Source organism: Betta splendens, chromosome 7 (genome assembly GCF_900634795.4).
Source record: "Betta splendens chromosome 7, fBetSpl5.4, whole genome shotgun sequence".
In the NCBI taxonomy this organism is placed as follows: Eukaryota; Metazoa; Chordata; class Actinopteri; order Anabantiformes; family Osphronemidae; genus Betta; species Betta splendens.
Genome location: NC_040887.2, coordinates 2,793,151 through 2,851,305, shown reverse-complemented (window position 1 = coordinate 2,851,305; position 58,155 = coordinate 2,793,151). Strand labels below are relative to the sequence as shown.

At 47.4% G+C, this 58,155-nt stretch overlaps 1 protein-coding gene and 1 pseudogene across 2 annotated transcripts in view; both read right to left on the bottom strand.

The window, feature by feature from the left end:
* Window positions 1-9,758, bottom strand: part of opn7b (opsin 7, group member b) — a 22,332-nt gene extending 12,574 nt beyond the window's left edge. For both annotated transcript variants that reach the window (XM_029157365.3, XM_029157366.3), the window contains exon 1: window positions 9,582-9,758. The gene's annotated coding sequence lies outside the window, so the exon portion shown is untranslated. The remainder of the gene's footprint in view (window positions 1-9,581) is intronic.
* Window positions 9,759-43,270: 33,512 nt separating this feature from the next.
* LOC129604379 (opsin-5-like) lies at window positions 43,271-57,796 on the bottom strand (annotated as a pseudogene).
* Between the last annotated feature and the right edge of the window lie 359 nt (window positions 57,797-58,155).

Genomic DNA, 58,155 nt, shown 5'->3' with positions numbered 1-58,155 from the left:
CCTTGCTATTCAGAGTGACTCCCTGCAGAGCAGGAGGCGGAGGGTTCGTTTCCAGCCCCACTAGCATAGAGGCTACGGAAGCGTCACGTCCTCAGGCTGCAGGACGTCTGCAGCGACGTTAGGCTCCCGTCAGCAGCCAGAGAGGAATAATCACATTACAGGACAGTGAACGGCCAAAGACTCCAGCCTGGAGTAAAAACAGAGTTCAGCGCTGTGGACTGATGTGCTGAAAGGCAGACGAGGATTGTGGGAAGGATTTCTTCTCGGTCCACTGTCTGTAGGTGAAAGCAACACCTACAGGAGAAAACGCGTCTCACACACTCCAGTAGTTACAAATTGAGAATGCAGTGACTGGAAAGCCTTCAGAAATGGTTATGGAGAATGGTTTTAAATGAAGTATAAGAGCCTTGGATATAAAATGGATTCGATTTGTAAATAAATGTAAGGAACGAAGGCCGAGCAAGCGCCAACTCTCTGGGCACGAAGGTCGTTGGACCAGAATCTGTGACTGTGAAGAAAAACCCAAATGTCTCTGTTGAAGCCAACGTCCTCCCTGTGATGTAGCTGCAGGATATTTATCTACAGGCTCTGAGTTCTGCCCACGGCTTTAAGACACCTGCTCAGACTCAATGTCTCACATTCCCTCTGTAGCTGAAGGGCCCTGAGGATGCTTTACTCTGATCATGCTACTGCCTTTAAAGACACCAGGAGGTCTCTCTCTCTCTCTCTCTCTCTCTCTCTCGATCTCTCTCTTACTGTAGCTTTTTATATTTCTGCTTCCTTTAATGTTCATTATCAGTTTATTTCAGTGTGAATGTGAAGGAAACAGACTCGGGCTCCTCTATATTTTGTGATCTCATAAACAAATTGCTTTTCTAAGTAGCTTCTCAAACTCTCAATTCGGAGCAAAGACACACAAACCATCTCTCTGCTCCAAACGACCCTGCCTTTATTTACCCTTCGACAACACTTGCATTTGCTTTCCACATACACCGGACCTGTTAAGAATTCATCCAACTTAACTGTAAATGTAAATGTATGACTTGCGTATGTGCTTCAAGCTTCATATTACATTATCTTATTAGACAGCTCTCTACTACAAAAACTCGCCTTTCATAAACCTCACTTCACCACAGATTTCTCTGTAAACGTTGAACTTTTTTAACGTTTCTCTTTAGTGTCTCTCATCAGAACGTCTGATCCTCAGACAATGACACAGTGCCATAACTATACTGTACGTGTTGAGACTTCAGAGACATCAGAGGAAGAACACTAGATGCATAGTAACACATTATTCTGAATCTATCCATCACTGCGTTTCCTGGAGGGCTGGAGGCGTGCAGGAGTCCATCCCAGTTGTCACTGGGAGAGAGGACACACCCTGAACTGGTTTCCAGTCTGTCGCCGAGACAGGAAGACGGTCGTGCTGTAGTTACAGTTGAATGCATGATGCATGCAGCGTCTGGGGGTCTTGTCATTTAAGGTCCATCCACCCTGGAGCAGTGACCTTGCTCACAGATAAGCATCGTATTTATCCTCACACACACGGCGCCAAAGCCAAACACATTAGTTTCAGTGTAAATGGCAGATGTGCCTGTCAGATACGAAGACAAACACGTCTTTTGTGTGTAACATTGTTAAACTGCTGCTCAGCTCCTCGTCCTATAACCTCTTGCACGACTCGCTGCTCTTTATTAAATAAAGGTTGAATTCCCAATCAAATACCTTTAGGTTTAACCTGGTTCTGCTTCCAACGATGGAAACTGGAGCATGGACGCTTTAAATAGTGTATTGACTGAATGGTCCAGAGTGTTGGGGTTTATGACAACACTACATTAATATTCTGCACACAACCGAGTGTGTTACACAAACTCATTTACAGACACACACACACACACACACACACGCACACACACACACGCACACACACACACGCACACACACACACACACACACACACACACACACACACACACACACACACACACACACACACACACACACAGAGTCAGCTGCTCAGTCAGGATTTACTTATTTTTAGACTGGCTGACATTTCCAAGGCTGGTGGAATGTATTTAATAACAAGTTACTAGAAAAACAGAATGAGACATACTATGCTGTTAATTAATGTGTTGTTAATAATTTATTGTTAGTTCTTGAGCTACTTTCTTAGAATTTGGTATCATACAGCAAGTGGTTAAGTATTATTAAAAGTATCTGTTATTGTATCTTCTCGGTTTTATCAGAGCATGTGCTCGTTATCACTTCTAAGGATATCACTTCTTCTATCACTGGCTTCGACATGTCAGGAACTCGGGCAGACGGCGAACCCACATGCACAGCACGGAGGCGATATTATAATCAACAAAAGGTTTATTCTTAAAGGCACGGTCAGACGGTCCAGGTCATACACGAAAAGACTCGGCGAAAGTACAGACAGGGAACAGGCAAAAACTCACGGTAAGTAGATAATCCAGGGTCGGGCAGGATATACGATACAGACAGGAACACGACACGAGAAACACGAACACTCAGGGAACTCAACTCATGAAACACGAACACTCAGGGAACTCGAATACGACAATCTGGCAGGGAACTAAGGACACAGGTGGTGGTTAAATACACAGTGACTTGATGACTAACAGAGTGCAGGTGTGGGTAATGAGCAGGGACAGCTGTGACAAGACAAGAAACCGGAAGTAAAGCTAAAACAGGAACAGAAACCAGGAGACTACCAAAATAAAACAGGAAACAACTAGAAACACAAAGCCAGATCATGACAGTACCCCCCCCCCTATGGCGCCTTCCACGGCGCCTACGGAAGCCCCCCCCCCAAACCAGGGCGGGCGGAGGGTGGTCCCAGGCGGAGGGACCGAATCCCTACCCCTCAAGGTACATGAGCAGGGTGGGTGGAGGGAGGACCGGGGGAGGGCCAAAACAATAGTCCACAACAAAGTCCACGAACAGGGAAGACACGAAGTTCAGGGATTCCCTCACGGAGGGTGATGGCGTGGCGAGACCCTGCCCAGCAGCCGCTGAGCCAGGGTGGCACTCTTAGTGCCCTTGGGCTGGACCGATGTCCCCGGGGACCACCCCGAATGGCAACGTCCTCCGGGCGGACGCTGATCCGAAGGGCTGAGGAGTCGAGGCGGGCGTCGCCGCAGGAGGCAGCGCCATCCGGGCAGCAGGAGGCGCCGAGGGCAAGGCCACCAGTCCGGCGGCCGAGACAAGGACGAGGCAGGGACCAGCGGCGTCCTCCTTGGACCACCGCGACGAGAGGCGGGAACCAGCGGCGTCCTCCTTGGACCACCGCGACGAGATACGGGAACCAGCGGCGTCCTCCTTGGACCACCGCGACGAGAAACAGGAACCGATGCAGGTGCGGCCGGAGCCGGGCCGCCAGGAACCGATGCAGGTGCGGCCGGAGCCGGGCCGCCAGGAACCGATGCAGGTGCGGCCGGAGCCGGGCCGCCAGGAACCGATGCAGGTGCGGCCGGAGCCGGGCCGCCAGGAACCGATGCAGGTGCGGCCGGAGCCGGGCCGCCAGGAACCGATGCAGGTGCGGCCGGAGCCGGGCCGCCAGGAACCGATGCAGGTGCGGCCGGAGCCGGGCCGCCAGGAACCGATGCTGGTGCGGCCGGAGCCGGGACGGGCGCGACCCCCTCCTGGAGGTCCGCCGGGACTACGACGGGAGCGACCCCCTCCTGGAGGTCGGCAGGGACTACGGCGGGAGCGACCCCCTCCTGGAGGTCGGCAGGAACTACGGCGGGAGCGACCCCCTCCTGGAGGTCGGCAGGAACTACGGCGGGAGCGACCCCCTCCTGGAGGTCGGCAGGAACTACGGCGGGAGCGACCCCCTCCTGGAGGTCGGCAGGAACTACGGCGAGAGCGACCCCCTCCTGGAGGTCGGCAGGAACTACGACGGGCGCGACCCCCTCCCGGAGGTCCGCCGGAGCTGCGACGGGAGCGACCCCCTCCTGGAGGTCGGCAGGAACTACGGCGGGAGCGACCCCCTCCTGGAGGTCGGCAGGAACTACGGCGAGAGCGACCCCCTCCTGGAGGTCGGCAGGAACTATGACGGGCGCGACCCCCTCCTGGGGGTCCGCCGGGACTGCGACGGGCGCGACCCCCTCCTGGGGGTCCGCCGGGACTGCGACGGGCGCGACCCCCTCCTGGGGATCCGCCGGAACTGCGGCTGGCGCGACCTCCTCCTGGAGGCGTGCAGGAACTGCGGCTGGCGCGACCTCCTCCTGGAGGCGCGCAGGAACTGCGGCTGGCGCGACCTCCTCCTGGAGGCGCGAGGAACGCGGATGGCGCGACTCCTCTGGAGGCGCGCAGGAACTGCGGCTGGCGCGACCTCCTCCTGGAGGCGCGCAGGAACTGCGGCTGGCGCGACCTCCTCCTGGAGGCGCGCAGGAACTGCGGCTGGCGCGACCTCCTCCTGGAGGCGCGCAGGAACTGCGGCTGGCGCGACCTCCTCCTGGAGGCGCGCAGGAACTGCGGCTGGCGCGACCTCCTCCTGGAGGCGCGCAGGAACTGCGGCTGGCGCGACCTCCTCCTGGAGGCGCGCAGGAACTGCGGCTGGCGCGACCTCCTCCTGGAGGCGCGCAGGAACTGCGGCTGGCGCGACCTCCTCCTGGAGGCGCGCAGGAACTGCGGCTGGCGCGACCTCCTCCTGGAGGCGCGCAGGAACTGCGGCTGGCGCGACCTCCTCCTGGAGGCGCGCAGGAACTGCGGCTGGCGCGACCTCCTCCTGGAGGCGCGCAGGAACTGCGGCTGGCGCGACCCTCCTCCTGGAGGCGCGCAGGAACTGCGGCTGGCGCGACCTCCTCCTGGAGGCGCGCAGGAACTGCGGCTGGCGCGACCTCCTCCTGGAGGCGCGCAGGAACTGCGGCTGGCGCGACCTCCTCCTGGAGGCGCGCAGGAACTGCGGCTGACGCGACCTCCTCCTGGAGGCGCGCAGGAACTGCGGCTGACGCGACCTCCTCCTGGAGGTGCGCAGGAACTGCGGCTGACGCGACCTCCTCCTGGAGGTGCGCAGGAGACTACGGCTAGCGCGACCTCCTCCTGGAGGTGCGCAGGAACTGCCCACTGGCGCGACCTCCTCCTGGAGATTGCGCAGGAACTGCAGGTGCTACCTCCTCCTGGAGGCCGGCGGGCGCTGCAGCTCCAAGGGTGACGGGACTGGAACGACCGCTACAGGGCCGACGGGAACGGGAATGGAACGACCGCTACAGGGCCGACAGGAACGGGGTCAGAGACAGGGGTGACCTCTACTTGGCCTACGGAACGCCCTCAACTTGGCCTACGGGAACGCCCTCTACTTGGCCTACGGGAACGCCCTCTACTTGGCCTACGGGAACGCCCTCTACTTGGCCTACGGGAACGCCCTCTACTTGGCCTACGGGAACGCCCTCTACTTGGCCTACGGGAACGCCCTCAACTTGGTCGACAGGGACAGGAGCTGGAACGACCTCAACTTGGTCGACAGGGACAGGAACTGGAACGACCTCAACTTGGTCGACAGGGACAGGAACTGGAACGACCTCAACATGGCCGACAGGAACAGGAACTGGAACGACCTCAACTTGGTCGACAGGGACAGGAACTGGAACGACCTCAACATGGCCGACAGGAACAGGAACTGGAACGACCTCAACTTGGTCGACAAGAACTGGAACGACCTCAACATGGCCGACAGGAACTGGAACGACCTCAACATGGCCGACAGGAACTGGAACGACCTCAACATGGCCGACAGGAACTGGAACGACCTCAACATGGCCGACAGGAACTGGAACGGCGTCCTCCTCTGAGGAGCCGACAAGAACTGGAACTAGAACGGCCTCAATATGGCCGACGGGAACAGGAACGGCGTCCTCCTCTGAGGAGCCGACAGGAACTAGAACGGCGTCCTCCTCTGAGGAGCCGACAGGAACTAGAACGGCCGCAACATGGCCGACAGGAGCTGGAACGGCCGCAACATGGCCGACAGGGACTGGAACGGCGTCAACTCCGGAGCTGGCATGACAGCTTACAGCTGCCGAGCTCGACGGGGAAGACGTCGGGCCTGATTGGGTGGGGTTAACAATCGTCAGACGGGCGGTGCCCTCTGACGGGGACAAGGACGGAACTGGGGTCTGGGCAACACACGACTGATCTGGGGTCTGGGCGACACACGGCTGATCTGGGGTCTGGGCGACACACGGCTGATCTGGGGTCTGGGCGACACACGGCTGATCTGGGGTCTGGGCGACACACGGCTGATCTGGGGTCTGGGCGACACACGGCTGATCTGGGGTCTGGGCGACACACGGCTGATCTGGGGTCTGGACTAGGTTCGACTGGGCTGGGGCCTGGAGGCGACAGGGCTGCACCAGGGCATGAGCATGGCGAGGCTGACCTGACTGAGAGGTGGGACATGAAGCGGCCGCTGGCTGCAGGCCCGGGAGTTGCAGGGCCTCACGCAGGACAGGCTCCCTCAGGACGAGAGCGGCTGCTTCCTGGAACAGTTGTTCTCTCGCGCCCTGGTCTGTAGCCGAATTGGCGGTGTTCATGAGGTGGACGAAGAGAAAGGCAACTGGAGGAGAGCAGAGGAGGTGGACCCGTCGGGCGACGCTGTCTGGGATGCCTGTTATCAGAGGGACACAGTCAGTCAGAGAATCAAGGGGCTCCTCTGTCGGGGAAGAAGGCTGCTCGGTCCCCATGACCGAGACCGCGGGGCCCGGGATCCTGGACCCGCGCCGCCGCCGTCGCCGTCCGGAGCAGCTGCGACTGTCCGTCGTTTGAGGCGCTGGGCGCGGTGTGGACCGGACCTCTGTACCGGGATCCGCATGGTGAAACGGGGCCGCGGCGTCTGGAGCTTGGGCTGGAGACTGGGGAAAACACGATTGAGCAGGAGACTGGGCAAAACACGATTGAGCTGGAGATTGAGCAGCGCGCGGCTGAACTGGAGACTGAGCAGCGCGCGGCTGAACGGGAGACTGAGCAGCGCGCGGCTGAACTGGAGACTGAGCAGCGCGCGTCTGAACTGGGGACTGAGCAGCGCGCGGCTGAACTGGAGACTGAGCAGCGCGCGGCTGAACTGGAGACTGAGAACCGCGTGAGAGCAGGAAATCCTCCCAGGGAAATAACCATGGAGCTGGGCAGGTTGGTGCAGGCACGACGATCCGACGAGGCGGAGAGGAGGAAACCGAAACCATGCTTCCGCGGGAGAGTTATATTTACCGTAAAAAACAAAGAAAAACAGTCACTGACCTGACCGGAGGCTAAGTGCTGGCTGGGTCCAAGTTTGGCCAGATTGTTCTGTCAGGAACTCGGGCAGACGGCGAACCCACATGCACAGCACGGAGGCGATATTATAATCAACAAAAGGTTTATTCTTAAAGGCACGGTCAGACGGTCCAGGTCATACACGAAAAGACTCGGCGAAAGTACAGACAGGGAACAGGCAAAAACTCACGGTAAGTAGATAATCCAGGGTCGGGCAGGATATACGATACAGACAGGAACACGACACGAGAAACACGAACACTCAGGGAACTCAACTCATGAAACACGAACACTCAGGGAACTCGAATACGACAATCTGGCAGGGAACTAAGGACACAGGTGGTGGTTAAATACACAGTGACTTGATGACTAACAGAGTGCAGGTGTGGGTAATGAGCAGGGACAGCTGTGACAAGACAAGAAACCGGAAGTAAAGCTAAAACAGGAACAGAAACCAGGAGACTACCAAAATAAAACAGGAAACAACTAGAAACACAAAGCCAGATCATGACACGACAGACCTGAGGAACAAAGGAGGAGAAACTAGTGCAGTCATGAGTTGTAGGCTTAGAGTCCAAAGAGTGTGTGATTATGGTAATTTACAACTGTCAGAGAGTCTGGGTTCCTCTCGTCTCCTGTGAGGCCTGTGCCTGCAGCAGCTTCATAATCCCTGTTTGATATGTGGGAAATTGCAAAACTAAAGAAAACAGAGGAGCAGGATGTGCTTTAAACTGACGACCCAACGCTGGAGACCAAACAAGACGAGACGCAAGACAAACAGGAGACGTTACTGCGAACGCACAAGCTTGTTTGTTTTAGCCGTGTAACAGTCAGAATTTCCTTAAACAAGTTGCTAATTATCTGCTACTAGTAGCAACCTAATGTAAAAAAAAGTCTACAACTAGCAAGAAAACATCACTTACAGATGTTGTATTAGTAATTACCTACACGTCTTCTCACCTTCACTTCTCAGTGGTTACGTAACTATGATGCATGCTTTAACAACCACACCTGTCAGTGTTAACAAGGGAAACACATTAACACTATAGCTGCTCAAAATAAACAGGCACATGTAAATGCATTTAACATGATGCGTGTGTGCAGAGAGCAGAGACACAATGACACTGTCATTAGAAGAAAACACCAAACGTCTTATTTGGGCAGAGTCGCATTCACATTCTATCAAATGCACACACACACACACGCACGCACGCACGCACGCACGCACGCACGCACGCACGCACGCACACACACACACACACACACACACACACACACACACACACACACACACACTGATTATCTGTCGCCCGCTGATGGGATCAAGCTGCGATAAGAACTGAGCCTGATCCTGAGCTCTGAGGGACGACTTTCACCTCCAGCCACATTTGACCTGAGCATCGTTACCACTGTGAGCTAATGGGACATTACCTGCAACATCAACCACAGTCCACAACCCACAAACACGAGCGTGTTCTTCAGTTTGCTCCGTGAGACTCAGCACGGAGCTTTGTTTTTATTCTTGGCATAATTTTACTGCAAATAATCCAATAAAGAGATCATCTGCATAAACATAAATAAAACACTGACAGTACAGAACCTGTTACGTTGTCATTGGCTCTGATTTATCAGTTGCTACAGTTCATGCTGCCACTGGCGTTTTATTACAGGGAACTTTTTATTACACAGAGCATTATGTGAATTAGGAAGAAGAGTGTCTGTCACAGACTCCCTTAAAGCTGCAGCGACAATCACAAAGCTTGGATTCTGGGTCGTGGATGTCGGCTCTTTGTCATTAGTAAAGTCCGTAGATGAGGACCTTTAAGTGTTGGCTCTGGAGCCAGAGAGATGTAGTGCAACGCGTCCAGTTAAGGCTCAACACGTTTTAGGCTTTAAGGAACAAACTGCTGGATTTCATTTAAACTATTGCGGGCGGATTCAAAGTGTCCACGTTTAAGTGCTGGAAGATCCGAGATGCTCCCATCATATGTCTGCGCTCTTTCTATTGTGTTCCCCTTTTCCAGTCATACTAAATTCACAATAAAAAGTCAGGTATGTTCCTGTTCATTGAATTATACTTAGTGTTTACATGTTGTGTAGGTGCGGCACTAAACACACTCCTGTGTGAACTGTAATTTGCTGGATCAGTCTGAGGTTGAGCTAATGACCCGCACTGGCCTGGACTTCATCTGCAGCACACGTGCTGCTCTCCTAATGAAATAACATCACTCTCGTTTTGTCTCAAGTTTAAATTCAGTTTACAACGAACCACACACCATTGAGTCACCGTACACACTTGCGTTTCCTACCTTGTGCGCGCGCCACAGCTGGCTGAGGACGACCGGTGCCGAGTAGAGTCCAGAGCGAAGCAAGTCGGACCGTCACCCATGTGTGTCGGCACCATAACCGAGCAGCTGAAACGAGCTGCGGTCCCTGACAGCCGTGGGTCCAGGAGGCTCTGCTGTGTTGTGCTGCTGGTCTTTCTCCTCCTCCTCCTCCTCCTCCTCCTCCTCCTCCTCCTCCTCTATCAGTGTGCAGCTCCCACTCTCTCTCTCTCTCTCTCTCTCCCCCGTCTCCAGTAAACTGCTCCCTCTCTACTTAAATCTCCTTTACGTGCACGCATGCATTCTCCACGCTGCCTCGCTCTCTCCCTCCGCCTCTCACACGCGCTCACTCTACTGTGCTGCCCAATCATCATTTCTTTTGCTAAGTTAATTTGGACCATAGAGGATAACGATGCAGCATGAAAGTGGTTTGAAGCACAGGTGAAATGTCACCGTTAATTGTAGCTGGTCAGCAGATACAGTAGTACTGTAGATGCTCTGTTCTTCTAATCTGCTGGCAGCGTAATTCATGAAGAAACAACAGACTGTGTGTGAGGCTTCATTCATTCGCTGCAGTAAGAAATGAATGAAAGTGTGACCTTAAGAGTGATGCTAAGTCATCATGTTTGTACTATGAAATTCATTCATGTGAATCTAAATATCGTACCTTCACTCATCACAGAGCAGTGTCAGTGGAGTGGGAATAAAGAAATGGTTCATTTATTGAACCATAGTATTAATGACTATATTGTGGTCGAGCTGTGGATTGATCATGTATAGATTTATGGAGACAAGACACTTGGTGAGTTCTGATGGATGTATGTGTAAAACATTAGGCCCTGTGTACACGTTCCTCCATCCTGTAGATACAGTTGAATTTAATACTGTTACCTTTCAAACTTCCAAAGCATCTGTCACAGCTCAGCAGGAGTCTGGAGTCAAAACACGGACAGGTCGCAGCAGGACGGAGTAACATACTCACCAAAATAGCAGGAGTTGGCGAAGGGCAGAAAAGCAAATCAAAATAGCTGAGCCAGGAAATAATGACCTGGTGAGGAACGATTGGCAGGATATGGCTTCAGTATGCAGCACTGTGAACGTATCATGGCTACAGACCTGCAAAGAGCAGCAGCAGCGACTGCTGGTTGATTAACCAGGTGTACGAGCATCAAAGCAGCAGCTTTTACTGTAGTATGAGGGTAGAGTTGACTGACCGGCACCATCGTGCACTGAGGGAGCAGTAATTGGAAAACATCTGGCAGATGCTGAAGAGCTTTTCTGGCCACTAGAGAGATGAGCTTTTCACATCATCTCCAAATGCAGCCTTCAGTCCTTTCATGTGCAACACACTCTAATCATAGCAGCGATAAGTTCAAGTGTCAGTCTGAGTCTAATCCCGCAGAAGCAGCTTATCTGTTCAGCCGCATGATGCTGATTAATGACCAATTTGTTTGTTGCAACTTGACACAGTGATAATAGTGACCTTGAGATGCGGTAAACAAGCAGCACAGCGAGGGAAACGGCTCGTGGCTCTGAGTGAGCCTGCGCATCAGCCTGCGCATCCGCCTGCGCATCCGCCTGCGCATCCGCCTGCGCATCTCCGCCTGCGCATCAGCCTGAGCATCAGCCTGCGCATCCGTCTGCGCATCAGCCTGCGCATCCACCTGCACATTAGCCTGTGCATTAGTGCTGGCGTTTTCATTTTCCTCTCATTTTCCGTGTTCATTTATGTTCCTTTGCATGTAAATGTGTCTTTATCAACCAGATTCACTGACACCTGGAGCATCTTTTGCGTGGCGTACGCTATGCTGTAAACTATGCATTAAGTGGTCGCTGTTTCTCTATACACATAAATTTTTCTTACGAGCCCGTCGGCCATTTTGAGTTCGTACACACCAGGCGTACAGCAGCATGAGTGGTTAGGATGCATCTTGTAACTACTAATGCATCTACAGTACAAGCCATTGTTAGCTGATGGACTGGTGTCGTGAAACTAGTTTGAATTGATTTGAATTAAACTAGATAAAAAGTTATTAAACACAAACTCAACCCAAATGACTATAAGATTGTATGTTTAAAAACCGTGTATGTTGTTGTGTTCTCATATCCAGTTGTTGTTCAGACTCTGCCTGGCTGACCTCGCCACAGTGTTACTGTATTGAAAGATGTATGAGTGTGTTAGACGGGGAAGTCTAAAGGTGGAGAAATGAGCCGGATGACTTTGGGTTATGGCTGGAGTTGCCAAGGTCAAGGAGCCGACGCTTGGACCAGTCACTGTGGTCCGTCTGGGGACCAAACACTGGTGTCACAGGACACTGGGACCTTTATTATAAGCAGTGCGGCAGCAGGACACTCCCACTCAGGAAATCAATAATGTGATCGTTTCAGTCTTTCCCTACAGGAAAGCTTCAGGTTCAGATGCTTCAGGCCTGAATCTGTGTGACATTTAATAAAATCACTCCAAAGGTTTGTTATTGTCGATGACAAACGCCAAACTCTGCAGCTTTGCACAGATTCAGTGTTTGGTCTGTACGACAGACGAGATCAGAGCTGGTTTACTCAACGAGTGACACATGTAAATACAAGATTTAAAAATTAAGCACAGGACTTTTAAGTTCAGATATTCGTTAATCCAGTGACAGATAATAACAAAATCTTCAAAGTCAACATTGTCTGTGTTTTTATGCAGCTTCTCAGTTTTTTCAGTCGATTTCTGCATCTGTATCTTTTCAACTCTGTATTTAAATATCACAGAATACAGATTAAACAGAAGTTATTCTCCCTCAACTGTCTCGCTCACTAACGTTGTGTGACACCGACTGCTGCGGTGTTAAATAGGTATGTGTGTGTGTGTGTGTGTGTGTGTGTGTGTGTGTGTGTGTGTGTGTGTGTGTGTGTGTGTGTGTGTGTGTGTGTGTGTGTGTGTGTGTGTGTGTGTGTGTCTTCTTCACTTGGATGGATTTACATGGCATTAAACAGTACATTGTGTCAGTGGGGGTTTGTGTCTGTTACTGGGGTGATTATGATATAAATAGGCTTGATTGTTGCGGTGGATCAGTGATATTCAAACAACCTCGGCCATGTTGAAGCTTAGCTCTGACACTGCTGAAACTGTTATTGTCTGGGTCTGGTTTGACCTGGTTACCACTGGGCAGGTAATGCTCATGTGGAAGCTCATACACAGCTAATGCCACAAGGTGAGGCAGGTTTAGTTTAAACTACTGGATGTGCAGTGGAGCCTTCCTCCATCGCTCCCATCTCTGGGTGGGAAACAGATTATGTGCAGACATATTTGGCTGGATGGACAGCGCGTCACTGCCTCATATCTATCCTGGCATCAACATACTGTAGATGACTCACCTCCTGACTGATGGCAAACTCCCTAGTGACAATCTGTCGCCTCGAACGCACACGCTGAACCATCTGTCTGTCCAGAACAGCTACGTCTGACTGCAGACCACACTATGCAGTCGCAGTGAGAGGGTCCAACGCTAGGACGGCAGGAGCTGCCCCACGTGCACAGAAACGAGGCTGACGCTGCAGCATTGACCTCAGACAGAGGCTGTTGGCCAAAGCAGTGAGTAAAATATGTTCAGTACCAAAGGCTGAATGTCTAATAGATCTGTGTTTTAGGAATCACACACATTAGCTTTCTTTTCTCTGAAGCTCAATTTGAGCCCCATTAGTTGAGCTGAAAACAGTGCGGTCGCGCGCTAACACGTGACAAAATCTTTTTCTATTTAGCACAAAACGAGGCCAGCAGAGGAGCAGAACCGAGCCGTCCTGGTTGACGGCTCCTCCCTCGCGACCGCGACACGTCTGGGCAGCGCGTGCTCTGTGCGGTGGGCAGGCAGAAGCTACGCTGACCCAGTGGCTTCGGGTCAGAACCAGACAGGATGCTGCTAATTAACCCCAATACACAGAGCAAATCTGCAGCTCCAGCTGAAATAGTTGAACCCCAGGTCCCGTCCTGCTCCCGTTGTGTTTGTTCTCCAGAGCCATTGTTTTCCTCTGGTCTTGTTTCCATAGCTTAGATCTTCTTGTGTCTGTGTCCGTCCAGTTCAAGGACGTGTACCTTGACTTGGTTGATCTTGATGACCTGACTAAATTAATTGTACCTGAAAGCCATCGTGTACAGATCTGCCAGTGGAAAAAGCTGAGGCTTATAAATTGAACTTGTGCATAACAAACACTGACCTCATTGAACAGTATTTACTGTATTCCATGATGCCATGAAATCCAGTACAAAGCATAATCACTCAAACTTCAAACTATTATTTATTTTTTTCCAAATAATAAAATATTGTGGAAACTTTGTTGGAATTCCTTTTTATGAAATTCACAGATTCTCGATTGTTAAAAAATATGTCGAGCATTTCTTTAATTAAAATTTTACTGAACTTTCTTGAAGCCAAGTGAATGAAGGCTTCAGCAAATAGAAATATCCAACTTGTGAACAGTGTGATGGTTTATTCATTTGGCTCCTTTACTGCAGCATTACTGCTCCGGTGAAGTGTGGCGTGAACGTGATCCGTCGGTGGCACCGCTGAGGAGTCAGCGACGCCGAGCAGCCGACAGCTGATGTGGATTTTTGGCTCCGGTGAATCTCACCTTCCTCCTGACAATAGAGTCCTGTAGAGATCAGCGCAGACCGGCTGGCCGACCAGTCACGCTCAGCGGCTGCTGGCCGTGGCTTTGACCCTGTGGCAGGTGTTTAGGCTTTTTTCTACCTTTTTTCTACTGGCACATCTTTACCTTCCACTCAACTTTCAATAGGAGTTAAATCAGCATAGTGTGTGGGTTTCAGTATCATCATCCCATCGTCAGGGTGTATCATTCTTTCATTTAAAGCCCATCTGTCCACACTGCTGGGGGGCTCTCCACCAGGAGCCCAGTGGAGGGCCTGCCTGCATTCATTTTCAACACCATTAATTTCTCTTATCCACACATCACGCTTCTGCACCAGGAGCATAGGAGAAAACGCACCCAGGCCCCCTCTGAACGCTCTCTATGTAATCCATCACACGCAGACGTCGCGCTCGTGGAGGGGGCGTGGTAAACAAGTGTCTTTGCAGCTCGTTGTAAGTCCCGTCATGCCTCCGCCTGCTCTGGCCAGCGTGCAGCCTGCATTCATGTTCCATTATGACTCCTCCTCTTCTTTACGGGGTCCTGTTTGGTGCAACAGCATCGTGAAGCGTGTTTAAGCTCAAGGGCAGGTCCCTGCAGACAAACTGTAGGGCCTGGAGGGCATGCGGCTTCACTGACAGCTCCCAATTATTATAAATCCTGTGGAGGATCATCTGACTTCAGTGCACATACGGGACTAGAGTGCAGAGTGAATGTCTGAATAGTTCAGTTTAAATGGAAGTTCAATCAAAATCCAAATTCACCTCAAGATTTGTTTATAAATTAACTTGCAGTATTGCAACACATGTATATTTTCACTTTAGGCTGAAATACTGTGTTGAACATGAACATTTTACTGATTGGGTAGAATGGAGAATCTGACGAGTTATAAAGCCATGAAGTCGATGTCTTACACGTTTCCATTGGTTTTGCAGTGTAAAAGAACGACAGAAATATTTGTTAATTTAAGACAATGTTTAAGTGCCTCGTTACCTTGAACCACAGGAAAAGATCTATAGACATGAGAGAAGTGCAATACAAGCTTGCTGAATGGCAGTACTGAAAGCTGCAATTAGTGGAAAACATACACATCAAACAAGAGAAAGGTAAATAATTAAAATTAACACTAAAGCTCAGGTTAATTAACTAAATGTATGAAGGAAACCAAAAAGCTGTCAGCCTTGAAAACCCCTCACTAAGTAGAGGCCTGGGTTCCTGTATTAAATGATAACAAGAAGAAGTAAGCACTAACAAACAGAAGACAGACGCAGCAGCTGAAGTTAATTACCAAAGTTTTGTTAAAGAACAATGTGAAAACAAGAGACTTGGGATAATAGGCTGTCAGTCACATTGAACTCACATCAGATCAGCACCATGGACAGCAACCAGGGAACCTCAACATAAACCTAGTTAAACTACATTATACTCCATAAACAAAGCATTGTGTGTCTACTTTCACAGGTGACAGTGTTTTCATTTCCACCCAGTCTCTATTTTATGCTTTTTTTTTTCTATTAAATGTCAAGAGGAAAAGCAGACCTGTCCAATGTGTCAAGCCTTTTGTGAAGGGAGACACGTCTACAGCCATGCAGTAGCTGAATATAATTTTGTTTTGTTGCACATGGTGCAGTGTTCGCACTGTGGCCTTGTGTTACAGTAGGAAGCCGTAACTTGTTGGTGGTGCATATTCCAAGGTTGCTGCTGATGTTTTAAATATTCAGCTGGGACGTTGTTAGCTTGTTACATAGAGCATCTCTTTATTGACACTGTAGTTCATTCCCCTTGTAAATCTGCAGTGAGCCGTGTCCCAGAGGTAATAAAAGTTCATTGTTCGCTGCATGTGCGCACACACATGCGTGTGAGGAGCCTGACGCATCGCTGTTGAATGGATGCAGCTTTACGTTCATGTGGGCGCTGCCGTTTACTGAGTGGCTGTATTTCTGTCATTGTCTGAGCTCAGTCAAGGACGCGCTGGGTTTGTAAAACCCACATGTGGGTGTTGGATGTCAAAACAAATAAAATGATGAGGTTTTCATTTTTACAACACTTAACACCTAGAGACGCGAGGCATGAATCAGTTACACATAGCAGGTCTCTACTCGCCTTAATTTGAGTCACTGTGTCAAATGAAATTAACCCAATTCTCACTAAACCATCTTTAAATTTCATAATAATATTTGTTTTCTTTCTCTTTGATCAGTTTTAACTGAAGTGAATCCTGACCTTCGAGCTTTGCCACAGACGTGTACATTGACATGACGCTCAACATAAGGAAACTACTACTGTTACTGTAGATCTTTGTTGCTACAAGCGCTGGCATAGCAACCACCAAGAAACAGCTTCACACATGAGACTGTTTGGATTAAAGTACAGTTATAACTGAATTGTGCATAAGAAGCTCTCTGCAACTTGAACAAAACCTTGGGATAATGACGCTAGTTTAAAGGTCTGATACAGTAGCTGAGGGACAGGAGGAGCCTCAGCGTGGACGTCCTTTAACCTGAGGCCAGGAGTGGGAGCCTGTAGCATGTAGCATGTAGTATGTAGCCTGTACCATGTAGCCTGTACCATGTAGCATGTAGCCTGTAGCATGTAGCCTGCAGCATGTAGCCTGTAGCATGTAGCCTGTAGCATGTAGCCTGTAGCCTGTAGCATGTAGCCTGGACCATGTAGCATGTAGCATGTAGCCTGTAGCATGTAGCCTGCAGCATGTAGCCTGTAGCATGTAGCCTGTAGCCTGTAGCCTGTAACATGTAGCCTGTAGCCTGTAGCATGTAGCCTGGACCATGTAGCATGTAGCATGTAGCCTGTAGCATGTAGCCTGCAGCCTGCAGCATGTAGCCTGTAGCATGTAGCCTGTAGCCTGTAGCCTGTAGCCTGTAGCATGTAGCCTGGACCATGTAGCATGTAGCATGTAGCCTGTAGCATGTAGCCTGCAGCATGTAGCCTGTAGCATGTAGCCTGTAGCATGTAGCCTGTAGCCTGTAGCCTGTAACATGTAGCCTGTAGCATGTAGCCTGTAGCATGTAGCCTGTAGCCTGTAGGGTACAGGAGGCAGCTCTCCTCTGGGCTCTGCAGGGGGCGGTGGAGTCCACGGTGTTCACAGCATCTCCAGCTGCATGACCTTCAAAATGATGTTTCACCCAAGAACAACAAACTGTACGTAGGTTACTGATGATGGCAGTGATTCAGTGTGACTGAGAGACATGATACGCAGAAAGCAGCTATTGATGGTCGTCAGGGTGGTTAACCTCCATACTGTATATATGGTAGAAAACTGAGTGTGTGTGCTGTGTCAGAATACATTAGTATCATGGATCATTCCTTTAGGAGGACAAAGCATTTGCTTTTCTAACCTGAAGAAAACTGTTCGCATTCATCAATTTACATGACGTAGCACCCGACTTACAGAGAGCTGAATAAACACCACCCAGTGTAGAAGTTGAGTTAACCAGGTGTGCATTAAAGATGTGCTGCTAATTCACAGACTCTTGTCTCAAACAGATCACAAAAATGCTTTGGACCAGGTGTGATTCAGAGAGTGACGATGATTAACGGGTGATGATGGGGGGTTTCCGATGCGTGAGCAGGTGATGGCTGAGCCAGCAGCTGCTTCAGGAGCACTGTCAGTCTCAGTAATTAAGCTTGCTTGTAGTGAACAGCTCATCCAAGTCCCTGTAATTGCATCAAACACCAGCTCCGATTTCCAATTTAAAATTCAGCCACAGGAGCCACAAATACACCATGCTTAATTGGGAGATACTGTGGGACGGAGCTGCCTTCAAAGAAAATGCAAATGCAACAACCTAAGAAATACAGTTTTCAAATTTCTTCGTGTTAAACTAACAACATCATGGTGGGAATAGTCAGCTGAATGGTCATTTTATGGAGACTTTTATATGTTAAAGATTTTGCATTTGAGTAAAAGAAGGGAAAACTAAATAATTTTGAGTTACATTAACGTGATAATAGAACGATATGGTAAATATAGACAGACAGAATTTTAAATAGCTTTTCTTTTTTCAGGTTCATTTCACATATTTTTTTATTTTGTTCACTTTTAGAATCATTTCTTACCTCAGGCATCGGACATGCATTACACGATCAAACCAAACTTAACCCCGATAAAACACCTGAGCATTCAGTATGTTTCCTCCTGGTTTCATACAACATCATATTCATATACTAATGTTAATCACTGCAGTCTGTGCTTTTTAGGACGATGAACCTCTGAGCAGCAGTTCAGACGTAGTCAGCTGCCAATAACAATCTGCCCATTGGATCATTAAACTTCTATCAAGTCACGACTGACACATACAAATGCATTAAAGCAAAACTAAGACTGTGGGGAAGGGTACGTGTCTACATACACACAACACACACCACACGCATACGAGCTTCAACACAGTAGTCTACCCAGTTCTTTCATTGCTAACCAGCATATCAGTGGGCAGATGTGTCCAAAACCAGATGTGAGCAGAACCTTTGGTTGCAGCATGAAGAGCAAATCATCATTTTTAATCAAACCCAAATATTATGGCTCAGTAACAAACTAGTGGCCTCAACACATCAGAGCCGCAAATACTGTACAATCATAACAAGTAATGAAGCGAGACCCTGCATCGTAAAGTTGTTGTAGACAGTAGTTTTGTTATATTCATAAATATATATGATAAAACACAATATTTATGGCATTTGAATCATATTCATACATTTAATTTAATAAAAATAAACAGCGGTTGCTTTGATCGTCTGCAGGCCAGCGGTTGCAGGAGACTGTTGGTGGAGCGAGTTACAGTTAGACAAAGGTTTCAGCTGGAGTCGTCAGCATTAGTGCAGAGCTTTCACTACAATGAATGAGAGGCCGCAGGTACAAACGCAGGTCTGAGCCGTGAGCTAAAAATGGGTTGAGTAGAACGATGGCAATGGTGGCTTCCAATCAGAGGCCAATATAAATTACCAATTCATTGTCTTCAGTGTGATGGCAAACAAAATGCTTCCAGTGGGAACTGCTTATTAGACGCTGATAACGCCACCACCCGCGCTGGCAGGTTTTAGTGGTGAGTTTTGGCAGGTGCTGAGGCCAATTCAAAGGCAAGTGGCCTCGTCTGTAGTCCTTTATACCCACACAGAGCCAGTCTCTCCCTGTTGTTGTAATGGCTTAAAAGTTGCTTCATAAACTATTCAGTGTTTCCTCTGTTGTTGTGTTGTGCGTCAGAGAGAAACTGCTGCACACATTGTTGCATTCTCTCAGGAGCAGCACATTTGCACTTCTGCCATGAAAGAACAATTCACTTCACAGAGGCACATTAGAAAAATACAAACATACATACACATACCCCTTTGATGCACACAAAGCTGAAATCGGTCATAACGCATGCAGCGGTGACCTCTGTGGGTTTAACCAGGACCCCAAGGGCAGCAAAAAACAAGCAGAATTCATTTACCTCGTAAACATCCATTACAGCTCACAGAACGGACTCCATGGGAACCCGTCACGAGCGGGGGGAAACATCTTCCATCATCTTCCCTTCTTTTCCTGATCATGACTAAAACTATACAAACTTACAAACAACTTGATCTGCATCTGAAATGTGACCTCATGGTCTTAAATCGACGCACCCAATCAGATCAATGTATTAAGTGACAATATGGAGAATGAAACAAGAGGGTCCCAAAAGGTTTTGATGTCTTCGTCCTCATAGATGTAGGTGCATGTTGGCGTGTTTCTCCGGTTTGTGGTCGTGTCTTTTGGCAGCATCACACATTCGAGGCCTCAGAGGAAGTCGTCTGCAGCTCGTTGGACAGCGTGCGACGACCTCGCCTCGCGGCGCCGGCAGCACGCTGGCCGCCGCCGGGGCCGGCCTCGGCCGGCTCTGTATGCCGGCGGCCGCGCCGGGGCAGTGCCGGCCACGTCCCGTGGTCGCCCGGCAGCCCGTTGGACAGACGCGTGGAGTTTGCACTCGTTCCATGTGATGCGCCCGCGTGCAGGGCCTTCTGCGCCGCGCCACCGCCGCCGCCGCACGGGCGCCCGCCCAGAGCGCGTCCGGCCCGGTGCCACGTCCCGGCACAGGGACTTGCGGAAGTTGGGCTTGAACACCAGGTAGATGACGGGATTGTAGAGGGTGAGGACTTGGAAAGATGGCTGCCATAGCGAAAGCCATGGGCGGCACGCATGCCGAGTTACCAAAGGCCGCCCACATGGACACGATGGCGTAGGGGCTCCACGCTGTGAGGAAACCCGATGCAGACGGCCACAGAGAGCGCAGGACGTCACGACAGTCTCGACCAAACACGGCAACAAAGAACGGGCCCGAGATGGTGCTCACCTTTATGATGAGGCGTGGCGTTGGGGTCCTGTTCTGCGGGGACATGTGCTGCTGCACAGCCTGGCGGGAGCAGCGCACCGTCAGCAGGAGTGAAGGTGTAGGACAGAGGAAGATGACGGCGCACGGCGCCACGTGCAGAAGAAGAAGAGGCAAACGACGTAGCTCATGGCGGCGGAGTCGCGGGCGGGCGCGTGCCAGTCGATTGCAGCACGCCGTGCCGTAAGGTTCCTCGCCGTAGCCCCAGCCCACAGGGGGCCCACGGCGAAGACCCCGGCGTAGCACCACACACCCGGCACAGCAGGGCGGCGTGGCAGGGCGAGAACTTGCTCCTGAGGAAACGGAAGGAGCGGCGGTGAGGGGCATCCGGCTACGGCGGCCTCCGCAGAGCTACAGTACGAGATGCTGACACATGCGAGGCTGAAGGAGTCTAACAGTCCTTCAGAGGAGCAGAGAGGCTTTTCTCCCGGCCCCAGATGAAGTCCAGCCCTGTTAGTTAAAGCCCCCCGGTACTCATTCATCTGCTCTGTGTGGCGTAACGGACGGGCGGCTCTTACAGATGCCTCTTATCTGATCGCCGCACAGAAAGTTCCACCTAAGCTCTTTTCAGTAGAGCACAGAACTCAGCTCAGTCTCAAACCTGAACAAGATTCGTCCCAGCTTTTAAAGTTTGCAGCTTATCTCCTAATACTGACTCGATTAACATCCTTGTGCTGCTGTATTCAGATGTAGAACAGAAACCATATGAAAGCCCTGCAGTGTTATCCAAATGTACGACACAAACAGACTATTTCAACAACCAAAAGTTCAACTTTAACAAAGAAACCTCCAACACACAGAAAGTCTTGCAGAGTTGGTAGTTGGGAAAGCAAACAAACCTATCTGGGTAAATAACAAGAATTTTACTTCAATAAGTAAAAGGACCAAGTCTGGTGAAAGATATGAAATACAAAAGCTTTATTATAAAAATGAATAAATGGTTCAAATTTGCATAACGACAACTGTTTAAAGTAATAAGGAAATGTTGATACACAAAATAGAACTTGTGTGAATCAGGTTTCTGCAACAAATTAATTCCTGGCTGCACAAAACAAGACTATAATAAAACACTCATTAAGTTTTATGAGTCAAGATGATTATTCAGGCCAGAAACAACAACACGGAAATAACAACGCAAACAAAACCTCAAGCACACAACAGAACCAAGTCTGAGACCAGGACACCAGAGACGCCTTAACATGGGAGTAGAACAGGTTTGTGGCAGCACAGATGCAACATGAACATAATATTCAGGCTGTGACACATGTTTACGGCCTCCACATTCTAGAAGCTAGTTTTTCTGTAAATCGACTCTAATTATAAGTGCAATTCAAAGCATCCTCACTTCAGAAATGAGTCTAATTTGGAAATGATGCTCTGACCAAGTGATGTATGGTTAATTTAGGTGCTTTGCTCTGATGGATGGGTCCAGCCGGCACCAGGACAGAAGCTGCTGTCAGTAGACTGATGCAGCAGCTGCAGCGTGTGCTGGTTCTGTCCATATGCTCTGTGCACGGCCTGGATCCCAGAACCTGAAACTAGAGTTACGCTAAAATCTCTGCAGCAGAGATGAATGAATGTAACGCAACAAGGAGGTTGATCTGAGTGCTGTAAACCGCGTGCTGTTGGATGTTAGTTGAAGGTCAGACTCCTTTAACTGCACTTCTTCAGCATCAGTTTGTAGTAATGCTGCTTATTACCGCCTCCTCTGTGAAAGAAACTGTAAGTGAAACACATGGAGTAACTCTGACAGCTGGATGTGGTCCCAAAACGTGCAGCCAGGGAATGCGAGAGACTCCAATTATGGTACGTTGGTACGTTTTTTCCAGCTACGAGCCTGGGGCGATCAGTTAAAGCAGGAAAGGTAACCACTGTTTCTATTTACCCAAACCACGTCCCGGCTGAGATAAGCAGCCAAAGTACTCGGGGGTGAATTAACGCCTCCGTTTAATCAATATTTCAACAGCTCAGTTCAGTTGTACTAGCATTATTGGGCTTTCAGAATAAAAGCCGAAGCTCGTTTGTCCTATTCGGTTGTTCAGAATAAAAGCTCGAAGCCCGTGTTGTCCTACGTAGTTTGGCGGGGCAGCAGACCTGACACAGTACCGGACAGAACCATGAGGTTGGTCAGGACCTTCAGACGAACAAGACGCCAACAGAAGGCTATAGACCGTGCAGGCGGTGGTATTAAAGAGCCACCTGGACAGGGAACACCAGCTGTTACTGACACGCCTGGAGACTGAAGTACTGATACGGGGGGGGGGGGGTCACTACTCACAGTGTGGCGAAGGCCGAGGGATCGCCAGCCGGGAACACGTCACCGACATGCTATGGAGCGCTGACGGCCATGTTGTACCACGAAGACTCTGCCGGCTTCAGGGAACGACTTCTTCCTGAGACCCACCAGGAGCAGGGCTCCCGTTCCCCAGCACCGACAGCACAACCCTGAGACAGGAGAGAGTCAGCAGCTGCCGAAGTCATGGTTAACACGCTACCTGCTCGGAGCGGGGAGCTCACTCCACCACACACCGTGTAGAGGATTCCAATCAGGATGTCGTGCCTTTGGAAATTTGGACAAAACACGAATGGTTGAGGCTTTCCCCATCTGTAAGAGAATAAAAAGCAGACAGGACCGTGATTTGGATTAAACCACAGCTGCTGTGTACATTTTATCTCCAAACCAAAACTGCCGGGGATGACTCTTAGCATGAAAATATTTCAATAAATAATTGGAACCTCTGCAGACTCAAGATCAGGCGAGATGTTTAATACTGTTGTGTCATAATTATCTTTCGCCATGGGGCAACCAGGCGGGTCATTTGCATACGCAGCATCACCTGTTGCTGTCGTATATCAGTGTGCTGAGAAAGAGATAACCAGCGAAAATACTACAGTTTGTTCAGCCATTGGTTCTTTCTGTGCACATCTATTCCGTTATTCTGTGTGAACTCGCTTATTAAAATGTTACTGTAGACGAAAACTATAATGTAAGGAGTTGTAAAATGATAAATCAGTCAGGCGCTAAAACATAGAACAACTACACATTTTGGATTTTTTTTAAAAACCACATTTCCTTTCTTTCCTTCATTCTTTTACTTCTGTACAATGACTAACACTTGGGGGTTTGCTCTACACTGTCCCGGCCGACCAGAGTTAGCAGTTCCTCATCTATGTGTGTCAGCGCGGAGCGATGAAAGCTGCCTGTTTGATTAATTCACGTTAGTTGCACACTTCTCTCTTACTGTCGGCCGCCCCTCTCAGCGACTCAGGAGGAACGAGGGCAGGACGGATTAACAGCCTGTCTGAGAGGAGAAGGCAAGAGAGACACTGAGAAGGGAGAGCGAAGGTCAGAGAAGGACACGGCCAGAGAGGGAATAAAGTAGAAGCAAGTCACCGGCTCTATCATCAGTAGCGAACCTCTCACCTCAGCTCAAACGCTGCACAGGATCCGGCTCTAACGGCCACTGTGCTACGATGAAGCAAACTCAGTGGTCACTGCACAACAAAACATTAGTCTTCACTTGTGCCTGGTCCTGTTCTTGAGCTGATGGAGGGATGTTTTAAAGCTCCATCACCCAGACAGGAGACCTAGGCCTATCCAGCTAATGCTGCACAGTCCAGCCAGAACCTCCACATGGCAAAACTGGACCACCAACATACAGAACTCCAGCGGGATGTTAGTATGTGATGGCTGAGACACACTAATACACACGTTTTTTCATCACAGTCCTAGGTTTAGTCATGGAAACGGTTCTGTGAACGTGAACGTCACTGCGGTTTAAAGGTGCAGCTTTTCAGTCTGGTGAACATCGTGAATACGAATGAGATGGAGCGTAAAGTAGGATCCAGTGAGCCCCAACAAGCGAAATAACCCTCACAAATGACGCTTGTAGATGCAGAGCCGGGCCTGAGTGGTCACCTTCATCCTCTTCCTTTTGACCTTCTCTGTGTTTTCTCTCCTTCATCCCTGCTCCCTCCTCCTCTTCTGTGCTTCATTAGGGCTCAGCGAGGAGGCGCAGGTTTCAACCTGAACTTTGTCTGGGCAAGCGTTCAGTGGAGGAAAACAGAGTCTTTCTGGGGCTGAGTTTGATCGCGTCTGGCTTTGGTTTCGCCGCGGCCGTCGTCAGCAATGGTTTTGCTCTGCGTGAGTCACTGACACGGTACTGCTCGAAGATCATTTTGATGAGTGTAGTGGTAAATAGGTTTCCTCTGGTGAGAAGGCTTCTGTGTCTGAACCAGCTGCTTGGTCCTTTGTTTATTTTGTCCCAACCCTCCCACTTGCTTTTTTTCTCTCTCGCTTTATGTATGAGATTTGATTGACACTGACGTTTGTGGACATACATGGTTTCTGGCTAGAATTGTGTACATCCCAGTTTTTCTTCTCGCTCCGTGTGAAGCCAGCCGAAGGTTTGGTCCCGTGGAGCATCTGAGTGAAAGCATGTTTATTTATGCTGAAGTCAGTGTGTTAACACGTCCACCTACATCTTAAACTGTCGGCTCCATGTCTAAGCATCTAAAAATCTGTCTCAAAAGATTTTGTTATTTATGAATTTAATTATTATATATATATAATAAATTCATATAATACTATACATACATATATAACATATTGAGTCCATATATTATATATTATAATAAATAACTCATTAATAAATATAAATTAATTTATGATAGAAAGGCTAGAAAAAGGTTTGAACACAATTTGGATACAGACTCAAATACAGATTCAAGACTCTAACACTAGGTGCATTGACATTCACGCATTTCATTTCCTGTGGTTTGTGTCTCTTTTCCGTGTGGTCACCATGAGGAGCAACAGCTGCCTTTCTCACAGAAAGCGTCCCAAAGCCTGGAAGTACAAGTCTCCATCTGCCAGTAGGTTCCTCCTGCTGCAGCCTGCACAGACCTCTCAGGAAACCCCTGGGTGACGTCCTCGTCGTGACTGAATAAAACTCATCTCAGCAGCCAAACGGCCCACGCAGGACGTGTCAGGGTCGTGGTTGTGTTGTGTCTGTCGACGCCTAAACAAGTTTGAGGCCAAGACGACAAATGCTGGTCCTTCCACCTCCATCACCTCCTCAGCCTTTTAACTCGCCTCCGCAATGGACGCTGCACTGCGTTTAGCAGACCCGTGTTTACATTTAAATAGGGCCAATTTGAATTGGAAGATGCGCGTGTACGTGGGAGGTAAAACATGTTTATTTTCCATTGGCAGATCCAACCAATCAAGTCACCAGCGAGGCGAATGCCACACAACGAGCAGGTGATACATAGAAAACCTCCAACTGCAATTCAATTACACGCGATGACGGACGAGGCAGCGGAGCTGCGATTGAGAATTGCGCCGTCTCAGCGCCGTGCTGTCACGCTAGGTGCTAATTACCCTTATTCAACATACTCTCATAGCTTATTAGAACAATAGTTCTCGTTGCGCCTGAGTTTTGAAAGTCAGTGCTCGACTGTGAGATCAACAGTTCACACAGGCGTCGGCTTCAACTTCTCCTGAAACCGATCATAAAAAGAGAAGACAGTTAGTTGTGGCTGCCTGTAGTGGATACGAGCCTTTAAAAATCGATTCCTGACAGTTTTATTCCGTGCTGACCCAGCCATGATCCATTATGCATTAATGAACATGGATTTGCTTGTCACATGTACAGAATTATAGTAGTAGAATAAACAACTAGTTCAGCAGCTTTATGTATTTGGATGCATGGCATAAGAATAATTCAACCAATCTCTAATGGAGGTGTGATTTCTTGTCAGACTGAGTGTCCGTCCCAATGAAAGTGAGAATCCACAGTGGAACTGAAGGGTCCAGATGAGCTGGCTGAGGCAGAGAGTACTAGTTAAACGTCTGGAGCGGTTCTGCATGCTGAGGCCTCCTAGGTATCCCTGACTCAGCATCATGCCCAGGTCCGGATCAGCTCGGACTGGTTCAGTTAGCGGACGGAAGCGGGGGGGGGGGCTGTGGGTGCAGGGCTCGTATACACCACACACATGCACACACACACACACACACACACAACACACACACACACACACACACACACACACACACACACACACACACACCCACTGCAGCACACACACACACACACAACGCACACCTACACACACACATTCACACACGCACCACATGCACACACCACATGCGAACACACACATGCACACACCACACAACGCACACACACGCACACATGCACACCACACACACCATCATTCACACACAACACCACACACCCACACACACAACACACACACACACACGTCTGCGTTCCATGCTCTCCGGCCGAGGGGAACCCGTGGTCCCGTGTCTGTTGGGCTTTTCACAGAATAGCTGGTGACTATGTGAATGTCTCTGACTGATTGGATGAGAGGTGTGACGTTACTGCCTGCTGCTCATGTCCAGTCATCATGCAGACGATGGAGAAATCATTAAGTTCGAAGGATTTAGATTATTATAGATACAGAAATTAGATTTTTTGTGTTCTAACATCTTTAAAGTCTTTTTTTTAATTAATGAAAGAAAGAAACATGAAACTCCACATTGCCTTTGTACGAGAGACTCTTTAATTTCATGTTCAGCTGTTGTAGCTGCATGTTCATGTGATATGTGTTCCTATTATTATTTTGCTGACTTAATATGAACCTATCATGCCACAGTAAAGAGCCCGACGCCTGTAGCATGTGGCTTTTAACAGCGTGTGTTCCAGTCATTATGCTCCACCCTGAGCTTGCTTTTGCATCACATTTTCAGGGTTTTTCCACTTCCTGTGGTTTCACAGCGGACGGATGGAGCTTGCTGGGTTTTCTCAGAAATCGAAGTGGCTTTATTCTCATCCTCTCACCTGCACAACTTCGCTCCTGGTAAAAATACATTGTTCATCAATAAACAGGTTTTAAAGTGAAACATAGTTAATTACTGGAGTAAGTGCCTTTGTTTTTCTATAGGGTTTTGGTTTAAGAGCTTCTACCTTTACCAACATCACTAAGCCTTTGTCTCTACGTGAGTCCCAGAGGTTTATAGCTTTGGTACAGTATTTAGGGAAAAAACAAGAATACGTGTGTTAATATTCTCCAGCCCTGTGTTTTACGCCATGTGTCTCGTCTCTGGTGTTTTGTGTGTTTTTGGGTTTTAGGAATCTGAGCTTCACTGCGAAATCAAAAGCAGGCGCGGGCAATTTGGAGCAGAGAGAAAAGTGAGTCTCGCGTGACGCTCTTGTGCAGAAGCCGGAGCTTGACAGACGAGGTGTGATTCAATACCATAGATGATGGGTCGGTTTCTGGGCCGTGGTCTATCACCTTGGTGCCAACAAACAGGACGACAGAGATGGCAGCAGATTCATCAGTCGGTTTCCTTTCCTTACCTACAATTACTGTCACAAGTCGGCTGTTAGATGATTTTTATATTTTTCTGTATTTGGTAAATTGCCAAATATAAAGTTAAAAGAGCGTTAGAAATAAAAAGCAGATTAAAGTCAAATGTAAGGGAGAAACCGGATGCTTTTTGGCGTTCACCGTTTCTGATTTTTTATGTGATGGGCTGCACAGTGAGAAGTTTTTAAACTCAGCACAGTGTCTCTTTAGGCCAATAACGCTCCAGCGCTTGGAGCGCTCCTCACTGTCAGATCAGACGTCACGTTCCCTACACTCCACTCCTCTGTTTGATGTGAAACTACAGAGATTGAAAAGGATCATCGACACATTGTCCATCAGAGGCCAGAAGCTATGAGCTCCTCTAGTGAATCAAACTGACTTCAACAGTAGTGAAGGAGCTGGGGGACCGTTGTAGATGCGTAGCTGCTCGCCCTCCTGGCTCTCTGATCGTTTGTAAAGGGAGCGGACGAGCTGACGTCAAGCAAAGAGTGCACAATGAAGTGCCGAGGGGCAAAACAGTGTTGGGAAGAACACAAACATTCACGGTGGGCCTCGGAGAGCGCAGGGGTCCCGTCATCTGGTCCGATCATAGAGATTTGAGCGGCTCAACAATGACTCTTCTAAACTCTGGCCTGCAGCCAGCTTCGCACGAGGACGTCGCCCACAGAGAAGCCGTTGTTCCATTTTTACTGTGAACTCCTGAACTAACCGTCAAGTGCTCCATACAAACGACAGAAGTGCTGGTGGTGATACGAACCAGGCGTTTCCTTTACAAATCCACACATTAAACAAAGCCTCAGCGCTGAGCAGTTAAAGGATATGGAGAGCATAACGATGAGTGATGAGCTGCACAGATCGGATCTTAACTTAGGAGCGAGAGCAAGCGGCATCATATTGAGAGCGTTTCCCTTTTTTCACACAACCAGCTGAAGTAAGCATGTTGGCGGCTGTACATGAATAGTCGACCTCGTCAACGTTCCATAAAACCAACTACTGTGTCTGTAGACGCGTTAAGTTCCCTTAGAGAGAGAACACCTGTCACATGCAGGATACAGTTCTTTGTGGGCTCCCAGTGTTCAGCAGTTCGGATGAAGGTCGCTGAGCGCCGTCACCACAGGGTGCAAGCTGATGAGGTGTGACGTTCAAACCGAGCCACAAGTGATGAGCCACAGGACAGCAAACGTGTCTGCAGAAAACCAACAGACAAACGGCTCCATGCTGCTGTGGAGCCGCAGCGACAGGACCCCCGCATCTCCTGCCGAGAGTCCATAAATGCTGCTGAAAGCTTTTCTCGCGTCCTGTTAATTTGACATCACAGGCAGAGCGAAGGTCGACGCTTTCTCTCCTGCATTGAAGCCACGGCGTGCTCCCACGTGGGGAAGTCAGAGCTGGCTCTTTACTCAAGGTTTGTTGGCGTGAACGCCACGGCGGTCCATTTGGGTGAAGTCCCCGTAAATGCAAAGCTACAGAATACAGTACATTTAAAACCAGTTGAACCAAGGGCTCAGGCCTGTTTATTCAGAGTGACTCCCTGCAAGAGCAGGGAGGCGGAGGGTTCTGTTTCCCAGCCCCACTAGCATAGCGGCTACGGAACGTCACGTGCCTCAGCTGCAGGACGTCTGGCGAGCGACGTTAGGCCCCGTCAGCAGCCAAGCAGGATAATCAACATTACAGGACAATGAACGGCCAAGACTCCGCCTGGAGTAAAACAGAGTTCACGCTGTGGACTGATGGGCTGAAAGGCAGAAGAGGATGTGTGAAGGATTTCTTCTCGGTCCACTAAGTCTGTAGGTGAAACAACAACCTACAGGAGGAGAAACGCGTCTCACACACTCCAGAGTTACAAATTGAGAATGCATTACTGGAAAGCCTTCAAAATGGTTATGGATGAATGGTTTAATGAAGTATAAGAGCCTTGGATAAAAATGGATTCGATTTGTAAATAAATGTAAGGAACGAGGCCGAGCAACGCGCCAACCTCTGGGCACGAAGGTCGTTGGACAGAATCTGATGACTGTGAAAGAAAAACCCAAATGGGGGTTCTCTGTTGAAGCCAACGTCCTACCCTGTGATGTGCTGACAGGATATTTATCTACAGGCTCTGAGCTTCTGCCCACGCTTTAAGACAGAACCTGCTCAGACGTCAATGTCTCACATTCCCTCTGTAGTGAGGGCCCTGAGGAGTGCTTACTCTATCATGCAACTGGCCTTATAAAAGACACCAAGGAGGTCTCTCTCTCTCTCTTCGCTCCTCTCTCTTACTGTAGCTTTTTATATATTTTGCTTCCTTAATGTTCATTATCAGTTTATTTCAGTGGTGAATGTGAAGTGAAACAGACTCTGGCTCCTCTATATTTGTGATCCATAAACCATTGCTTTTCTAAGATAGCTTCTCAAACTCTCAATTCGAGCAAAGACACACAACCATCTCTCTGCCTCTCCAAAACGCACCCTGCCTTTATTTACTCATTCGACAACACTTGCATTTGCTTTCCAATACAACGCGACTGTTAAGAATTCATCCAACTTACTGCTAAATTAAATGTATGACTTGCGTATGGCTTCAAGCTTCATATTAAACCTATGTATTAGACAGCTCTCTCACTACAAACAACTCGCCTTTCATAACCTCACTTCACCACAATTTCTCTGTAAAACGTTGAACTTTCTTTAACGTTTCTCCTTTAGTGTCTCTCATCAGAACGTCGTGACCTAGACAATGACACAGGGCCATAACTATGTTACTGCTACGTGTGAGACTTCAAAGAGAATCAGAGAGAACACTAGATGCCATAGTAACACATTATTCTGGAATCTATCCATCACTGCGTTTCCTGGAGGGTCTGGAGCTGCAGTGAGCTCATCCCAGTGTGTCACCTGGAGAGAGACACACCCTGAGACTGGTTTCAGTCTGTCGCCGAACAGGAAGACGGTTTCGTTGCCTTAGTTACAGTTGCAATGCATGATGCCATGCAGGATCTGGGGGTCTTTGCATTAAGGTCCATCCACACCTGGAAGCAGTGACCTGCTCACAGAATAAGCATCGGATTTATCCTCACACACACGGCCACAAGCCAAACACATTAGTTCAGTTAAATGGCAGATGTGCCTGTCAGATACGAAGACAAACACGTCTTTTGGGTGTTGTGTAAAACATGTTTAACTGCTGCCCCAGTCCCTCGTCCTATAACTCTTGCAAACGACCTCGCTGCTCTTTATTAAAACTACAAAGGTTGAATTCCCCAATCAAATACCTTTATTTAACTGGGTTCGCTTCCAACGAGGAAACTGAGACTGGACGCTTTAAAATTAGTGTATGACTGAATTGTCCAGAGTGTTGGGGTTATGACAACCACTACATAATAATATTCTGCACACAAACCGAGTGTGTTACAAAAACTCATTAGCGACACACAACCACACACACACACACACACACACACACACACACGCACACACGCACCACACACACACACACACACACACACACACACACACACAACACCAGCACACACACACCACCACACACAGAGTCAGCTGTCAGTCAGGAGTTTTCCTATTTTTAGACTGGCTGACATTTCCAAGGCTTGGTGGCAATTATTAATACAAGTTACTAGAAAACCGAAGATGACCATACTTGCTGTTAATTAATGGTTGTAATAATTTATTGTTCGTTCTTGAGCTACTTTCTTAGAATGTGGTATCATACAGCAAGTGGTTAAGTTATTATTAAAAGTATCTGTTATTGTATCTTATCGGTTTTACAGAGCCATGTGCTCATTAATCACTTAGTAAGGATATCCAATTATCTTCTATCCCATGGGCCTTCGACAGACCTGAGGAAACAAAGGAGGAGAAACTAGTGCAGTCATGAGTTGTAGGCTTAGAGTCCAAAAGGGTGTGATTATGGTAATTTACAACTGTCAGAGAGTCTGGGGTCCTCTCGTCTCCTGTATGAGCTGTGCCTGCAGCAGCTTCATAATCCCTGTTTGATATGTGGGAAAATTGCAAAATAAAGAAAACAGAGGAGCAGGATGTGCTTTAAACTGACGACCCAACGCTGGAGACCAAACAAGACGAGACGCAAGACAAACAGGAGACGTTACTGCGAACGCACAAGCTTGTTTGTTTTAGCCGTGTAACAGTCAGAATTTCCTTAAAAAAGTTGCTAATTATCTGCTACTAGTAGCAACCTAATGTAAAAAAAAGTCTACAACTAGCAAGAAAACATCACTTCAGATGTTGTATTAGTAATTACCTACACGTCTTCTCACCTTCACTTCTCAGTGGTTACGTAACTATGATGCATGCTTTAACAACCACACCTGTCAGTGTTAACAAGGGAAACATAACACTATGTGCTCAAAATAACAGGCACATGTAAAATGCATTTAACATGATGCGTGTGTGCAGAGAGCAGAGACCAATGACACTGTCATTAGAGAAGAAAACACCCAAACGTCTTATTTGGGCAGAGTGCACTTCACATTCTATCAAACACACACACACGCACGCACGCACGCACGCACGCACGCACGCACACGCACACACAACACACCAAACACACACCACACCACAACACCACACACACTGATTATCTGTCGCCCGCTGATGGGATCAAGCTGCGATAAGAACTGAGCCTGATCCTGAGCTCTGAGGGGACGACTTTCACCTCCAGCCACATTTGACCTGAGCATCGTTACCACTGTGAGCTAATGGGACATTACCTGCAACATCAACCACAGTCCACAACCCACAAAACACGAGCGTGTTCTTCAGTTTGCTCCGTGAGACTCACACGGAGCTTTGTTTTATTCTTGGCATAAATTTTACTGCAAATAATCCAATAAAGAGATCATCTGCATAAACATAAATAAAACACTGACAGTACAGAACCTGTTACGTTGTATTGGCTGATTTATCAGTTGCTACAGTTCATGCTGCCACTGGCGTTTTATTACAGGGAACTTTTTATTACACAGAGATTATGTGAATTAGGAAGAAGAGTGTCTGTCACAGACTCCCTTAAAGCTGCAGCGACAATCACAAAGCTTGGATTTGTGGTCGTGGATGTCGGCTCTTTGTCATTAGTAAAGTCCGTAGATGAGGACCTTTAAGTGTTGGCTCTGGAGCCAGAGAGATGTAGTGCAACGCGTCCAGTTAAGGCTCAACACGTTTAGGCTTTAAGGAAAAAACTGCTGGATTTCATTTAAACTATTGCGGGCGGATTCAAAGTGTCCACGTTTAAGTGCTGGAAGATCGAGATGTCCCCATCATATGTCTGCGCTCTTTCTATTTGTTCCCCTTTCCAGTCATACTAAATTCACAAATAAAAAGTCAGGTATGTTCTGTTCATTGAATATACTTGTGTTTACATGTTGTGTGGTGCGGCACTAAACACACTCCTGTGTGAACTGTAATTTGCTGGATCAGTCTGAGGTTGAGCTAATGACCCGCACTGGCTGGAATTCATCTGCAGCACACGTGCTGCTCTCCTAATGAAATAACATCACTCTCGTTTGTCTCAAGTTTAAATTCAGTTTACAACGAAACCACACCATTGAGTCACCGTACACACTTGCGTTTCCTACCTGTGCGCGCGCACAGCGGCTGAGGACGACCGGTGCCGAGTAGAGTCCAGAGCGAAGCAAGTCGGACCGTCACCCATGTGTGTCGGCACCATAACCGAGCAGCTGGACGAGCTGCGGTCCCTGACAGCCGTGGTCCAGGAGGCTCTGCTGTGTTGTGTGCTGGTCTTTCTCTCCTCCTCATCCTCCTCTCCTTCTCCTCCTCCTCCTCTATCAGTGTGCAGCTCCATCTCTCTCTCTCTCTCTGCTCTCCCTCTCTACTAAATCTCCTTTACGTGCACGCATGCATTCTCCACGCTGCCTCGCTCTCTCCCTCCGCCTTCACACGCGCTCACTCTATGTGCTGCCCAATCATTATTTCTTTTGCTAAGTTAATTTGGACCATAGAGGATAACGATGCAGCATGAAAGTGGTTGAAGCACAGGTGAAATGTCACCGTTAATTGTAGCTGGTCAGGAGATACAGTAATAGTTGTAGATGCTTGTTCTTCTAATCTGCTGGCAGCGTAATTCATGAGAAACAACAAGACTGTGTGTGAGGCTTCATTCATTCGCTGCAGTAAGAAATGAATGAAAGTGACCTAAGAGTGATGCTAAGTATCATGTTTGTACTATGAAATTCATTCATGTGAATCTAAATATAGTACCTTCACTCATCACAGAGCAGTGTCAGTGGAGTGGGAATAAAGAAATGGTCATTTATTGAACACATAGTATTAATGACATATTGTGGTCGAGCTGTGGATTGACATGTATAGATTTTGGAGACAGACACTTGGTGAGTTCTGAGGATGTATGTGTAAAAAATTAGGCCCTGTGACACGTTCCTCCATCTGTAGATACAGTTGAATTTAATAATGTTACCTTTCAAACTTCCAAAGCATCTGTCACAGCTCAGCAGGAGTCTGGAGTCAAAAACACGGACAGGTCGCAGCAGGACGGAGTAACATACTCACCAAAATAGCAGGAGTTGGCGAAGGGCAGAAAAGCAAATCAAAATAGCTGAGCCAGGAAATAATGACTGGTGAGGAACGATTGGCAGGATATGGCCTTCAGTATGCAGCACTGTGAACGTATCATGGCTACAGACCTGCAAAGAGCAGCAGCAGCGACTGCTGGTTGATTAACAGGTGTACGAGCATCAAAGCAGCAGCTTTTACTGTAGTATGAGGGTAGAGTTGACTGACCGGCACCATCGTTGCACTGAGGGAGCAGTAATTGGGAAAACATCTGGCAGATGTGAAGAGCTTTTCTGGCCACTAGAGAGATGAGCTTTTCACATCATCTCCAAATGCAGCCTTCAGTCCTTTCATGTGCAACACACTCTAATCATAGCAGCGATAAGTTCAAGTGTCAGTCTGAGTCTAATCCCGCAGAGCAGCTTAATCTGTTCAGCCGCCATGATGATGATTAATGACCAATTTGTTTGTTGCAACTTGACACAGTGATAATAGTGACTTGAGATGCGGTAAACAAGCAGACAGCGAGGGAAACGGCCGTGGCTCTGAGTGAGCCTGCGCATAGTGCGCATCCGCCTGCGCATCCGCCTGCGCATCGCCTGCGCATCCGTGCGCATCAGCCTGAGCATCAGCCTGCGCATCCGTCTGCGCATCAGCCTGCGCATCCACCTGCACATTGCCTGTGCATTAGTGCTGGCGTTTTCATTTTCCTCTCATTTCCGTGGTTCATTTATGTTCCTTTGCATGTAAATGTGTCTTTATCAACCAGATTCACTGACACCTGGAGCATCTTTTGCGTGGCGTACGCTATGCTGTAAACTATGCATTAAGTGGTCTGGTTTCTCTATACACATAAATTTTTCTTACGAGCCCGTCGGCCATTTGAGTTCGTACACACCAGGCGTACAGCAGCATGAGTGGTTAGGATTCATCTTGTAACTACTAATGCATCTACAGTACAAGCCATTGTTAGCTGATGGAGGGCTGGTGTGAAACTAGTTTGAATTGATTTGAATTAAACTAGATAAAAAGTTATTAAACACAAAACTCAACCCAAATGACTATAAGATTGTATGTTTAAAAACCGTGTATGTTGGGTGTGTTCTCATATCAGTGTTGTTCAGACTCTGCCTGGCTGACCTCGCCACAGTGTTACTGTATTGAAAGATGTATGAGTGTGTTAGACGGGGAAGTCTAAAGGTGGAGAAATGAGCCGGATGACTTGGGTTATGGCTGGAGTTGCCAAGGTCAAGGCCGACGCTTGGACCAGTCATGTGGTCCGTCTGGGGACCAAAACTGGTGTCACAGGAACACTGGGACCTTATTATAAGGAGTGGCGGCAGCAGGACACTCCCACTCAGGAAATCAATAATGTGATCGTTTCAGTCTTTCCCTACAGGAAAGCTTCAGGTTCAGATGCTTCAGGCCTGAATCTGTGTGACATTTAATAAAATCACTCCAAAGGTTTGTTATTGTCGATGACAAAAGCCAAACTCTGCAGCTTTGCACAGATTCAGTGTTTGGTCTGTACGACAGACGAGATCAGAGCTGGTTTACTCAACGAGTGACACATGTAAATACAGATTTAAAAATTAAGCACAGGACTTTTAAGTTCAGATTCGTTAATCCAGTGACAGATAATAACAAAATCTTCAAAGTCAACATTGTCTGTGTTTTTATGCAGCTTCTCAGTTTTTTCAGTCGATTTCTGCATCTGTATCTTTTCAACTTGTATTTAAATATCACAGAATACAGATTAAACAGAAGTTATTCTCCTCAACTGTCTCGCTCCACGAACGTTGCTGTGTGTTAAATAGGATGTGTGTGTGTGTGGTGTGTGTGTGTGTGTGTGTGTGTGTGTGTGTGTGTGTGGTGTGTGTGTGTGTGGTGTGTGTGTGTGTGTGTGTGTGGGTGGTCTTCTTCACTTGGATGGATTTACATGGCATTAAACAGTACATTGTGTCAGTGGGGGTTGTGTCTGTTTACTGGGGTGATTATGATATAAATAGGCTTGATGTTGCGTGGTTCGTGATATTCAAACAACCTCGGCCATGTGAAGCTTAGCTCTGACACTGCTGAAACTGTTATTGTCTGGGTCTGGTTTGACCTGGTTACCACTGGGCAGGTAATGCTCATGTGGAAGCTCATACACAGCTATGCCACAAGTGAGGCAGGTTTAGTTTAAACTACTGGATGTGCAGTGGAGCCTTCCTCCATCGCTCCCATCTCTGGGTGGAAACAGATTATGTGCAGAATATTTGGTGGATGGACAGCGCGTCACTGCCTCATATCTATCCTGGCATCAACATACTGTAGATGATCACCTCCTGACTGATGGCAAAACTCCTAGTGACAATCTGTCGCCTCGAACCACACGCTGAACCATTGTCTGTCCAGAAACAGCTACGTCTGACTGCCGACCACACTATGCAGTCGCAGTGAGAGGGTCCAACGCTAGGACGGCAGGAGCTGCCCACGTGCACAGAAACGAGGCTGACGCTGCAGCATTGACCTCAGACAGAGGCTGTTGGCCAAAGCAGTGAGTAAAATATGTTCAGTACCAAAGGCTGAATGTCTAATAGATCTGTGTTTTAGGAATCACACACATTAGCTTTTTTCTCTTGAAGCTCAATTTGAGCCCCATTAGTTGAGCTGAAAACAGTGCGGTCGCGCGCAACACGTGACAAAATCTTTTTCTATTTAGCACAAAACGAGGCCAGCAGAGGAGCAGACCGAGCCGCCTGGTTGACGGCTCCTCCCTCGGGACCGCGACAAGTCTGGCAGCGCGTGCTCTGTGCGGTGGGCAGGCAGAAGCTACGCTGACCAGTGGCTTCGGGTCAGAACCAGACAGGATGCTGCTAATTACCCCAATCACAGAGCAAATCTGCAGCTCCAGCTGAATAGTTGAACCCCAGGTCCCGTCCTGCTCCCGTTGTGTTTGTTCTCCAGAGCCATTGTTTTCCTCTGGTTTGTTTCATAGCTAGATCTTCTTGTGTCTGTGTCCGTCCAGTTCAAGGACGTGTACCTTGAATTGGTTGATCTTGATGACCTGACTAAATTAATTGTACCTGAAAGCCATCGTGTCAGATCTGCCAGTGGAAAAAGCTGAGGCTTATAAATTGAACGTGTGATAACAAACCCTGACCTCATGAAGTATTTACTGTATTCCATGATGCCATGAAATCCAGTACAAAGCATAATCACTCAAACTTCAAACTATTATTTATTTTTTTCCAAATAATAAAATATTTGTGGAAACTTTGTTGGAATTCCTTTTTATGAAATTCACAGATTCTCGATTGTTAAAAAATATGTCGAGCATTTCTTAATTAAAATTTTACTGAACTTCTTTGAAGCCAAGTGTGAAGAAGCTTCAGCAAATAGAAATATCCAACTTGTGAACAGTGTGGATGTTATTCATTGGCTCCTTTACTGCAGCATTACTGCTCCGGTGGAAGTGTGGCGTGAACGTGATCCGTCGGTTGGCACGCTGAGGAGTCAGCGACGCCGAGCAGCCGACAGCTGATGTGGATTTTGGCTCCGGTGAATCTCACCTTCCTCCTGACATAGAGTCCCTGTAGAGATCAGGCAGACCGGCTGGCCGACCAGTCAAGCTCAGCGGGCTGCGGCCGTGGCTTTGACCCTGTGGCAGGTGTTTAGGCTTTTTTCTACCTTTTTTCTACTGGCACATCTTTACCTTCCACTCAACTTCAATAGGAGTTAAATCAGCATAGAATAGTGTGGGTTTCAGTATCATCATCCCATCGTCAGGGTGTATCATTTTTCATTTAAGCCCATCTGTCCACAATGTGGGGGGCTCTCCACCAGGAGCCCAGTGGAGGGCCTGCCTGCATTCATTTTCAACACCATTAATTTCTCTCTATCCACACATCACGCTTCTGCACCAGGAGCATTGGAGGAAAACGCACCAGGCCCCCTCTGAACGCTCTCTATGTAATCCATCACAAGCAGACGTGCGCTCGTGGAGGGGGCGGTGTAAACAAGTGTCTTTGCAGCTCGTTGTAAGTCCCGTCAGCCTCCGCCTGCTCTGGCCAGCGTGCAGCCTGCATTCATGTTCCATTATGACTCCTCCTCTTCTTTACGGTGTCCTGTTTGGTGCAACGAGATCGTGAAGCGTGTTTAAGTCAAGGGCAGTCCTGCAGACAAAAACTGTAGGGCCTGGAGGGCATGGGCTTCACTGACAGCTCCCAATTATTATAAATCGTGGAGGATCATCTGACTTCAGTGCACATACGGGACTCAGAGTGCAGAGTGAATGTCTGAATAGTTCAGTTTAAAATGGGAGTTCAATCAAAATCCAAATTACCTCAAGATTGTTTGTGCCTTGAGCGCTGTGTTGTTTTCTCAGCTGGAGCTATAGAGGCTCTTCAACTGCACCTCGCTCATCTCGGGACCATGCTTGTGGGTTTACGCAAGACACATATTTAATTTATAACCAGATTGTTTAACAAATTATGAAGACGAGCAGTGATTTGGAATGAAAAGTAAGTCGTTAGTGTTTCTGCCTGCAAGCGATGAAAAGTGGACGTGCACCAGGAAAAATACAAACAAGAAATATTTAACTAAATGTAATAAGAAAATTAGATCCTGGTGGAAAAACACTGCAGGTACAGTATAACGAGGGTCAATGAACTGGAGTTCACTCAGCTTCCAATTATAAGAGGTCACTCGAGAACATCTTGTCAGGATTTTAACTGTGTACACGAGGAAATGTGTGTAAATGTTTACATGAAAACGGTTGACACGAGAAGGAGATGGTTTTGGTTAAAGCTTAAATCCGACACAGCTGAACAAGGAGACCCCTCCTGTCCCCCCTCATTAAGTCATCCACACCGGCTGATGACTGACAGGAGCTCCCACAAACCTCCCCCGTCCTCACGCAGGCGTGTCCCACAGGACGCGTTACGGTGAGGTCGGATCATGTCCTTCTGCTTTCATACGTTACATCTGCTCCTCACTACGTCTGCATGTGTGGGTTCATTCCCAGGCCAGATGTGCTGGGACACGGCAGCTCTGGTGCACGGACGTTTTATGTTAAATATCGGCTAGTGAGTCAGTACAACGTTGTGATGTTACTGGAATGATGAAAGTTTGAGATTGAAACAAACTTTAGAATTTATAGTCATATTCCAGAAACACCTCATGAAATTCCAATGGCTTAGCTTCTTATAAAAGATTATTGATTCACAGCCCACAGGATGAAAAATGAAAGGAATGATCCTTTTTTCATTTCCATCCGTCCTTAATTGTTTCCACTTGATGCGCCCACACTGAACAGAGTGACGCCTCTGAGTGAAGCCTTCTTACTGAAAGCACCGATTTCCATCACTGCTGCCTCCAGCAACAGTTAACGCTATTTTGAAAACTGCGACAAAACCAATTAGCGCTAAAAATCGATGGCGTCCTGCTGAGAGACGCTGTTTGTGACTGCAGTTGTAGAACCTGTAAAAACACGGACACACGGGAGGAGAAGCCTCAAGGCTGAGAAGCAAACCTTTAGATATTCAGTATCGAGTCGAGCAATCATTGAGCAGCGTCGTCCAGTTTTACTGCAAACCTTTCATTTTTTGGATGTTTTTACGTTTATGGAAATGTAATATTGACCCGTCGCGTGGTTCTTTACGTTGGTCCATATCATTGGTGAAAAGCTAAACACCCGCAAGTTGTTGTTAGTAATATTTCAATGGACATCTGCGGTCCCCAAAGAGTGAAATCTGGTGACTTTGAGCCCTGTCTTCTGTTATAATGTTGCCATGTTTTGCTTTAAATGAGAATTATTGAATGCTGCTTTTGGTTGATAGTTTGATTCATAGAACTCATACATTGAGCCTGAAGCGGTGTTGTACACTAGCTTAATTAACGTGCTTCTTGAAGAAGCGTATGTCAAATGGCAGATGAACCCGAAACAGCTTGTGTTTCTTCAGCATGGTCTGATTCCAGTAGACCGGTCATGGCCTTAATAAATCAAAGATGTTGCACAGCATTCAGAGAAAACAAACTCAGGAATCATGTGCTTTCACTTCTGAAAGTAGTTACTTGCTCTTTTAATCCTGTTTCAGGAAAATCAGTCTGGAGCGATGTGCGATGAAGCAAATCCTGTATGTTCATGATTGGAGAGTTCCTGTGGAGGACGTTTGCAAGACTGAGGGCAGGATCCTCCACGGCCACTGATTTCCTCTGATTCCAGCCTCTGATTGACTGAGCACACACTCATTACAGGTCATCAGCAGTAGGTGGAAAACAAGCAAAATGACTACCAGGATTAACATTCATTAATTTATAATAATAATAGTAATAACTTTATTTATAGAGCACTTATCAAACACGTGTACAAAGTGCTTTACTAACATGAACAAGCAGATAACAACACAAGGATAAAAAAATGTAATAAATAAGTAATTTTCCATTTTAGCTGATGAAAAGACACAATTTTCTGCTCAAATCTTAAAATCAATCCTAAACTTGACCGGGAGCAGTGAAGAGCTGTGATATGATCAAACCTCCCTGTTCTCGTCATATTGGACAAATGTAGGTTTAACTATTAGTATTAGCTGCCCTCAAGCTTATTTAAAAAAATCAATACACAAATACATATACTGAATATTAGTTTAATTTTGACATTTGATGTACTTTTGAATAAAAGTATTAAACATTTTTTACACAGTTGTTTTAAACAAAAGATGTAAACATTTTCCACAGTGCATCCGAGACTTCACAATAATAATGATATTTAAAGTCATGTATACGGACCTTTCTACATACACATGTTGTACAGTATATACACAAAGCACCAAATTCAGCCTCATACTGTATATATGGTAGAAACTGAGTGTGTGGTGCTGCTGTCAGACTTACATTAGTATCATGGATCATTCCTTTAGGAGGACAAAGCATTTGCTTTTCTAACCTGAAGAAAAACTGTTCGCATTCATCTAATTTACATGACGTAGCACCGACTTACAGAGAGCTGACCTAAACACCACCCAGTGTAGAAGTTGAGTTAACCAGGTGTGCATAAAGATGTGCTGCTAATTCACAGACTCTTGTCTCAAACAGATTCACAAAATGCTTGTGACCAGGTGTGATTCAGAGAGTGACGATGATTAACGGGTGATGATGGGGGGTTTCCTGATGCGTGAGCAGGTGATGGCTGCAGCCAGCAGCTGCTTCAGGAGCACTGTCATGTCTCAGTAATTAAGCTTGCTTGTAGTGAACAGCTCATCCAAGTCCCTGTAATTGCATCAAACACCAGCTACGATTTCCAATTTAAATTCAGCCACAGGAGCCACAAATACATTCCATGCTTAATTGGGAGATACTGTGGACGGAGCTGCCTTCAAAGAAAATGCAAATGCAACAACCTAAGAAATACATTTTTCAACTTCTTCTGTGTTAAAACTAACAACATCATGGTGGGAATAGTCAGCTTGAATGGTCATTTTATGGAGACTTTATATGTTAAAGATTTTGCTATTTGAGTTAAAAGAAGGGAAAACTAAATAAATTTGAGTTACATTAACGTGATAATAGAACGATTATGGTAAATATAGACAGACAGAATTTTAATAGCTTTTCTTTTTTCAGGTTCATTTCACATATTTTTTTATTTTTTCACTTTTAGAATCATTTCTTACACATGGCATCTGGACATGCATTACACGATGCAAACCAAACTCTAACCCCGATAAAACACCTGAGCATTCAGTATGTTTCCTCCTGGTTTCATACAACATCATCATTCATGACTAAATGTAATCACTGCAGTCTGTGCTTTTTAGGACGATGAACCTCTGAGCAGCAGTTCAGACGTAGCAGCTGCCAATAACAATCTGCCCATTGGATCATTAAACTCTATCAAAGTCACGACTGACACATACAAATGCATTAAAGCAAAAATAAGACTGTGGGGAAGCGTTACGTGTCTACATACACACACACACACACACACGCATACGAGCTTCAACAGTCGTCTACCCAGTTCTTTCATTGCTAACCAGCATATCAGTGGGCAGATGTGTCCAAAACCAGATGTGAGCAGAACCTTTGGTTGCAGCATGAAGAGCAAATCATCATTTTTAATCAAACCTCAAATATTATGGCTCAGTAACAAACTAGTGGCCTCAACACATCAGAGCAGCAAATACTGTACAATCATATTCAAGTAATGAAGCGAGACCCTGCATCTGTAAAGTTGTTGTAGACAGTAGTTTTGATATCATCATAAATATATATGATAAAACACAATATTTATGGCATTTTGATCATATTCATACATTTAATTTAATAAAAATAAACAGCGGTTGCTTTGATCGTCTGCAGGCCAGCGGTGCAGGAGACTGTTGGTGGAGCGAGTTACAGTGAGACAAGGTTTCAGCCTGGAGTCGTCAGCATTAGTGCAGAGCTTCACTACAATGAATGAGAGGCCGCAGGTACAACACGCAGGTCTGAGCCGTGAGCTAACAATGGGTTGAGTAGAACGATGGCAATGGTGGCTTCCAATCAGAGGCCAATATAAATTACAATTCATTGTTCTTCAGTGTGATGGCAAACAAAATGCTTCCAGTGGGAAACTGCTTATTAGACGCTGATAAACGCAACCACCCGCGCTGGGCAGGTTTTAGTGGTTGAGTTTTGGCAGGTGCTGAGGCCAATTCAAAGGCAAGTGGCCTCGTCTGTAGTCCTTTATACACACACAGAGCCAGTCTCTCCTCTGTTGTTGTAATGGCTTAAAGTTGCTTCATAAACTAATTCCAGTGTTTCCTCTGTTGTTGTTGTTTGTGCGTCAGAGAGAAACTGCTGACACATTGTTAGCTTCTCTCAGGAGCAGCACATTTGCACTTCTGCCCATGAAAGCACATATTCACTTCACAGAGGCACATTAGAAAAATACACACATACATACACATACCCCTTTGATGCACACAAAGCTGAAATCGGTCATAACGCATGCAGCGGTGACCTCCTGTGGGTTTTAACCAGGACCCCAGGGCAGCAAAAAACAAGCAGAATTCATTTCTCCTCGTAAACATTCCATTCAGCTCACAGAACGGACTCCATGGGAACCCGTCACCGAGCGGTGGGGAAACATCTTCCATCATCTTCCCTTCTTTTCCTGCATCATGACTAAAACTATACAACTTTACAAACAACTTGATCTGCATCTGAAATGTGACCTCATGGCTCTTAAATCGACGCACCCAATCAGATCAATGTATTAATGTGACAAATATGGAGAATGAAACAAGAGGTCCCACAAAAGGTTTTGAGTCTTCGTCCTCATAGATGCTAGGTGCATGTTTGGCTTGTTTCTCCGGTTTGTGGTCGTGTCTTTTGGCAGCATCACACATTCGAGGCCTCAGAGGAAGTCGCTCTGCAGCTCGTTGGACAGCGTGCTGACGACCTCGCCTCGCTGGCGCCGTCAGCACGCTGGCCGCAAGCCGGGGCCGGGCCTCGGCCGGGCTCCTGCTGCCGGCGGCCGCGCCGGGGCAGTGCCGGCACGTCCCGTGGTCGCCCGGCAGCCCGTTGGACAGACGCGTGGAGTTGCACTCGTCCATGTGATGCGCCCGCGTGCAGGGTCCCTTCTGCGCCGCGCCACCGCCGCCGCCGCACGGGCGCCCGCAGAGCGCCGTCCGGCACCGGGCCACGTCCCGGCACAGGGACTTGCGGAAGTTGGGCTTGAACACCAGGTAGATGACGGGATTGTAGAGGGTGGAGGACTTGGCAAAGATGGCTGCCATAGCGAAAGCCATGGGCGGCACCGCTGCCGAGTTACCAAAGGCCGCCCACATGGACACGATGGCGTAGGGGCTCCACGCTGTGAGGAACCCGATGCAGACGGCCACAGAGAGCTGCAGGACAGTCACGACAGTCATCGACACACAGCCGGCAACAAAGAACGGGCCCGAGATGGTGCTCACCTTTATGATGAGCGCGTGGGCGTTGGTGGTCTTGTTCTGCGGGGACATGTGCTGCTGCACAGCCTGGCGGGAGCCGCGCACCGTCAGCAGGATGAAGGTGTAGGACAGGAAGATGACGGCGCACGGCGCCACGTAGCAGAAAGAAGAAGAGGCACACGACGTAGCTCATGGCGGCGGAGTCGCGGCCGGGCGCGTGCCAGTCGATGCAGCACGCCGTGCCGTACGGCTCCTCGCCGTAGCCCCCCCAGCCCCACAGGGGGCCCACGGCGAAGACCCCGGCGTAGCACCACACCCCGGCCACCAGCAGGGCGGCGTGGCAGGGCGAGAACTTGCTCCCTGAGGAACGGAGGAGCGGCGGTGAGGCGGCATCCGGCTACGGCGGGCCTCGCAGAGCTACAGTACGAGATGCTGACACATGCTGAGGCTGAAGGAGTCTAACAGTCCTTCAGAGGAGCAGAGGAGCTTTTCTCCGGCCCCAGATTGAAGTCAGCCCCTGTTAGTTAAAGCCCCCCGGTACTCATTCATCTGCTCTGTGCTGGGAACGCTGGGCGGCTCTTACAGATGCCTCTTATCTGATCGCCGCACAGAAAAGTTCCACCTAAGCTCTTTTCAGTAGAGCACAGAACTCAGCTCAGTCTTCAAAACCCTCGAACAAGATTCGTCCACAGCTTTTAAAGTTTGCAGCTTATCTCCTAATACTGACTCGATTTAACTCCTTGGCTGCTGTATTCAGATGTAGAACAGAAACCATATGAAAGCCCTGCAGTGTTTATCCAACTGTACGACACAAACAGACTATTTCAACAACCAAAAGTTCAACTTTAACAAAGAAACCTCCAACACACAGAAAGTCTTTGCAGAGTTGGTAGTTGGTAAAGCAACACAACCTATCTGGGTAAATAACAAGAATTTTACTTCAAGTAAAGTAAAAGGACAAGTCTGGTGAAAGATATGAAATACAAAAGCTTTATTATAAAAATGAATAAATGGTTCAAATTTGCATAACGAGCAACTGTTAAAAGTAATAAGGAAATGTTGATACACACAAATAGAACTTGTGTGAAATCAGGTTTCTGCAACAATATAATTCCTGGCTGCAAACAAGACTATAATAAAACACTCATTAATGTTTCTATGAGTCAAGATGATTATTCAGGCCAGAAACAACAACAGGAAATAACAACGCAAACAAAACCTCAAGCACACAACAGAACCACAGTCTGAGAGACCAGGACACCAGAGACGCCTTAAACATGGGAGTAGAACAGGTTTGTGGCAGCACAGATGCAACATGAACATTAAATATCAGGCTGTGACACATGTTTACGGCCTCCACATTCTAGAAGCTAGTTTCTGTAAATCGACTCTAATTATAAGTGCAATTCAAAGCTCCTCACTTCAGAAATGAGTCTAATTTGGAAATGATGCTCTGACACAGTGATGTATGGTTTAATTTAGGTGCTTTGCTCTGATGGATGGGTCCAGCCGGCACCAGGACCAGAAGCTGCTGTCAGTAGGACTGATGCAGCAGCTGCAGCGTGTGCTGGTTCTGTCCATTACTGCTCTGTGCACGGCCTGGATCCCAGAACCTGAAACTAGAGTTTACGCTAAAATCTCTGCAGCAGAGATGAATGAATGTAACGCAACAAGGAGGTTGATCTGGATGTGCTGTAACCGGTGCTGTTGGATGTTAGTTGAAGGTCAGACTCCTTAACTCACTGCTTCAGCATCAGTTTGTAGTAATGCTGCTTATTACCTCCTCTGTTGAAATGAACTGAAGTGAAACACATGAGTAAACTCTGACAGCTGGATGTGGTCCAACCGTGCAGCCAGGGAATGGAGAGACTCCAATTACTGGACGTTGGTACGTTTTTCCAGCTACGAGCCCTGGGGCGGATCCAGTAAAGCAGGAAGAGTAAACACTGTTCTATTACACGTCCCGCTGAGATGAAGCAGCCAAAGTACTCGGGGGGTGAGAATTAACGGCTCCGTTTAATCAATAATTTCAACAGCTTCAGTTCAGTTGTACTAGCATTATTGGGCTTTCAGAATAAAAGCACGAAGCTCGTTTGTCCTATTCGTTTTTCAGAATAAAAGCTCGAAGCCCGTTTGTCCTACCGTAGTTTGGGCAGCAGACCTTGAGCCAGCAGACGCAGGACAGAACCATGAGGTTGGTCAGACTGCTCAGACCGAACAAGACGCCACAGAAGGCGTAGACCGTGCAGGCGGTGGTATTAAAGAGCCACCCTGGACAGGACACAGCTGTTACTGACACGCCTGGGACTGAAGTACTGATACGAGGGGGGGGGGGGGGTCACTCACATGTGGGCGAAGGCCGAGGGGATCGCCAGCGGGAACAGCGTCACCGACATGCTGAGGTCGCTGACGGCCAGGTTGACCACGAAGAACTCTGCCGGCTTCAGGGACGACTTCTTCCTGTAGACCACCAGGAGCAGGGTCCCGTTCCCCAGCACCGACAGCACCCCTGAGACAGGAAGAGTCAGCGCTGCCGCAAGTCACTGGTTACACGCTACACTGCGGAGCGGGAGCTCACTCACCAAACACCGTGTAGAGGATTCCAATCAGGAGGTCGTTGCCTTTGGAAATTTTGGACACAAACAGAAATGGTTCAGAGGCATTTCCCATCTAGAAGAGGAATAAAAAGCAGACAGGAACCGTGAGTTGTGGATTAAACCACAGCTGCTGTTACATTGTCTCCAAACCAAACTGCCGGTGACTCTTAGCATGAAAAATATTTCCATAATTTGGAACCTCTGCAGACTCAAGATCAGGCGAGATGTTTGAATACGTTGTGTCATAATTATCTTCGCCATGGCAACCAGGCGGGTCATTTGCATACGCAGCATCACCTGTTGCTGCTGTATTCAGTGTGGCTGAGATAAGAGATACCAGCGAAAATATACAGTTTGTTCAGCATTGGTTTCTTTCTGTGCACATTATTACCGTTATTCTGTGTGAACTCGCTATTAAAATGTTACTGTAGCAGAAACTATATGTAAGAAGTTGTAAATGATAAAATCAGCAGGCGCTAAAATAGACAAACTAACACATTTTGGTTTAAAACCACATTTCCTTTCTTTCCTTCATTCTTTTACTTCTGTACAATGACTAACACTTGGGGGTTTTGCTCTACACTGTCTCGGCCTGACCTAGAAGTACAGTTCTCATGCTATTGTGTGTCAGCGCGGAGCGATGAAGCTGCCTGTTGGATTATTCACGTTATTGCCCACTTCTCTCTCTACTGTCGGCCGCCCTCTCAGCAGACTCAGGAGGACGAGGGCAGGACGGATTAACAGCCTGTCTGAGAGGATGAAGTCAAGAGAGACACTGAGAAGGAGAGCGAGGCAGAGAAGTGACACGGGCCGAGAGGGAATAAAGTAGAGCAAAGTCACCGGCTCGGTCATCATGGAGCGAAACCCTCACACTCAGGCTAAACGCTGCACAGGATCCGGCCTTAACGCCCACTGTGTCTACGATGAAGCAACTCAGTGGTCACTGACAACAAACAATTAGCTTCACGTGTGCTCTGGTCCTGTTCTGGAGCTGATGGAGGGATGTTTAAAGCTCCATCACCCAGACAGGAACCTGTCCTATCCAGCTAATTGCTGCACAGTCCAGCCAGAACCTCCACATGCAAACTGGACCCACAACATACAGAACTCCAGCGTGGATGTAGTATGTGATGGCTGAGCACACTAATACACACGTTTTTCATCACAGTCCTAGTTATAGTCATGGAAACGGTTCTGTGAGTGAACAGTCACTGCGGTTAAAGGTGCAGCTTTCAGTCTGTGAACAGTGATACGAATGAGATGGAGCAGTAAAGTAGGATCCAGTGAGCCCCAACAAGGAAATAACCCTCACAAATGACGCTGTAGATGAGAGCCGGGCATGAGTGGTCACCTTTCCTCTTCCTTTTGAGCCTTCTCTGTGTTTCTCCCTCGCTCCTGCTCTCCTGTTGCTCATTAGGGCTCAGGAGGAGGCGCAGGTTCAACCTGAACTTTGTCTGGGCAGCGTTTCAGTGGAGGAAAAACAGAGTTTCTGGGCTGAGTTTGATCTCGTCTGCTTTGGTTTCGCCGCCGGCCGTCGTCAGCAGAGGTTTTGCTCTGCGTGAGTCCTGACACGGCTACTGCTACGGATGCATTTTTGATGATGTAGTGTAAAGTAGGTTCCTCTGTGTGAAGAGGCTTCTGTGTCTGAACCAGCTGCTTTGTCTTTGTTTATTTTGTCCAACCTCCCACTTTGCTTTTTTCTCTCTCGCTTTATGATGATTTGCTGTGACACTGACGTTCTGTACATGGTTTTCTGGCTAGAATTGTGTACATCCCAGTTTTTGCTTCGCTCCTGTGTGAAGCCAGCTGAAGGTTTTGGTCCCGTGGAGCATCTGAGTGAAGCTGTTTTATGCTGAAGTCATGTGTTAAACACTTCCACTCACATCTTAAACTGTGGCTCCATGTCTAAGCATCTAAAAATCTGTCTCAAAAGATTTTTGTATTTAATGAATTTAATTTATTATATATATATATAATTCATATAATTACTATACATACATATATAACCATATATGAGCCATATATTATATATTATAATAAATAATCATCTAATAAATATAATATTAATTTATGATAGAAAGGCTAGAAAAAGGCTTTGAACACAAATTTGATACAGACTCAAATACAGATTCAAAGACTCTTAACACTAGGTGACATTGACATTCCAGCATTTCATTTCCTGTGTTTTTGTCTCTTTTCCGTGTCGGTCACTGAGGAGCAACAAGCTGCCTTTCTCACAGAAAGCGTCCAAAGCCTGAAGTAAAGTCTCCATCTGCCAGAGGTTCCTCCTGCTGCAGCCTGCACAGACCTCTCAGGAAACACTGGGTGACGTCCTCGCGTGATGAAATAAAACTCATCTCAGCAGCCAAACGGCCTCACGCAGGACGTGTCAGGTCGTGTTGTGTTGTCGTGCTGCGCGCTAACAAGTTTGAGGCCAAGACGACAAATGCTGGTCCTTCCACCATCCATCACCTCCTCAGCCTTTTACTTCAGCCTCCGCTAATGGAAGCTGCACTGCGTTTACAGACCCGTGTTTACATTTAAATAGGGCAATTTGAATATGGAGATGGCGCGTGTACGTGGGAGGTAAACATGTTTATTTCCATTGGCAGATCCCCAATCAGTCACCAGCGAGGCGAATGCCACACAACGAGCAGGTGATACATAGAAAACCTCCAACCTGCATCTCATTACACGCTGACGGACGAGGCAGCGGAGACTGCAGATGAGAAGCGCCGTCTCAGCGGCGCTGCTGTCACGCTAGGTGCTAATTACCCTTTATTCAACATACTCTCATAGCTTTATTAGTAACAATTAGTTCTCGTGGCCTTGGGTTTTGAAAGTCAGTGCTCGACTGTGAGATCAACAGCTTCACACGAGGCGTCGGCTTCAACGTTCTCCTGAAACCGATTCAGAAAAATGAGAAGCAGTTTAAGTTGTGCTGCCTGAGTGGATACGAGCCTTTTAAATCATGAGTCCTGACAGTTTTATTCAGTGCGTGACCCAGCCATGATCCATTAGTGCATTAATGAAATGGATTTGCTGTCACATGTACAGAATATAGTAGTAGAATAAAACAACTATTCATGCAGCTTTATGTATTTGATGCATGCAATTAAGAATAATTCACCAAATCTCTAATGGAGGTTGATTCAGTGTCAGACTGAGTGTCCGTCCCAAATGAAAGTGAGAATCACACAGTGGAACTGAAGGGTCCAGATGAGGCTGGTCTGAGGCAGAGAGCTAGTTAAACTGTCTGGAGCAGGTTCTGCTGCTGACGGCTCCTGAGGATCCCTGACTCAGCATCCTGCCAGGTCCGGATCAGCTCGGCTGGTTCAGTTAGCGGACGGAAGGCTGTGGGTGCAGGGCCTCGTATGACACACACACACATGCACACACACACACACACACACACACACACACACACACACACACACACACACACACACACACACACACGCACATGCACGCACACACACACACACACACGCACACACATACACACACACATGCACACACGCACACATGCACACACACATGCACACACACATGCACACACACACACACGCACACACACGCACACATGCACACACACACACATGCACACACACACACACACACACACACACACACACACACACACACTGTCTGCGTTCCCATGCTCTCCAGGCCGAGGGGAACCCGTGCGTCCCTGTTCTGTTGGGCTTTTCACAGAATGCCTGGTGACTAATGTGGAATGTCTCATGACTGATCTGATGAGAGTGTGACGTTACTGCTGCTCATGTCCCAGTGCATCAGTGCAGACGATGGAGAAATCAATTAAGTATCGAAGGATTTAGATATTATAGATACAGAATTTAGATTTTTTTGTTTCTAACATCTTAAAGTCTTTTTTTATGGAGAAAACATGAACTCCACATGTGCTTTTGTACGAGAGACTCTTTAATTTCATGTTCAGCTTGTTGTAGCTGCTGTTCATGTAGATACTGTTCCTATTATTATTTTGCCTGACTTTAATATGAACCTATCAGTGCCACAGTAAAGAGCCCGACGCCTGTAGCATGTGTGCTTTTAGACAGCGTGTGTTCCAGTCATGATGCTCCACCCTGAGCTGCGTTGCATCACATTTTCGGTTTTTCCACTTCCTGCTGGTTTTCACAGCGGATGGAGCTGCTGGGTTTACTCAGAAACGAATGGCTTTTATCTCATCCTTCACTGCACAACTTCGTATTGTAAAAATACCTTTTCATCAATAAACAGGTTTAACTGGAAACATCGTTAATTAACTGGAGTAAGTGCCTTTGTTTTTCTAATGGTTTGGTTTAAGAGCTTCTACCTTTACAACATCACTCAGGCCTTTGTCTCTAGTGAGTCCCAGAGGTTTATCTTTGGTTACAGTATTTAGGAAAACAAGAATCACGTGTGTTAATATTTCTCTCAGCCCTGTGTTTTACGCCATTGTGTCTCGTCTCTGGTGTTTTGTTGTTTTGGGTTTTAGGCATCTGAGCTTCATGCATGAAATCAAAGCAGGCGCTGGCATTTGGAGCAGAGAGAAAAGTGAGTCTCAGGTGACGCTTTGTGCAGAGCCGGAGCTTGACAGACGAGGTGTGATTCAAACCATGAGTGATGGTCGGTTTCTGGGCCGTGTCTATCACCTGGTGCCAACAAACAGGACGACAGAGATGCAGCAGATTCATCAGCTTTCCTTTACTTCAACCTACAATTTACTGTTCACAACGTCGGCTGTTAGATGATTTTATATTTTCTGTATTTGGTAAATTGCAAATATAAAGTTTAAAAGAAGCGTTAGAAATAAAAAGCAGATTAAAGCAAAGTAAGGGAGAAACCGGATGCTTTTTGGCCGTTCACGTGTCTGATTTTTATGTGATGGGCTGCACAGTGAGAAGTTTTAACTCAGCACAGTGTCTTCTTTTTAGCCAATAACGCTTCCAGCGCTTGGAGGCTCCTCACTGTCAGATCAGACGTCACGTTCTACACTCACTCCTCTGTTTGATGTGAAACTACAGAGATGAAAAGAGGATCATCGACACATGATCCATTCAGAGGCCAGAAGCTATGAGCTCCTCTAGTGAATCAAACTGACTTCACCAGTAGTGAAGGAGCTGGGGGACCGTTGTAATGCGTTACGCTGCCTCGCACTCTCTGCTCTCTGATCGTTTAAAGGGGAGCGGACGAGCTGGACGTCAAAGCAAAGAGACTGCAAATGAAAGTGCGAGGGCAAACAGTGTTGGAAAGAACACAAACATCATCGGTGGGACCTCGGGCGACGCCAGGGGTCCCGTCATCTGGTCCGATCATAGAGATTGAGCGGCTCAACAATGACTCTTCTAAACTCTGGCCTGCAGCTTCGCACGAGGACGTCGCCCACAGAGAAGCCGTTGTTCCTATTTTTACTGTGAACTCCTGAACTAACCGTCAGTGCTTCCATACAAACGACAGAGTGCTGTGTGTGATTACGAACCAGCTGTTTCCTTTACATCCACCATTAACAAAGCCTCAGCGCTGAGCAGTTAAAGGATATGGAGCATAACGATGAGGATGAGCTGCACAGATCGGATCTTACTGAGGAGCAGAGGAGCAGCGGCATCAATCTGAGAGCGTTTCCTTTTCAACAACCAGCTGAAGTAGAGCATGTGGCGGCTGTACATGAAATAGTCGACCTCGTCACGTTCCATAACACAACTAATGTGTCTGTAGACGCGTAGTTCCTCATAGAGAGAGAATCACTGTCACATGCAGGATACAGTTCTTTGTGGCGTCCCAGGGTTCAGAGGTCGATGAAGGGCGATGGAGCGCCGTCACCATCAGGGTTCAAGCTGATGCAGGTGTGACAGTCAAACCGAGCCACAGTGAGGCCACACGGGACAGCAAACGTGTCTGCAGAAAGACAACAGACAAACGGCTCCATGCTGCTGTGAGCCGCAGCGACAGGAAACCCACCAGCTTCCTGCCGAGACTCCATAAAGTGCTGCTGAAAGCTTTTCTCGCTCCTTTAATTTGCATCCAGGCAGAGCGAAGGTCGAACCGCATTTCTCTCCTGATTGAAGCCACGGCCGTGTCCACGTGGGGAAGTCAGAGCTGCTCTTAACTCAAGGTTTGTTGGCGTGAACGCCACGGCGGTCCATTTGGGTGAAGTCCCCGTAATGCAAAGCTACAGAATACAGTACATTTAAAAACCAGTTGAAACCAAGGCTCTAGGGCCTTGTTATTCAGAGTGACTCCCTGCAGAGCAGGAGGCGGAGGGTTCGTTTCCAGCCCCACTAGCATAGAGGCTACGGAAGCGTCACGTCCTCAGGCTGCAGGACGTCTGCAGCGACGTTAGGCTCCCGTCAGCAGCCAGAGAGGAATAATCACATTACAGGACAGTGAACGGCCAAAGACTCCAGCCTGGAGTAAAAACAGAGTTCAGCGCTGTGGACTGATGGGCTGAAAGGCAGACGAGGATTGTGGGAAGGATTTCTTCTCGGTCCACTGTCTGTAGGTGAAAGCAACACCTACAGGAGGAAACGCGTCTCACACACTCCAGTAGTTACAAATTGAGAATGCAGTGACTGGAAAGCCTTCAGAAATGGTTATGGAGAATGGTTTTAAATGAAGTATAAGAGCCTTGGATATAAAATGGATTCGATTTGTAAATAAATGTAAGGAACGAAGGCCGAGCAAGCGCCAACTCTCTGGGCACGAAGGTCGTTGGACCAGAATCTGTGACTGTGAAGAAAAACCCAAATGTCTCTGTTGAAGCCAACGTCCTCCCTGTGATGTAGCTGCAGGATATTTATCTACAGGCTCTGAGTTCTGCCCACGGCTTTAAGACACCTGCTCAGACTCAATGTCTCACATTCCCTCTGTAGCTGAAGGGCCCTGAGGATGCTTTACTCTGATCATGCTACTGCCTTTAAAGACACCAGGAGGTCTCTCTCTCTCTCTCGCTCTCTCTCTTACTGTAGCTTTTTATATTTCTGCTTCCTTTAATGTTCATTATCAGTTTATTTCAGTGTGAATGTGAAGGAAACAGACTCGGGCTCCTCTATATTTTGTGATCTCATAAACAAATTGCTTTTCTAAGTAGCTTCTCAAACTCTCAATTCGAAGCAAAGACACACAAACCATCTCTCTGCTCCAAACGACCCTGCCTTTATTTACCCTTCGACAACACTTGCATTTGCTTTCCACATACACCGGACCTGTTAAGAATTCATCCAACTTAACTGTAAATGTAAATGTATGACTTGCGTATGTGCTTCAAGCTTCATATTACATTATCTTATTAGACAGCTCTCTACTACAAAAACTCGCCTTTCATAAACCTCACTTCACCACAGATTTCTCTGTAAACGTTGAACTTTTTTAACGTTTCTCTTTAGTGTCTCTCATCAGAACGTCTGATCCTCAGACAATGACACAGTGCCATAACTATACTGTACGTGTTGAGACTTCAGAGACATCAGAGGAAGAACACTAGATGCATAGTAACACATTATTCTGAATCTATCCATCACTGCGTTTCCTGGAGGGCTGGAGGCGTGCAGGAGTCCATCCCAGTTGTCACTGGGAGAGAGGACACACCCTGAACTGGTTTCCAGTCTGTCGCCGAGACAGGAAGACGGTCGTGCTGTAGTTACAGTTGAATGCATGATGCATGCAGCGTCTGGGGGTCTTGTCATTTAAGGTCCATCCACCCTGGAGCAGTGACCTTGCTCACAGATAAGCATCGTATTTATCCTCACACACACGGCGCCAAAGCCAAACACATTAGTTTCAGTGTAAATGGCAGATGTGCCTGTCAGATACGAAGACAAACACGTCTTTTGTGTGTAACATTGTTAAACTGCTGCTCAGCTCCTCGTCCTATAACCTCTTGCACGACTCGCTGCTCTTTATTAAATAAAGGTTGAATTCCCAATCAAATACCTTTAGGTTTAACCTGGTTCTGCTTCCAACGATGGAAACTGGAGCATGGACGCTTTAAATAGTGTATTGACTGAATGGTCCAGAGTGTTGGGGTTTATGACAACACTACATTAATATTCTGCACACAACCGAGTGTGTTACAAAAACTCATTTACAGACACACACACACACACACACACACACACACACACACACACGCACACACGCACACACACACACACACACACACACACACACACACACACACACACACACACACACACACACACACAGAGTCAGCTGCTCAGTCAGGATTTACTTATTTTTAGACTGGCTGACATTTCCAAGGCTGGTGGAATGTATTTAATAACAAGTTACTAGAAAAACAGAATGAGACATACTATGCTGTTAATTAATGTGTTGTTAATAATTTATTGTTAGTTCTTGAGCTACTTTCTTAGAATTTGGTATCATACAGCAAGTGGTTAAGTATTATTAAAGTATCTGTTATTGTATCTTCTCGGTTTTATCAGAGCATGTGCTCGTTATCACTTCTAAGGATATCACTTCTTCTATCACTGGCTTCGACAGACCTGAGGAACAAAGGAGGAGAAACTAGTGCAGTCATGAGTTGTAGGCTTAGAGTCCAAAGAGTGTGTGATTATGGTAATTTACAACTGTCAGAGAGTCTGGGTTCCTCTCGTCTCCTGTGAGGCCTGTGCCTGCAGCAGCTTCATAATCCCTGTTTGATATGTGGGAAATTGCAAAACTAAAGAAAACAGAGGAGCAGGATGTGCTTTAAACTGACGACCCAACGCTGGAGACCAAACAAGACGAGACGCAAGACAAACAGGAGACGTTACTGCGAACGCACAAGCTTGTTTGTTTTAGCCGTGTAACAGTCAGAATTTCCTTAAACAAGTTGCTAATTATCTGCTACTAGTAGCAACCTAATGTAAAAAAAAGTCTACAACTAGCAAGAAAACATCACTTACAGATGTTGTATTAGTAATTACCTACACGTCTTCTCACCTTCACTTCTCAGTGGTTACGTAACTATGATGCATGCTTTAACAACCACACCTGTCAGTGTTAACAAGGGAAACACATTAACACTATAGCTGCTCAAAATAAACAGGCACATGTAAATGCATTTAACATGATGCGTGTGTGCAGAGAGCAGAGACACAATGACACTGTCATTAGAAGAAAACACCAAACGTCTTATTTGGGCAGAGTCACATTCACATTCTATCAAATGCACACACACACGCACGCACGCACGCACGCACGCACGCACGCACACACACACACACACACACACACACACACACACACACACACACACACACTGATTATCTGTCGCCCGCTGATGGGATCAAGCTGCGATAAGAACTGAGCCTGATCCTGAGCTCTGAGGGACGACTTTCACCTCCAGCCACATTTGACCTGAGCATCGTTACCACTGTGAGCTAATGGGACATTACCTGCAACATCAACCACAGTCCACAACCCACAAACACGAGCGTGTTCTTCAGTTTGCTCCGTGAGACTCAGCACGGAGCTTTGTTTTCATTCTTGGCATAATTTTACTGCAAATAATCCAATAAAGAGATCATCTGCATAAACATAAATAAAACACTGACAGTACAGAACCTGTTACGTTGTCATTGGCTCTGATTTATCAGTTGCTACAGTTCATGCTGCCACTGGCGTTTTATTACAGGGAACTTTTTATTACACAGAGCATTATGTGAATTAGGAAGAAGAGTGTCTGTCACAGACTCCCTTAAAGCTGCAGCGACAATCACAAAGCTTGGATTCTGGGTCGTGGATGTCGGCTCTTTGTCATTAGTAAAGTCCGTAGATGAGGACCTTTAAGTGTTGGCTCTGGAGCCAGAGAGATGTAGTGCAACGCGTCCAGTTAAGGCTCAACACGTTTTAGGCTTTAAGGAACAAACTGCTGGATTTCATTTAAACTATTGCGGGCGGATTCAAAGTGTCCACGTTTAAGTGCTGGAAGATCCGAGATGCTCCCATCATATGTCTGCGCTCTTTCTATTGTGTTCCCCTTTTCCAGTCATACTAAATTCACAATAAAAAGTCAGGTATGTTCCTGTTCATTGAATTATACTTAGTGTTTACATGTTGTGTAGGTGCGGCACTAAACACACTCCTGTGTGAACTGTAATTTGCTGGATCAGTCTGAGGTTGAGCTAATGACCCGCACTGGCCTGGACTTCATCTGCAGCACACGTGCTGCTCTCCTAATGAAATAACATCACTCTCGTTTTGTCTCAAGTTTAAATTCAGTTTACAACGAACCACACACCATTGAGTCACCGTACACACTTGCGTTTCCTACCTTGTGCGCGCGCCACAGCTGGCTGAGGACGACCGGTGCCGAGTAGAGTCCAGAGCGAAGCAAGTCGGACCGTCACCCATGTGTGTCGGCACCATAACCGAGCAGCTGGAACGAGCTGCGGTCCCTGACAGCCGTGGTTCCAGGAGGCTCTGCTGTGTTGTGCTGCTGGTCTTTCTCCTCCTCCTCCTCCTCCTCCTCCTCCTCTATCAGTGTGCAGCTCCCACTCTCTCTCTCTCTCTGCTCCCTCTCTACTTAAATCTCCTTTACGTGCACGCATGCATTCTCCACGCTGCCTCGCTCTCTCCCTCCGCCTCTCACACGCGCTCACTCTACTGTGCTGCCCAATCATCATTTCTTTTGCTAAGTTAATTTGGACCATAGAGGATAACGATGCAGCATGAAAGTGGTTTGAAGCACAGGTGAAATGTCACCGTTAATTGTAGCTGGTCAGCAGATACAGTAGTACTGTAGATGCTCTGTTCTTCTAATCTGCTGGCAGCGTAATTCATGAAGAAACAACAGACTGTGTGTGAGGCTTCATTCATTCGCTGCAGTAAGAAATGAATGAAAGTGTGACCTTAAGAGTGATGCTAAGTCATCATGTTTGTACTATGAAATTCATTCATGTGAATCTAAATATAGTACCTTCACTCATCACAGAGCAGTGTCAGTGGAGTGGGAATAAAGAAATGGTTCATTTATTGAACCATAGTATTAATGACTATATTGTGGTCGAGCTGTGGATTGATCATGTATAGATTTATGGAGACAAGACACTTGGTGAGTTCTGATGGATGTATGTGTAAAACATTAGGCCCTGTGTACACGTTCCTCCATCCTGTAGATACAGTTGAATTT